At 44.1% G+C, this 72,089-nt stretch overlaps 1 protein-coding gene across 2 annotated transcripts; it reads left to right on the top strand.

Moving 5' to 3' along the window:
* The first annotated feature begins 41,192 nt into the window (after positions 1–41,192).
* LOC123451133 (remorin 1.4) lies at positions 41,193–43,882 on the top strand. Of its 2 annotated transcripts, none has more exons than XM_045128140.1 (4): positions 41,193–41,375; positions 41,894–42,755; positions 42,876–42,957; positions 43,484–43,882. In XM_045128140.1, exons 2-4 carry the CDS (start codon positions 41,995–41,997, stop codon positions 43,694–43,696), a joined length of 1,056 nt encoding a protein of 351 aa, XP_044984075.1. In that variant the 5' UTR covers positions 41,193–41,375; positions 41,894–41,994; the 3' UTR covers positions 43,697–43,882. The 2 variants fall into 2 exon arrangements, with proteins under 2 accessions (XP_044984075.1, XP_044984076.1); XM_045128141.1 differs by having other exon boundaries at positions 41,898–42,755.
* The last annotated feature ends 28,207 nt before the right edge of the window (positions 43,883–72,089 follow it).

Raw genomic sequence — 72,089 nt, forward strand, 5'->3', positions numbered from 1 at the left:
TCTCCATATGTGGTTTTGGTAATTGATGACAATTCCTATGGACTAATGGTTGCCTTAAGTTATATTTATAGGATTTGTCCATAGGCACTTCTTGAAGTCCATCTGTTGGGTTCAAGGAGTTTATATGATGACCAAGATGTTATTCAAGGTATTATCCAAAAAATGGTCATAGAGACAAAGCGTAAATCAAGATCTCAGACAAAGAGTAAATCAAGATGATCAACACACAAAGCGTATAAGATGTACCGGGAGGGATCAAGTGATCCCATGGTATGGTAAGCATTGTCCATTACGTGTTTGTGTACTAACCCATGGTCTTTGTGAGACTCCTATGTGGGGGTTAGGTGTGCTTCCATTGGGCTTGCGTCAAAAGGAAGATCTCATACAACTCATGAAGGATGACGTCAAGTGGATCAACACGAATATATCATTGAAACTATTGTCAATGATCATGTGTTGATAAGGACAACCTCATGTGCTAACAAGGACAAGATCAAGATAAGCATTCCTGAGCACTGCATGCTTGATTCTTGTGGATGTTCACATGGTGGACAAATGAAGATGAATACATAAGCTAGGCTTTCCAGATTGTGTATGGGAGAGCTACTTGAAGACTTCATCATGTCTTGCTTTCAACTTGAGCCAAGAAGGAACAACAACATCAAGCTCAAGTGAAAGGGCTAACTCAAAGGTATCAGTTCCTTTGACGTTAGTTGTGCGGAGTGATGATCAGCGAATAAAAGTATACACTCAAGTATGGATCATCAGTACCCCTTTTTTATGATTCTTGAGTCTTTAGGGATCCCGCACTATTAAGAGGGGATCACATGTTTTGCGATGAACTTGCTCAAACTACATCTCCACTGTTCTGCTCAGTCCACATCTCCACTGCTCTGCTGTTATCTGAAAACAGAACCAGTGCCTCGGACAACCGGCTTCCTCCGGACGTCCGAGGGCCGGACGACCGACTGCTTCAGAAATCCGGAATCCTATACCAGAGAAATCAGAGCCATATAACTCGGACTTCCGGCTCCCTCCGGACGTCCGAGGCCCGGATATCTGATCAGCTTCGGAATTCCGGAACTGTGCATCAGAGAAACTTGAGCCATATAACTCGGACTTCCGGCTCCCTCCATACGTCCGAGGGCCGGTCAAGGGTCGGACGACCGACCAGCTTCGGAAATCCTGAGCCCTGCACGAGAAGAACATGAGCTCTATAACTCGGATTTCCGGCTCCCTCCGGACGTCCAAGGTCCGAACGTCCGTCCCCTTTCGGAAATCTGGAACCTCCCACCAGAAGAAGTTGAGTCGAATAACTCGGATTTCCGGCCTTCTCCGGACGTCCGGTCGCTGTTCAGTTCACAGTATTTTCAGTGATATCTACAGGCCTCGGACGACCGACCCCTCGCGGACGCCCGGACTTCCGGCAACTGTCGGACGTCCGGACCCTGTGTGACTTAATGTGTCCCCAACGGCTGTTTTTCTCTCCCCACTATAAATACCCCCCTCCCACTTCGTGAGAGGGTTGCCCAACACAGCCTTATCCTCATAAGTACACACTTCTACCTCACACACATTTGCTCACACCAAATCTTAGATCCCAAGAGCATTTGTGAGCCCCTTTGAGAGTTGTTCCAATCAAAAGATAGACCGTCTCCCTCTCCTCCTCTCAACCCAAGCTATTTGAGATTTGAGCAAGTTTTGAGCATTCCCCGTGATCTTGTTACTCTTGGAGGTTGGAGACTCCTAGGCGGTAGGAGTCCTTCGTAGAGGAATCAATTCGTGTGATTACCCCCCGGAAAAGTTTGTGAGGGTTTGGAAGCCACCTCAAAGGCTTACCACTAGTGGTTGAGAAACGCCTTCGTGGTGTTATCTCAAAGGGAGAATAGGGTGAGCCTTCGTGGCGTTGGTGTGCCTTCGTCGTAACATCCACTTCTCTAACGGTGACTAGCTTCCCTCCAAGGAAGTGAACATCGGGATACATCTTCGTCTCAGTGACCTTGGTTATCCTTAACCCTAACTCCTTACTTGTGGTTTACTTGTATTACTTGAGCATACATACATTGCATATTGTTTGTGCTCATTATATTGTGTTGGCTATTTCTTGTACAAGATTAATCATTCAAGCATACCCTCTATATCCACATGTTCATACTTGCAGCCCTTGATATATCGTGTGATATAGTGTGATCTAGTATCTTGTGTTGTTCACCTACTTGTCGTGTGATATAGCTCAAGTAAGTTTGTGTAACTTACTTGTGCTTGTTAGTAACTGTATTGTGTCCATCTTTGTAGATCGTGTTGTTGATACACGTTGCAGTGCCTAGTGCTTTTAGGATTTGTCCTTGACAAGTACCCTCTTAGTTTATTTCCGCATTAGGTTCAATCCAAATCTGAAGAAGTTTTTAAATAGCCTATTCACCCCCCCTCTAGGCGTCATCGAGGTCTTTTCAATTGGTATCAGAGCTAGGTCTCTCTTTAATTAGGTTTCACGACCTAGAGAGTATCGATGTCGACTATTGGATTAGTGCACAATGGCATATTTGACTTTGATGGCACAAATTATAGCCTATGGAGAATTCGTATGCTTCATCACTTTCGGGCCATGGGCCCAAATACTTTATGAATTGTTCTTGTAGGGATTGCCGACAAAAAGGATGATGCATCTTCATCTACTAATGAAATGTATCTTGATTGTGAGGCTTTTCTTGCCATTCATCGAACCATAAGTCTTGAAGTGTTTCTATCTCGACTTGCAAGTCAGCTCATGAAGTTTGGACTAAACTTGAAGATATATATGGTGGGTCCAATCTTGATGAAGACGGTATTATGATGAAGGAGTTGGTGCATGAGCTCTTCACTCTTTTCGATCTTAAAGAGTCCACCACTACTTCCATATCCGATTGCTTGCACACCTCAGCATCTTCAATCTCACAAGGTAATGACATGGTGAGTGAAAAAATATATGTTGATGAAAATGTCATAGCCTCTATGGACACGAGCATATCTAGCACCACACATAGTGTAAATTATTGTGCTGATAGGTCATGCATTTCACCTAAAGATTCCTCGACAAATGTGTGTGGTGATATGCCTCCTTCCTCGTGTCCTCTTGATCAAAATATCTTGTTTCTCCCTAGTTTCTCTATGACTAATCATTTAGGGGAAATCAAGAAATATGAAGTACTTTTGACTAATGAAGAATCCGATTCACCAAAAGAATCATCATCAACTCCTCCAGTTCACATGTGCCTCATGGCAAGAGGTAATAATGAGGTATCATCTTCCCTGTGCAATAACGATGATATTTGCGATGAGGATGATGATGATGACTTGACTGAAAATATCTATGTGATCAGTAAATTTTTTCATAAAGCTAAAAATAACGCTCTTCAAAGGTTCCAAGATGTTCTTGCTTACTTTGAAAATTGTAATGATTCACTTAATCATGAACAAGCTAAAAGTGAACAACTTGAACATGAACTTGAGAAGAGTCATCAAGCATGTAGAGACTTAAGATCTTCAAAAGGAAAGATTGAATTTGCTCATGATAAACTTAAAAGGGATTTTGAGGTCCTTCTCCTTGAATGCAAGAATGTCAAGGGAGAGCTCGTCAAAACCTCTAAGATATTTGAGGAGCTTCAATCTACTCATGAGAAGTCTCTAATCGCTACTTACTCCTCTCATATTGTTGATGATACTTGTACATCTAACCCTATCTCTTTTGAAGTATCAACATTGAAGGAGAATGTTGAGCTACGTGCTCAACTTGACTTACTAACTAGCAATTATGGGAAGTTGGAAGAAAACCATGTAATGCTCACAAGCTCTCATGCCGATCTTCTAACATCCCATAATGTGCAAAAGTTAGCTCATGAGGCTATCATCACCAAGGTAACATCAAGTGAGCCTCATGTGGACAATGGCACTACTTCTAGTCAAAGTACTATATTTCCATGTGCTAGTCCTCGTAATTCGTCTACTCACAATGTTGCTACCTCGTGTGATGAATTACTTTCCTTGCCTTGTTGCTCTAACATTGAAGCTTACACTTCCTCTAGCACTTGAATTGATACTAACCGTGCAGAGGAAATCGAAGAGCTCAAGGCCCAAGTCACTTCTTTGAAGAAAGACTTGAAACAGTGTCATGAAGGGATGTTCACACTCAACAACGTTCTGTGTGAGCAAACATCTCCGAATGACAAAAATTATGTTGGAGTAAACACAAACAAGAACAAGAGGGGCCTAGAACAAGTCAAGAATTCAGCCAAAATCATTTGCTTCAAGTGCAAAGTTAAAGGGCATCATGTTAGATCTTGCCCTCTGAAGACGAAGTCTCAAAGTCACAAGCAACAAGGGAAGCGGCCACAAACTCAATCACATATTCAACTACAAGTTGAAGGAAGGCCTCTTCCCAATAAGACCCAAGCCAACACTCCCCAAGGTGAGAAATCAACTCGGAAGAAAACAAAGGGTAGATGTTGCTACTTATGTCGTGAGAAGGGTCACGTCGCTTCGTCTTGCACGAGAGGTAACTTATCCAACCCAATCACTATTGATGATACCTATTCCCTTGGGAAGGATAAGGTTGGCAATGTGTTTGCCAAGTTTGTTGGTACTCAAAATGGTGTCAAGAAAAGAACCATTTGGGTTGCCAAGCCTATTGTGATTAACATCTTAGGACCCAACGTAGTTGGGGACCAACAAGCTCAAACTTGACCAATAGGTGACTATGGAGGACATTAGAGACTTGGATACATAATGAAGAATTAAGGGGTCTTCATCATTCATATTATCTCAATCCAAGTCATTTGGATTATCAAGTTTCTATCTTATATCCAATGTGCCTCCTTACAGTAACTTATACTTAAACTATTTACATAGTTAGGTGTTTGCCCCTTTGCATGTTGTGGTTTTGTACCTTGCATGTGTTTGTATATGTTGTGCTTCCAACTTTCTTATCTTGAGTAATTGAGTATGTGTATGTTGGTTTGCATATCAAGTACATGTGAGTCTTGTATTGAGCCTTTTCACGTCTTGTTTGTATTTTTGTTGGCTCTTGTGAGAGATTAATGGATTATCCCATTGTGGGGGAGTGATGTGCTTTGCACACCTCACAATCCTATAAATGTGTATACATGGGGAATACCACTTAGTTTTGATATTTCAAGATTATCTAGTTTCTATGTGGTATGGCTTACTCATGAGAAATTCAAATTCTATATGGTCCATTAATTATCTCTTGTTGGTTTCAATTTGCCACTTGTTAATATTGTTGGTTTATCACATTATGGGGGAGTAATATGCTATGTGCATATTACAAACCTAGAAAATGGGTACATTTGAGGTGATTGCCACTTAGTGTTGATATTGTAAATTATCCTGTTCCTAGGTGGCATGTTATCTCTACAAGTGTCATTTGCTTGCGTTTTATGGGTAAAAATGATCTTGGATATATTTGCGATCTACCAATGAGTATCACTTCCAAAATACTTCTTGTCCTTGACAATTGGTATTCCCATCATGTGATAGGAATTGCTAATCGTCTTTTCATTGGATTTTGTGTTTCGTTTGTCTTCCTTGCCTCTTATGGATCTATTTTAACATGTCTAGTGTTTTTATAGATATAGAGAAAGTGATGATCCCATCGTGTGCGTTTTGTATTCAAATGCAAATTCTATATAATGCACGTCCCTTGGGGGAGCTATCCTATTTTCTTTAGAACACTCTCTTTATTCACCCATCATAAAATCTTTTGATCCCCATCAAGTATGTGTTGATGGGAGGCAAGTCTTGCTCTTTATGATGCTTTGTGCCATCATGAAAATTTGTCGAGGGCTTGGTTTGTTAGAACCTAGCTCTCTTTTGAAAACTAGATACCTCGTGTTTGTTTTCCTTCAATTGGTTTCTTGTTGCCTTCTATTTGGCATGTGTCAATGGATATCTCATTCCTTGAGGTATCTTTTAATTGATATCCTTCAAGTGATAGTTCTTTTGTTTTAGGATCTTATTATCACTTGATACCTTGTCTTTTGGTGACTTATCAACTTTGTGTTGAGTTGATTCGTGAGAGTCTTGAGCATGCGTATCTAGCTACTATATACAACTTCTTTTGCTTGCTTTCCTTCTTTGACCCAATATATAGGAGAAACTCCACCTTGTCATAAATTGGCTAAAGTGTGCATGAAATTCAAATTCATATCTATATGCACATATGAATGTGGAGTTTGTACTATGTATTGCTGGTTTTCTAACTCTTTGGTCCCAATGAGTTTGGGCACCATTTTGTTTGTTTTGCTGTTCCAGGAACAACTGGAGATGCATTGGATGCTCGGCTCACCTATAAGGAAGGTGTTGAGACCATGTGATTATTGGAGCCAAGTTAGGATGAGCAAAGAACAACTATCTACTACATCAATCCAATGTTGTCTCGGTAACAAGTATCCACTTCATGCACTCTTTTCTTGCAAAGGACCCAACCTGTCTTTTCTTTTCCAGGTTGCATCATGGCATGAATCTCTTGATTTGTTCTCGTAGTACTTGTTTGCTTTCTCAAAGCATCCGAACGATGATGTCTTACTACTAGTTGGGATGTCTTTGATGTTCGTATGTTGGAAGTTCATATTGTACAATAAGAAAATATTAGGCCATGTGCTATGCTTCCAAGCAAAGGATCTCATTGAAATATTTATGACTTCCTTTTGGATATCTAGTTTCTTCCTTCTTGTAACCATTTCGTGTGTACATCCTTCTTTGTGGATATATATCATCATGATTGTCTTCTACTTAGAATCTTTTACACATGAGAGAAGTTACATCTCTAATTGATATCCTCTTTTCTTTCGCGTCCATCGTTGCATTTCCTTTTTCAGTTTTTGGTGGCAACGTGAAAGGATTTGTTTTGAATGTGTATCTTATTTTCCTACATCTTGATGCACTCTTTGGCCGTGAAGATTTTTTTTCTCATGCTTGTCTTGATGAGGGTCTTGCCATTTTCAATTAGTATCCCTCCTCTTAACAAGGTTCTTACTTCCTATCTTCACAATAGGGTGTCACAAGCGTTGGTTCTTATTTTGTTTATTAGTAAGCTTGTGAACCCATTTTCTAGTATGTGTGTGTGGGAATGATATGTCTTGCACTTTGTATCTCATTCCATCAAGACTATGTTGATGAGTAATGCTCATCCTTATCTTAGTCTTCTCAAGTGTTTTGCCATGACTCGTGCACATTACTTTGTTTGAGCCTATTCTTAAGTTGCTTCTATTACATGTTGCTCAACCATTTGTTTTGTGCAATTGATATGCTTATTGTCTCATCTATCTTCTTGCACTCATTGTGTGTTTTATAAATTCTGGGGGAACAACGATCCTATTTTGTGCACCTGTGTCAAATACAAAAATCTCATATTAGTGCGCAAATCATGGGGAGCTTCTCTAGTTTTTGATAAAGCACTATGTTGCCTTTATCATAATATCTTTTATTCATGTGGTTCGAAGGACCATATGATTGTTTGTTCCATCTGGAATCCTTTGATTGCTTGCCTCTATCTTTGTATGTCTTTGTGGCATACAATCCTTTTATTTGCAATCATTGGGTCCTCAATATAGTTTGTTTTCCTCCAACTACCTATCATTGTATTTGTGTATTTTTCTGCACTCATTTGCTGAGAAGTACACACTTTCTGGAGGACCACCTACTATTTTGGCTTTCTAAACTTTTCGTCCATTTTGGCAATCGATGCCAATGGGGGAGAAGTTTAGAGAGTTTACTTTGGATATGTTTAGAGGGTTTTGCTTTTATTGCGTAAGCATTTACATCTTGCACACATGCATTATTACCTTGTATGTGTGCACTTGGTTATGCTTATTTCCTTATATAAACTCTCTTGAAGTGGTTGTCCTCAATTACCAAAATGGGGGAGATTGTTAGAGCATATATCTCCATATGTGGTTTTGGTAATTGATGACAATTCCTATGGACTAATGGTTGCCTTAAGTTATATTTATAGGATTTGTCCATAGGCACTTCTTGAAGTCCATCTGTTGGGTTCAAGGAGTTTATATGATGACCAAGATGTTATTCAAAGTATTATCCAAAGAGTGGTCATAGAGACAAAGCGTAAATCAAGATCTCACACAAAGAGTAAATCAAGATGATCAACACACAAAGCGTATAAGATGTACCGGGAGGGATCAAGTGATCCCATGGTATGGTAAGCATTGTCCATTATGTGTTTGTGTACTAACTCATGGTCTTTGTGAGACTCCTATGTGGGGGTTAGGTGTGCTTCCATTGGGCTTGCGTCAAAAGGAAGATCTCATACAACTCATGAAGGATGACGTCAAGTGGATCAGCACGAATATATCATTGAAACTATTGTCAATGATCATGTGTTGATAAGGACAACCTCATGTGCTAACAAGGACAAGATCAAGATAAGCATTCCTGAGCACTGCATGCTTGATTCTTGTGGATGTTCACATGGTGGACAAATGAAGATGAATACATAAGCTAGGCTTTCCACATTGTGTATGGGAGAGCTACTTGAAGACTTCATCATGTCTTGCTTTCAACTTGAGCCAAGAAGGAACAACAACATCAAGCTCAAGTGAAAGGGCTAACTCAAAGGTATCAGTTCCTTTGACGTTAGTTGTGCGGAGTGATGATCAGCGAATAAAAGTATACACTCAAGTATGGATCATCAGTACCCCTTTTTTATGATTCTTGAGTCTTTAGGGATCCCACACTATTAAGAGGGGATCACAGGTTTTGCGATGAACTTGCTCAAACTACATCTCCACTGTTCTGCTCAGTCCACATCTCCACTGCTCTGCTGTTATCTCAAAACAGAACCAGTGCCTCGGACAACCGGCTTCCTCCGGACGTCCGAGGGCCGGACGACCGACTGCTTCAGAAATCCGGAATCCTATACTAGAGAAATCAGAGCCATATAACTCGGACTTCCGGCTCCCTCCGGACGTCCGAGGCCCGAATATCCGATCAGCTTCAGAATTCCGGAACTGTGCACCAAAGAAACTTGAGCCATATAACTCGGACTTCCGGCTCCCTCCGGACGTCCGAGGGCTGGTCAAGGGTCGGACGACCGACCAGCTTCGGAAATCCGGAGCCCGGCACCGGAAGAACATGAGCTCTATAACTCGGATTTACGGCTCCCTCCGGACGTCCGAGGTCCGGACGTCCGTCCCCTTTCGGAAATCTAGAACCTCCCACCAGAAGAAGTTGAGTCGAATAACTTGGATTTCCGGCCTTCTCCGGACGTTCGGTCGCTGTTCAATTCACAGTATTTTCAGTGATATCTACAGGCCCTGGACGACCGACCAGTGTCGGACGTCCGACCCCTCGCGGACGCCCGGACTTCCGGCAACTGTCGGACGTCCGGACCCTGTGTGACTTAAAGTGTCCCCAACGGCTCTTTTTCTCTCCCCACTATAAATACCCCCTCCCACTTCGTGAGAGGGTTGCCCAACACAGCCTTATCCTCATAAGAACACACTTCTACCTCACACACATTTGCTCACACCAAATCTTAGATCCCAAGAGCATTTGTGAGCCCCTTTGAGAGTTGTTCCAATCAAAAGATAGATCGTCTCCCTCTCCTCCTCTCAACCCAAGCTATTTGAGATTTGAGCAAGTTTTGAGCATTCCCCGTGATCTTGTTACTCTTGGAGGTTGGAGACTCCTAGGCGGTAGGAGTCCTTCGGAGAGGAATCAATTTGTGTGATTACCCCCCGGAAAAGTTTGTGAGGGTTTGGAAGCCACCTCAAAGGCTTACCACTAGTGGTTGAGAAATGCCTTCGTGGTGTTATCTCAAAGGGAGAATAGGGTGAGCCTTCATGGTGTTGGTGTGCCTTAGTGGTAACATCCACCTCTCTAACGGTGACTAGCTTCCCTCCAAGGAAGTGAACATCGGGATACATCTTCGTCTCAGTGACCTTGGTTATCCTTAACCCTAACTCCTTACTTGTGGTTTACTTGTATTACTTGAGAACACATACATTGCATATTGTTTGTGCTCATTATATTGGGTTGGCTATTTCTTGTACAAGATTAATCATTCAAGCATACCCTCTATATCCACATGTTCATACTTGCAGCCCTTGATATATCGTGTGATATAGTGTGATCTAGTATCTTGTGTTGTTGACCTACTTGTCGTGTGATATAGCTCAAGTAAGTTTGTGTAACTTACTTGTGCTTGTTAGTAACTGTATTGTGTCCATCTTTGTAGATCGTGTTGTTGATACACGTTGCAGTGCCTAGTGCATTTAGGATTTGTGCTTGACAAGTACCCTCTTAGTTTATTTCCGCATTAGGTTCAAGCCAAATACGAAGAAGTTTTTAAATAGCCTATTCACCCCCCCTCTAGGCGTCATCGAGGTCTTTTCAACTGCGGACTAGAGAATAAACAAAGCGGAGTGATTGTATTGATTGTCTGCATCTTCTCTTGGAGTGAGGTTGCTTGGATCATGGGGATAATATCCTTGCTCGATGATTCTCCACAAGTTTGTTGAGCTGTGATTCAAATGAGACTTAATAGAAAATACCCAGTTAGCAAAGTCACCTTTTACAAGCTTAGGAGGAGGACCAATAGGATTAAGACGCAGTGCGGGAACGGATCCTCCATAGACCATGGGGTGGAACTGAGGCATATGTTCCAGTCCCATCCTTTTCGTGAGATGAGGAAGGTCGCATACCTTTAGCCGCTTCCTTAGAGGAGTTGGCCTTCGAATCGGTGACGGTGGGTTTAACCACTATCGCCGGTTCGGGTGGACTTTTAAATCCCTCAATTAACTCTTTAAGCATGGTATTGACTTCGTTCGTCAAGGACATCTTGAGGGCGGCCATAGCTGTATTCAAGTCGTCCCTTGTGACCGAAGTCAAGTCCATGGCCTCGGGTTGCCCATGGTTAATTCCCTCTTCGCCTTCCATACTCTTCGGGTGGTTACACCCATAATAAAGAGACATGGCTCTGATACCAATTGAAAGGATCGATATGGTTGACTAGAGGGGGGGTGAATAGGCAACGACCACTTTTTAATTAATCTTAGCAAGTTAGGGTAAACAACATACGGGTTCACAAATATTACAACAATGGGGTGAACCCTAATGAAGCTAACAACGAGAGCTACTAAGACAAGTAAGAGATAGACGACAACATAAGCATACACAAAGTAAAGGTTAGAGATAACCACAAGTGGAACCGATGGAGACGAGGATGTGTTACCGAAGTTCCTTCCCTTTGACAGGAAGTACGTCTCCGTTGGAGTGGTGTGGAGGCACAATGCTCCCCAATAAGCCACTAAGTCCATCGTATTCTCCTCACGCCCTCGCACGATGCAAGGTACCGTGATTCCACTATAGGTGCCCTTGAAGGCGGCGACCGAACCTTTACAAACGAGGTTGGGGCAAAATCCACACAAAGCTTGGAGGCTCCCAACAAGACCACGAAGCTTCACCACAATGGAATATGGCTTCGAGGTGACCTCAACCGTCTAGGATGCTCAAACACCCAAGAGTAACAAGATCCGCAAGGGATTGGTGGGGGAATCAACTTTTCTCTTGGTGGAAGTGTGGATCTAGGCCTTCTCAACCAATCCCTAAAGAATCAACAAGTTTGATTGGCTAGGGAGAGAGATCGGACACTTTTGAGCTTAGGGAGCAACAATGGAGCTTGGGAGGGTAAGAGATAGGGTTCCACAGCTAGAAGAACCCTTTATATAGTGGGGGTGAAATCCAACCATTTTCCCACTCACAACCCAAGTCTAGCGGTACTACCACTGGATGCAGCCGTACTACCGCTGGCACTCCAGCGGTACTACCGCTGGCTGCAGCGGTACTACCGCTGGCTCTCCAGCGGTACTACCGCTGGGCCCTTGGTAGTGCATAAGCACTACCACCACCAAGAAAGTCTTCGCAAAAAGGTTCGTCCACGTACAACCGCTAGGCAGGCGGTATTGAGCTCCTGGAGCGGTACTACCGCTGACCAGGGGCGGTACTACCGCCAGCTAGCGGTACTACCGCTGGCTGCAGCGGTACTACCGCTAGCACTCCAGCGGTACTACCACTAGGGCTAGCGGTACTAACGCTAGGGCCAGCGGTACTACCGCTAGGGCCACCGGTACTACCGCTATTGCAAAGAAGAAGGAAACACAAAGGCAGGAGCCACTCCAAAGATGTTGGCAAGGGGGAAATATGTGAAGCGTGCGCATGCAAGATTGATTCCATCCAAACCTTTCCACTACGGTTCCCCTCTTAATAGTACGGCTTTCCTATGACTCAAATAAAGAGAATCGTAGAGAACGTCGTGCTTCTGTTCCACGAACGAGGGGGCGAGTCGTCTTGTGCCGTTGACGTGTGTTATCTGAAATCTTAACACACACGGTTAGTCCTTTGCGGTACTGTCATCAATCACCAAAATTACTTAGGCATAAACTATGCCCCAACACCAGTGCACTCGTGGCCACCATTGTCACGTGAAAAACGTTTTTTCCACCTCCAGATTCGCCCCTCGTGCACACTACACCTTTCGCCGCCGTGCGATCCTCGCGCCGTCCACCTGCCTACCACCGCTAGAAATGCCATCTCCCCGCCGAGAAAGAGAGGATTCGCCGCGGTATCGTCCCCCTGCTTCTGGACGAGCTTTTCCCGCGCTCCGGCCACGCAAGCTTGGATACGGGCGGCTGCGCGCCAACCACGCCCGCCAGGTGTTTGGCGATTTTCCCGGCTATGAACTCCGATGACGAAGAGATGTTCACGGCACTGCTGTATTGATTTCTGTGATGAACTATGTGATAAAAAAATAAACATTTGTTGAATTTGTGCCGAAGCACATCGAATATGGGTCGAAATTGGTCTAGTTTACGCCAAAAAATGGGCAAATTTGCATAAAAAATGGCCTAAGTTACGCCGAAAATGGGCCAAAATCGATGGCTGGAGGCGACCTTAAGGGACTGATTGGAAACCCAAACCCCCCATGCCGATTTTTTCGCCGACGCGTTAGAAACGGCGCTAATTCAAGCCCGTGATGGGCCGGGCGGGTGGAGATGCTCTCATCGCCAGCTACGGGCGCTACTATGTCTCATTTGACATCAAACATTGGTACATCACGCCCCAAGCAACTACCATAATGAGCCGACTCAACGCGGATCATATGCACTCAGTGATTTTTTTTCACATTTTTCCTTTCCCCCCTTTTTCTTATATATAAAAAATATTCTGAATCTATCTATAATAAATATTATTTTACATAAAAATTTACAAAACATTAATCACATATTTGAAAAATATTAAACTTGTATATTAAATGTTTCAATTGCATTAAAAAATTGTACAATATGTATGAAAAAAGTACTCTCTCCGTCTAATAATATAAAACGTTTTACAGGCTATGTTAGCTTCAAAACAACCCTTATATTATGGATTGGGTAGAGTAGATATTAAAATATACATGTTTTAAAAATGTTAATCATGCATTTGAGAAGTGTCAAACCTGTATATAAAACTAATATAGATGATTTAAAAAATGCTAATCATGTATTTTTAAAATGTTAAATGTGTATATATCAAATGTTTACGATGTATACAAACAAAGTGGAATGTATATGAAAATATTAGATATAAAAAATAGATGTTTTCAAGAATGCTAGTCATGTATTTGAAAAATGTGAAACGTGTATACAAACAATTATTGGTATATATATATATGAAATATAGAATGTGTAGGAAAAAATTGACATCAAAATAGGTTTGAAATAAATTTTAATCAATGTAAAAAGAATGTCCGCATAGGTTCTAAAATGTTTACTGACGGTAAAAACAACACGTGGCATTTTCAAAATATTCAACTGCTTCCAAATAATAACTGTGAAGTTATAGTTTTTCTATACAATGATAAAAAATGTTTCCACAGTTTAAGAAATATTTTATTCAATTTAAAAAAATACTATGTATTTGACAAATTCAGACCATGTGTTTGAAAAACTGTTCAAAACGATAAATGAAAAGGAAAATGTATGTCGTGTATATAAAAAATGTTCAAGATGTTCGAAGAAAATATTTCATTTATGCACTAAAATGATATTGTGTTCTGAGAAAAGTTGACATGTGCCAAAAAAACTCAATGAAAATGGGTAAAAGAAAAGAAATTGAAGATTACAAGGAAACAAAAGTGAAAACTGAGAAAGAAACAAAGAAAACTAACAAAAAAGTAAAAAAGGAATAAAACAAAAACACAATGAATTCTGCGAAAGAAGTGAAGAGAACGGTAAAAAAGAACTGAAAAGGCAAAGAAGACGAGTGAGGAAACGATGAAAACCAAAGATTAAACACAAAAGGAAAACCCTATAATAAGTGGCTTCAGGGTTCAGGCGATACAATTTTTATGTCGGCTAGCGCACCGGGGAGAATCTCCTATTTATCGCTCTTTACGGCAGGGAGTCACGGAGGAGGCAAAGGATTTTAATGATCTCGATTTTAGGAACTTTCTAATAATTCACGATTTTGGGAGCTTTCTAATAATTCACGATTATGTCGGCTAGCGCACCGGGGAGAATCTCCGAGTCACGGAGGAGGCAAAGGGGTTCCCACCCGGTTTATTCCGGTTTGGAAAGCTTCAAGAAGGTTCCTGACAAAAAAACATTTTTTTTAGTTTTCTTTTTTATTCGTTTCTTTATTCATTTTTTTGTTTCTGTTTCAAAAAATATTCACGATTTTTCAAAAAAAATTCCCGGAGTTTCAAATGCAAAAAATGTTTTTTCTTTTTAAAATAAGTTCTAAATTTCAAATAATTCTCATTTTTCAAAAATATTCATAACTCCAAAAAATGTTCTTGATTTACACAAAATATTCGGTTTTTCAATATATTGTTTGATATTTAAAAAAAAGTTTGGTATATTTAAAAAAAGTTCAGTATTTTCAAAAATGTTCAAAATATCAATATTCTGTTCAACTTTTAAACTAATTTCATGTTCGTAAACTGTTCTTCAATTTCAAAAGTGTTATAGATTATTTGAAATGTGGAAAAGTTCAGAATATTGTCATTTTCAAACATTGTTTAATAATTTAGAAAAATTCTGGATTTTCGTAAAAATGTTGTTTTTTGAAAAGAAAATCTTGTCTTTAAAAAAATGTTGATGTTTCCAAAAATTGTCCGAAATTATTAATTTATTTAGGATTTTTAAATAAAGGTCTCATTTTCAAAAAAAACTCCAGATGCAAAAAATGTACGTGCTTTAAAAAATTGTATGCGCTTCGAATTTTGTTCAGGGCTTTTCAAAATTGTTCTTCATTTCAAAATTTTGTTCTCAAGATTCAAAAAAATTATGCTTGAACAATTTGTTTGCGCTTCCCCATTTGTTCGATATTTTCTAAAAAATATTTTCAGTTTCAATATTTGTACACAAGATTTAGAAAATATTTGTGTTTTAAAAATTTGTTCACGCTTTTAAATTTATTCTCCATTTAAAAAATGTTCATATTTTTAAAAAATGATTGAAAATTCGAAATTTATCCATTTTCATAACGAACAAAAAATAAGTAAAAACGAACCCAAAAAGAAGAAGAAAGGAAATAAGGAGAAAAGATAACAAAATGGAAAAAGAACAAAACTGGAAGAGCCCAGTCAGATGACCATCCTATGCGCCGAAGCGACTCCCTACCGCAAAATGCGGCAGGTAGCATCTCCAGCGCCGGGGCTCATGCCACCCAGTTTGTTCTCGGCAGCCAAGTTAGCTCCACACTTGTGTTGCTCGCCCTCGCAGGACCTCGTGTGAAAACTTTTAAAAGATATTTCAATATTTTTATTAAAATATAAACGTATGTCAAACATTTTTATCATTTTTATAAATTAATATATATTTTAAATATACTAAGACAATGCATGTGTGTTGCAATTGGATATAAATATCCTAATATGTTAGCTTCTGATTTACCTGTCCATATTAATGCGCTTGTGTAAATACATGTTCATCAAATTATTCCCGTGATTCACCTTATATTTCGATGAGAATTTTTATAAGTAAACTAATATGAATTTTTTTCTGAATGTAAGTAACTTGAGGTGATTAATTATCATACATGAAAAGTTGAGCAAAGCGGTAGTGAAAAAAGATGAAATATGTAAACTTACATTCTTTGAAGGTAGTAGAGATTTTTCTAACATGAACTTTTTGAAATTGAGGAAGCATTTTTTAAATAAAATAAACTCAAAAGGAAAAATGAAAAAAAGGAAAACAATTTAAATATATAAAGCTGGTAGAGAAAACCCAGAAAAAAATAGAGCATACCTAAAACTGAAGAAAAAAAAACAGTCAGCCCAACTATCCTTATATTAACACTTTGATATGGACCGGTGGGAAACCACCAAGATCCAATAATATTCTTTTTCCGTCATGCCAACAAACCTTAAACTTGTAAAAAATATCTTCACGAAACACAACAGGGGGCTACACGGAAAATCCCATTCATCAATCATGGTCAGCCATTTCACCGCTAAGCAATAGTTGCTTCCTTGAAATTCTTTTGCGGATTTTCTTTCCTATTCTGTTTAATTCCTTCCCTTACTTCCTAGTTTCTCCCTATTTTTCATTTTAATTTTTCTTTATTTTTCTTATTTGATTTTTTGGTAAATCATATTTGTTTCTTTTTAACTTACGATTTAAAAAGCCTTGTATGTTTTTTTCATTTTTACAAAAAGTTACTTCATAAATCAGTAATAGTTTTAGAAAAATAAAAACATATTTTAATTCCTGATTATTCAAAAAACATGAACATTCTGTAGTAATATTGTTTAAATATCGTAAAACTCGTTAGCCTCCTTTCGAGCAGAAGCTGCGAGTTTTCTTTTACCTTGCTTTCTTCACAACAAACAATGCCATTTTTTTCTTAAGCGGGTCGCATGCTTGAGCTCTACTTGGGTAGGCCTACTTGTGTGTTTGGGCCTCTATCCTTCGGTGAGAGCTATGGATTGGACTTTGTGGGCTACGCAATAAGTGAGAGCTATGGATTGGACTTCGTGGGCTACGCAATAGCATATATAAGTTCCAACACTCGAGAGCTCCTATCTGATGCTCTGTGTGTAAGGACGTGAGAGTTTTGCACATGACACACATGTGGATTGCAACACAAAGTAGTAAATAAAATAACATTTAAAATTCTCAAAAATAAATCTAGCTAGTTGAAAGGATGTGGATGTCGCCTAGAGGGGGGGGTGAATAGACACTTGAAAATAATTATGGTTTTAGCCTTGAACAAATGCGGAATAAAACTAACGTTTAATTAGTCAAGTATAAAATCTGAAACAACTAGGCTCACCTATATGCAACAACAATTTATGCTAAGCAAGATAAACAACTAAGTGATAGAAAGATATATAACATGAAACAATATGACTATCACAAAATAAAGTGCATAAATAAAGAGTTCGGGTAAGAGATAACCGAGGCACGAGGAGACGACGATGTATCCCGAAGTTCACACCCTTGCGGATGCTAATATCCGTTTGGAGCGATGTGAAGACACGATGCTCCCCAAGAAGCCACTAGGGCCACCGTAATCTTCTCACGTCCTCGCACAATGCAAGATGTCGTGATTTCACTAAGAGACCCTTGAGGGTGGTCACCCAACTCGTACACACAAGGTTGGGGCAATCTCCACAACTTAATTGGAGGATCCTAACAACACCATGAAGCTGTTGGGGAACGTTGCATGGGAAACAAAAAAATTTCTACGCTCACCAAGACCTGCGAGAGGAGAGATTGTATCTACATACCCTTGTAGATCGCTTACTGAAAGCGTTAACGAATATGGTTGACGTAGTGGAACGCCTTTGCGATCCAATGACGATCCATCCACGAACTCCCGATCAAGCGCAAAACGGACGACAGCTCCGCGTTCAGCATGCATACAACTCGATGACGTCTCCGCCTCCTCGATCCAGCAAGCGAGGGCGGAGTGGTAGATGAGTTCTCCGACAACGCGACGGTGTGACGGTGGTGGCGGTGTAGCTGTCCCGGCAGGGATTTGCCAAGCACTGTCGGAAAATTTAGAGGAGAAACTGATCCAGAGGGAGAGGGAGAGGCTGCATTGTGGCTTGGGGTGCTGCAGCCCTCCTCCCCTCACATATATAGGAGGAGAGGTGGGGGCCGAGGGCCCCTAGGGTTTACCCTAGGGCTCGGGGCGGCGGCCAAGGTGGCTTGCCCACCAAGGAAAGGTGATGCCACCCTTGGGCCAACCCTCCACCAGCCTTCGGACGCATGGGCCTTGGTGGGAGGGGCGGCCAGCCCACTAAGGGCTGGTACGCCCCCTCTCACAGCCATGGGGCCCTCCAGGGTAGGTGGACCCGTGGAACAATTTCAGCATTCCCGTCACATAACCGGTAAGTTCCAGAACCTTTCCGAACCTCAGATACCAACTTCCTATATATCAGTCTTTACCTCCAGACCATTATGCATCTCCTCGTGATGTGTGGGATCTCATCTGGGACTCCGAACAACTATCGGTTACCCTCACACGTAACTCACTAATACCAAATTGGGACTCTGCGCGTTCGATAACTATGCAGACATGACCGAGACACTCTCCGGTCAATAATCAATAGCGGGAACTAGATGCCCATATTGGCTCCTACATATTCTACGAAGATATTTATCGGTCGAAGCATGATGCCAAGGATTCAATCCATCCCGTATACAATTCCCTTCGTCCATCGGTATGTTACTTGTCCGGGATTTGATCATTGATATCTCCATACCTAGTTCAATCTCGTTATCGGTAAGTCTCTTTACTCGTTCCCTAATACAAGATCCCGTGGCTAACTCTTTAGTCACATTTCTTGCAAGCTCATTGTCATGTTGTACCGAGTCGGCCTTGAGACACCTCTCCGTCACACGGAGTAACAAATCCCAGTCTTGATCCATGCCGACTCAACAGACACCCTCAGAGATGCCTATAGAGCACCTTTATAATCACCCAGTTACGTTGCGACGTTTGATACACACAAGGCACTCCTCCGGTGTGAGTGAGTTGCATGATCTCATGGTCATAGGAACAAATACTTGACATGCAGAAAACAATAGCAATAAACTGACACGATCATATGCTACGTTCATAGTTTGGGTCTTGTCCATCACACCATTCTCCTAATGATGTGATCCCGTTATCAAATGAAAACTCATGTCTATGGCCAGTAAACCTTGACCATCTTTGATCAACGAGCTAGTCTATTAGAGGCTCACTAGGGATACAGTATTGTCTATGTACCCATGCTCCCCTTCGGCGGCATGTCGACGGCAGGAGGGGCGGCTACTGGGGGAAGCGGTTTCGGGAAGGAGAAGGGGGGAACAGAGGCTCAGTCTCAAGGAAGAAGATGACACGGCTGCGAGATTGGAGGAACAGGAAAGTAAGGAAGAAACCGTGCCCCTCGTTCTTTTCCTTTATGGGGAACACAGGGCGGCCCTTGGTTGCCCAACTAACGGCTCCACGCGCACGCGGCTGCCTCGGCCACCACACGCACACCGCACACCCTCCCACTTCACGCGTTCAATGTGCGACGTGGGGGAAGAAAGCCTGTAACGGCTCGATTCCGATAAGCCCGGCGCCCGCGAGTCCGCGCACCACTTTGGGCCTGGCCCAACAACGCCTCGCATGTGTGTGTGGCCCAGGCCCAGGGGTTCCTGTCGGTGCACTAAAGACTTGGGTCTCTAGTGCCCCAGACTTGTGCGCAAACACCGGCAGCCCCTCCGCAGCGGCAAGGCGCGTCGCTGGGGCTTAGGGCGAAAGCAAGACTCGTAAACCACCAAGTGCAGATTGCAAGCCTCGGCAAGCACTTGCTTGTTGGGAAGGATGAAGAGACCCCGGCAGGAGTTCCCTGCCGAGGAGATAGACAATGCCATGGCGAGGCCCTCCCGCCGAGGAAGAAAGACTGAGCCCCGGCAAGCCACCCTTGCCGGGAAGGCTGACAAGGCCTCGGCAGACCATCACCTCCCTGCCGAGAGGAACAGGAAGAGCCCCGGCAAGGTAACCCTGCCGAGAAGAAATAGAAAGGTCCGAGGAGAGGTGCGGGCCCAGGGCGCCCTCACGACCTACGAACGCCTCCACCGACGAGCACGCCACCGACGATGCATGCGCCACGCATCCGCCCGCACACCAAGGCAACGCCCCGGAGTTGCCACGTGTGGGTACGTGTCCAACCCCCCCTGACGAGGTCAGGGAAGTCTGTCGAAGCATTTATTGCACCTCTCACAAGGCAGTAACACTGTAACTGTCGGTCGGCGATGTTTCACCCGTGAACCCACCGTTCACCCACTGAGCCACTGTGGTGACCCTTTGCCTATAAAAGGAGGCCCGAGGCTCAGTAGTAGGGGCTTTTGGCTTTTTGGCAAATCGAAAGGCTGTAAAAAGGGACAGATCTACAGTAACCCAAAACGAATAACTAAACGCATGCATGAGTAGGGTTTTAAGCACCACACAGCCTGAACCTGGGTAAAAAGATCTTGTCGGGCCCTGACCGTTGGTTCTGCTCTTGCCACGACCCCTCTTCCCACCAAACCAACCAAAAGGGGACCGTTGAGGGCCCCATAGGTGTCAATCCTTCACCGACACGTACCGTTGTCTACCACAACATACATGGAAGACTTGCAAATACGACAATAGTTCAAGCCCGCATACTCAGGCCTAAATAAGGCACATCCTTTCTCATAGGCATCTATCTTCTCACAGGGCATCTTAAGTACATGGAGGATTTTGTCCGACTGGTACAGGTTTGTCCGCATTACATGGCCTTTGGATAGAAAGCGTCCAAATAGTTCATCCTCGTGTCATAGCATTCTCTGCCCAAGTTGAATTGAGCCTTCACAACCATTACTTGTGTGATGGCATCCAGTTGACAAAGCTCAGTGCGTTCGTGGAGAGGACATTTTGGAAACTCCAACATTTCATTGAGGGCCTTTCCAGATTCCTCCATCTCATCGTTTGAATCCCGAGCACCATCAAAGTCTTGCACCATGTCTTCGATCCCGGTACCACACACGTCGGTGCAACGATGAACCACCTGAGCTCTGGTACGTTGGGTAGCCTCACCATGAAATGTCCACACCGTATAATCAGGCATAGAACACCACTTCTGTAGGTGTTTACCCATTTCACCTTTGTCCTTTGTGAGAAGTTGTCGCATCTAGGACAGGGGCACCAGGTTTTTCTCTAAGCATTTGCAAATGCAACTTTCACAAACCCTTGGTTTTTATTAAACATTCATTGGTCATGTCTTTATGACTAGTGTGACCGGTGTACATCCACGCACGATCACCCATGCCGGTACTTGCATTGATAGTACGTGCACAAAATACGTATTCATCAAGTTATGTAGAATGTAATTGCGATTAGATAGAGAACTAGTTACTTTTGTTATAATATTTATGCTAAAGTTCTAATATTTACCATACAAAAGGGAAACGGGCGTTCATGGATTGGATCTATCTCTAATAGGTAAAGATGGGTCCTAATCCCACCCGAGTACGTGTAGATTGTGTTTGTTTCCCGTGCTCTACTCTGTCCCGAGGAAATTTTTCAACATCACCTCCCCGCTGTTCTCCAGATACACATCTCGGTGACAAGCCGAGAGAATGTGCACCCAGAGAAAAATGGGGTGGTATTGACGAAATTTTGCCTTGGACCTAAGTAGTGCACGGGAAATGACACCCAATCTACACGTACTCAGGCTGTCCATGGATAACACTGACAATTCGAAAGGACGACGGTTATAAATATGCAAAGACATGCATATTTATAGATGTCACCCTTTCGAATGGGAGAGACCTTGGTACGAGACTTGACATTAAAATAAAATATATTGGCATTGGCAGGACGACCGGTACAGAGCAAATAGGAGAGGAGGGAGATGACAGACGAGCTCACCCCTAGACCGTAGAGGCGGTAGCTAGTCGAACGATGACAACAACACATGAATAAGGGTGCTCCTAGAGGTGAAGAAAAGATCTCTGCAAATGAAGAGCATTGTCACAACCAGCATAAGCACTCGCACAACAATCTAATAAACAACAACATTGACATATCTCGCACTTCAACAACATCAACACACAAGCTACTGCGTATCAGCATAACCAGGAAACAATGCATGTTGATGACACATACAAGTTATGCATCATACATGTTTTTCATGCTCGAATTGATTCATGAGAATTAGAAATGTAAAAGAAGCATATGCAAGTAATTTGCTTCTTTACCTCTGGTTGGTCACACGGGAGAGGGGAAGAGCAGCCTCGAGGCGTGTTCTTGCTAATCGAGACGGATGGTGATGGCGGATACGCGCAGAGGTGGAGCTCCTACTACTCGAGGCGGATGTGAGCGGGGGATCCTGCGGTGGTGAAGGTCCTGCTTGAAAAGGGGCTGTGTCGGTGGAGAGCATCTAGCCAGCGGCAGAGCTCCTGAGGCCGCAAGAGAAGATAGAAGAGGAGGCAGCCGTGGGTGAAGCTACTGTGGTGCATGACGAGGGGGCCGCGGTTGTGGTCGGTGGCGCCAGCTGTTGGAAATATGCCCTAGAGGCAATAATAAATTGGTCATTATTATATTTCCTTGTACATGATAATCGTTTATTATCCATGCTAGAATTGTATTGATTGGAAACTCAAATACATGTGTGGATAGATAGACAATACACTGTCCCTAGTGAGCCTCTAATGGACTAGCTCGTTGATCAAAGATGGTCAAGGTTTCCTAACCAAATACATGAGATGTCGTTTGATAATGGGATCACATCATTAGAAGAATGATGTGATGGACAAGACCCAACTATGAACATAACATAGGATCGTGTCAGTTTATTGCTATTGTTTTCTGCATGTCAAATATGTGTTCCTATGACCATGAGATCATGCAACTCCCGGACACCGGAAGAATGCCTTGTGTGTATCAGACGTCACAACGTAACTGTGTGACTATAAAGGTGCTCTACAAGTATCTCCGAAGGTGTCTGCTAGGTTGGCATGGATGAAGACTAGATTTGTCACCCCGTGTGACGGAGAGGTATCTCTGGTCCCACTTGGTAATGCAACATCACAACAAGCCTTGCAAGCAATGTGACTAAAAAGTTAGTCATGAGATTTTGTATTACATAACAAGTAAAGAGACTTGCCGGTAACGAGATTGAACTAGGTATAGAGATATCGACGATGGAATCTCGGGAAAGTAACATACGGATGGACAAAGGGAATAGTATACGAGATTAACTGAATCCTTGACATAGAGGTTCGACCGATAAAGATCTTCATAGAATATGTAGGAGTCAATATGGTCATCCAGGTCACGCTATTGGTTATTGACCGGGCAGTGTCTCGGTCATCTCTGCATAGTTCTCGAACCCGCAGGATCTGTACACTTAAGGTTCGGTGACGTTTTGGTATAGTTGAGCCGCAGGATCTGTACACTTAAGGTTCGGTGACGTTTTGGTATAGTTGAGCCGCAGGATCTGTACACTTAAGGTTCGGTGACGTTTTGGTATAGTTGAGTTATGAATGTTGGTGACCGAAGGTTGTTCAGAGTCTCGGATGAGATCCTGGGCGTCATGAGAAGTTCCGAAATGGTCTATAGACAAATATTGATATATAGGAAGAGGGTATTCGGGCTTCAGAATGGTTCCGGACATTTCCAGCAGTGTACCGGGAATGACGAATGGGTTCCGGGAGTCCATCGGGAGAGGTCCACCCACCACAGGGGACACATGGGCCTAAGAGGTGGTGCACCATCCCTTAGTGGGCTTGGCAGCCAACCCCTAATGGCCCTTGCGCCAAGAGGTGGGTGGAGGCCAAGTGGGAAGGGAGTCCTACTAGGACTAGGACTCCACCTCCCTTGGTGGAGAAGGATTCCTCCTTTGGGGCGGCGACCAAGGCCCTAGGGGAAGCCCTTGGGCGCCCCCAACCACCCCTCCTTCCTCTATATATAGTGGAGGGGAGAGAGGGCAGCCACACCCTAATTGAAGGTGCAACCCTCTCTCCCTCCCTCTAGTTCGTTTCACCTCTAGATCGGTTCCGGTAGTGCTCGACGAAGCCCTAACGGGACATCTCTACCACCGTCGCCACCACGCCGTTGTGCTATCGGAGAACTCAGCTACATCTCCGCCCCCTGTTGCTAGATTAAGAAGGCGAAGTTTTCATCGAGTTGTACATGTGCTGAACGCGAGGTGCCGTCCGTTCGGCACTGGATCGGGATGGATTGTGATGGGATCGCGGGACGGATCGTGATGAGATCCCAGGAGGAATTGCGATTCGGATCACAAAGATGTTCGACTATATTAACCGCGTTATTTATATGCTTCTGCTTAGCGATCTCCAAGGGTATGTGGATCCAATCTCTCCCGCCGTAGATGCTCATCACCATGGATAGATCTTATTTGTGCGTAGGAAATTTTTTGTTTCCCATGCAACGTTCCCCAACAGTGGTATCACAGCTAGGTGTATGCGTAGCTGATATCTCGAGTAGAACACAAAGGAGTTTGTGGGCATTGATATTCATATTGCTTACCTCCTTAGTATTTTCTTGATTCGGCGGTATTGTGGGATGAAGCGGCCCGGACCAACCTTACTCGTCTACATATGAGAGACCGGTTCCATCGACTGACATGCAACTTGTTGCATAAAGATGGCAGGCGGGTGTCTGTCTCTCCTACTTTAGTTGAATTGGATTTGACAGAGGCGGTCCTTGGAGAAGGTTAAATAGCAAGTTGTATATCACTGTTGTGGTTTTGCGTAGGTAAGAATCGTTCTTGCTAGATACCCATAGCAGCCATGTAAAACATGCAACAACAAATTAGAGGACGTCTAACTTGTTTTTGCAGGGTATGATGTGATATATATGGCCAATAACATGATGTTATATATTTGATGTATGAGATGATCATGTTGTAACAGTTAAATATCGACTTGCATGTCGATGCTACGACAACCGGCAGGAGCCATAGGGTTGTCCTTAATTTATTTTGGCACTTGGTGATGCTTTACTGTATCCCTAGTTCAGTAGCTTTAGTAGAAACAACATAGTTAGCGCGACAACCTCGATGGCAGCACAATGATGGAGATGATGATGATGGAGATCATGGTGTTGTGCCGGTGACGATGGAGATAATGTCGGTTCTTTGGATATGGAGATCAAAAGCACAAGATCATGGCCATATCGTGTCACTTATGATTTGCATGTGATGTTAATCCTTTTTATGCAGCTTGTTTTGCTTAGGACGACGGTAGCATTATAAGGTGATCGCCCACTAAAATTTCAAGATTAAATTGTGTTCTCCCCAAGTGTGCACCGTTGCGAAAGTTTGTCGTTTTGAGACACAACATGATGATCAGGGGTGATAGACTCTACGTTCACATACAACGGGTGCAAGACAGTTTTGCACACACATAATACTCGGGCTAAACTTGACGAGCATAGCATGTACAGACATGGCCTCGGAACACAAGAGACCGAAAGGTCAAACATGAGTCATATAGTAGATATGATCAACATAGAGATGTTCACCATTGAAGCCAACTCATCTCACGTGATGATTGGACTTGGGTTGGTGGATTTGGATCATGTACCACTCGAATGACCAGAGGGATGTCAATTTGAGTGGGAGTTCTTAAGTAATATGATTAATTGAACTCATTATCATGAACATAGTCAAAATGTATTTGCAAATTATGTAGTAGATGGTTAGCTTGTACTGTAGCTCCCCTGTATTTTGATATGTTCCTAGGAAAAACAAATTTGAAATATGATAGTAGCAATTATGCGGACTGGGTCCATAAACTGAGGATTGTCCTCAGTGCTGCACAGAAGGCTTATGTCCTTAATGCACCGCTCGATGTGCTACCCCAAGCGTCGTCTGTGGATGTTGCGAACATCTGACATATAAATTTTGATGACTACGTGTTAGTTGAGTGCGTCATGCTTTACGGCTTAGAATTGAAGCGCACAAGAGGTTTTGAACGTCACGGAACATATGGGATGTTCCAAGAGATGAAACTAGGATTTGAAGCTTGTGCCCGCGTTGAGAGGTATCAGACCTCCAACAAGATTCTTTTCCAGCAAAGTAAAGGAGAAAAGCACAATCGTTGAGCGTGTGCTCAGATTGTCTGGGTGCTACAATTATTTGAATCAAGTGGGAGTTGATCTTCGAGATGAGATAGTGATTGACGTAGTTCTCCAATGTCACCGCCACCAAGCTACCGAGCTTCGTGATGAACTATAGCATATCAGGGATGGATATGATGATCCCTGAGCTATTCGCGATGTTTAACACCGTGAAGGTAGAAATCAAGAAGGAGCATCAAGTGTTGATGGTTAGTAAAACCACTAGTTTCAAGAAGGGCAAAGGGAATGAAGGGAAACTTCGAGAATGACAAGTCAGTTGTCACTTCAATGAAGAAACCCAAGGTTGAACCCAAACTCGAGACTAAGTGATTCTATGATGAGGGGAATGGTTACTGAGGCGGGACTGCCCTAGATACTTGGTAGATAAGAAGGCTGGCAACATCAATAAGTATATTAGATATATGTGTTATTGTTGTGTATATTGCTAGTACTCCTAGTAGCACCTGGGTATTGGATGCCGTTTCAGTTACTAAATGTTGGTAAGTCGAAGTAAAAGCTATGGAACAGATGGAGACTAGCTAAAGGCGAGGTGACGATGGGTGTTGGAAGTGTTTCCAAGGTTGATGTGATCACCATCGCACGCTCCCTCTACCTTCAGGATTTGTGTTGAACCTAAATAAATGTTATTTGGTGTTTGCGTTGAGCATGAACATGATTGGATCGTGTTTATTGCAATGCGGTTATTCATTTAGGTCAGAGAATAACCGTTCTTCTGTTTACATGAATAATACCTTCAATGGTCATGCACCTAATGTGAATGGTTCATTGAATCTTGATCGTAGTAATACACATGTTCATAATATTGATGCCAAAATATAGATAGTAGTAATGATAGTAACACTTACTTGTGGCACTACCGCTTAAGTCATATTGGTGTAAACGCATGAAGAAACTCCATGTTGATGGATCTTCGAACTCATTCGATTTTGAATCGTTTGATACATGTGAACCATGCCTATTGGTGTAAACGCATGAAGAAACTCCATGCAGATGGATCCTTTGGAATCACTTGATTTCTAATCACTTGAGTCATGCAAACCATGCCACATGGGCAAGATAACTGAAGGCCTCGTTTTCCAGTGAGATGGAACGAGAAAGTAACTTATTGGAAATAATACATTTTGATGTATGCAGTCTAATGAGTGCCGAGGCACGCAGTGGATATAAATATGTTCTTACTTCACAGATGATTTGAGTAGATACACGTGTATTCACTTGATGAATCGCAAGTCTGAAATATTGAAAAGTTCAAGCAATTACAGAGTGAAGTTCAAGATCATCGTGACAAGAGGATGGAATTTCTACGATATGATCGTAGAGGTGAATATCTGAGTTGCGAGTTTTGTATACATTTAAGACATTGTGAAAAATTGTTTCACAACTCAGGCCACCTAGAACATCATAGTGTGATGGTGTGTCCGAACTTCGTAGCCGTGTCCTATTGGATATGGTGCGTTCTATGATGCCTCTTATCAAAATTACCACTATTGTTTTGGGGTTATTCATTAGAGACAACCACATTCACTTTAAATAGGGCACCATATAATTCCATTGAGATGACACCATATGAACTATGGTTTAGAGAAAACCTAAGCTGTCGTTTCTTAAAGTTTGGGGATACGATGTTTATGTCAAAAGGCTTCAGCCTGATAAGCTCGAACCCAAAGTGGATAAATGCATTTTCATGGCATACCCAAAACAGTTGGGTAGACCTCCTATCTCAGATAAAAAAGCAAAGTGTTTGTTGCTAAAAATGGGTCCTTTCTCGAGAAAGAGTTTCTCTCGAAAGAATTGAGTGGGAGGATGGTGGAACTTGATGAGGTTGTTAAACCATCACTTTAAACCGAGTGTAGCAGGGCGCATGAAATTGTTCGTGTGGAGCCTACACCAAATTGAAGAGGAAGCCAATGATGATGATCATGAAGGTTCAGATCAAGTTCGTTCCAAATCTCGTAGGTCGACAAGGACACATGCTACTTCAGAGTGGTACGCTAATCCTATCTTGGAGGTCATATTTTTGGACAACAATGAACCTACGAGCTATGGAGAAGCGATGGTGGTCCTGGATTCTGAAGAGTGGCTGGAGGCCATGAAATCCGAGATAGGATCCATGTATGAAAACAAAGTGTAGACTTTGGAATAACTACTTGATGGTCATAAGGCTATTAAGTACAAATGGATCTTTAAAAGGAAGACACACGATGATGGTGAATGTCACCATTTAAAAAGCTCGACTTGTCACAAAGAGGTTTCCGACAAGTTCAAGGAGTTGACTATGATGAGACTTTCTCACCAGTAGCGACGCTAAAATCTCTTGAAATTATGTTAGCAGTTGCTACATTTTTCAATTATGAAATCTTGCAGATGGATGTCAAAATATTGTTTCCTCAACGGTTTCCTTGATGAAAGGTTGTATGTGATACAACCATAAGGTTTTGTCGATCGTAAGGATGCTGACAAGTATGCAAGCTCCAGCGTTCCTTCTATGGACTCGAGCAAGCATCTCGGAGTTGGAATATACGCTTTGATGAGATGATCAAAGATTTTGGATTTATACAAAGTTTCTGAGAGACTTGTATTTACAAGAAAGTGAGTGGGAGCACTATAGAGTTTCTAATAATTATATGTAGTTGACATATTATTGATCGGAAATGATGTAGAATTTCTGGAAAGCATATAGGGTTGCTTGAAATGTGTTTTTCAAAGAAAAACCTGGAGTAAGCTACTTGAACATTGAGCATCAAGTTCTATGGATATAGATCAAGACACTTGATAAAACTTTCAATGAATACATACCTTGACAAATTTTTTGAAGGAGTTCAAAATAGATCAATCAAAGAAGGAGTTCTTGGCTGTTTTGTAAGGTGTGAATTTGAGTAAGACTCAAATCTCGACCACGGTAGAAAAAAGAGAACGGACGAAGGTCGTTCCCTATGATTTAGCCATAGGCTCTCTAGCATGTCATGTTGTGTACCGCACGTGATGTGTGCCTTGCCATGAGTCTATCAAGGGGTACAGGAGTGATCCAGGACTGGATCACTGGACAACAGTCAAAGTTATCCTTAGTGACTAGTGGACTAAGGAAATGTTTCTTGATTATGGAGGTGATAAAAGAGTTCGTCATAAAGGGTTACATTGATGCAAGCTTTGACGCCAATCTCGATGACTCGGAGTAGCAAACCGAATTCGTACAGTGAAGCAGTCAGTTGGAATTGTTCCAAGTGGAGCATGGTAGTAGTATTTATAGTGTAACATAAGGATTTGCAAAGTACACACGGATCTGAACATTTCAGACTCGTTGACTAAAACCTCTCTCACAAGCAAGACATGATCAAACCCCATAATTGTATGGGTGTTAGATTAATTACAATCACATAGTACTGTGAGATAGATTATTGACTCTAGTGCAAGTGAGAGACTCTTGAAATATGCCCTAGAGGCAATAATAAATTGGTTATTATTATATTTCCTTGTTCATGATAATCGTTCATTATCCATGCTAGAATTGTATTGATTGGAAACTCAAATACATGTGTGGATACATAGACAACACACTGTCCCTAGTGAACCTCTGATGGACTAGCTCGTTGATCAAAGATGGTCAAGGTTTGCTAACCATAGACATGAGATGTCGTTTGATAACGGGATCACATCCTTAAGATAATGATGTGATGGACAAGACCCAACTATGAACATAGCATATGATCGTGTCAGTTTATTGCTACTGTTTTCTACATGTCAAGTATGTGTTCCTATGACCATGAGATAATGCAACTCCCGGACACCGGAGGAATGCCTTGTGTGTATAAAATGTCACAACATAATTGGGTGACCATAAAGGTGCTCTACAGGTATCTCTGAAGGTGTCTGTTGGGTTGGCATGGATCAAGACTTGGATTTGTCACTCCGTGTGACAGAGAGGTATCTCGAGGCCCACTCGGTAATGCAACATCACAACAAGCCTTGCAAGCAATGTGACTAAAGAGTTAGTCACACGATTTTGTATTACAGAACGAGTAAAAAGACTTGCTGGTAACGAGATTGAACTAGGTATAGAGATACAGACGATCGAATCTCGGGCAAGTAACATACCGATGGACAATGGGAATAGTATACAAGATTAACTAAATCCTTGACATAGAGGTTCGACCGATAAAGATCTTCGTAGTATATGTACGAGTCAATATGGGCATCCAGTTCCCTCTATTGGTTATTGACCAGAGAGTGTCTCGGTCATGTCTGCATAGTTCTTGAACCCGCAGGGTTTGCACACTTAAGGTTCGGTGATGTTTCGGTATAGTTGAGTTCTAAATGTTGGTGACCGAAGGTTTTTCGGAGTCCCGATTGAGATCCTAGATCTCATGAGGAGTCCAAGAATGGTCCAAAGACGAAGATTGATATATATAGGAGGAGGGTATTCGGGCTCCGGAATGGTTTCTGGCATTTTCGATAGTGTACCGGGAATGACGAATGGGTTCCGAGGGTCCACCGGGAGAGGTCCACCCACCCGAGGGGCCACATGGGCCTAAGAGGTGGCGCAGTAGCCCTTAGTGGGCTGGGCAGCCAGCCCCTAAAGGCCGTTGCACCAAGAGGTGGGAGGAGGCCAAGTGGGGAGGGAGTCCTACTAGGAGTAGGACTCCACCTCCCTTGGTGGAGAAGGATTCCTCCTTTGGGGCGGCAGCCAAGGCCCTAGGGGAAACCCTTGGGTGCACCAACCACCCCTCCTTCCTCCTATATATAGCGGAGGGGAGAGAGGCCAACCACACCCTAATTCAAGGCGCAACCCTCTCTCCCTCCCTCTAGTTAATTTCTCCTCTAGATCGGGTTCGGTAGTGCTCGGCGAAGCCCTGCCGGGACAGCTCCACCACCATCGTCGCCACGCCGTCGTGCTGTTGGAGAACTCAGCTACCTCTCCGCCCCTCTTGCTAGATCAAGAAGGCAGAGATCGTCATCACGCTGTATGTGTGCTGAACGCGGAGGTGCCGTCCGTTCGACACTAGATCGGGATGGATCGTGATGGGATCGCGGGAAGGATTGTGATGAGATCGCGGGACGGACTGTGATTTGGATCGCAAAGATGTTTGACTACATCAACTGCGTTATTTATACGCTTCCATTTAGCAATCTACAAGGGTATGTGGATCCAATCTCTCTGCTCGTAGATGCTCATCACCATGGATAGATCTTATGTGTGCGTATGATTTTTTTCCATGCAACGTTCCCCAACACGAGCAAACCTAACTCGCAAGAGGGCTGGCGCGGGAGGGCCGACACGATGTAGGAGAGGCCGACAGCGGTGGATCGGGGTTCCGATGGCGAGGCGGGTCGGGAGTGGGGATACGTACGACAAACAACAAAGAGTCTTTGCCATGAAATTACACACATTTGCTGTGAAATGACACACATTTGTTGTGTGCGAATCTTTGCCGTCAACTATCATTGGTCTTTGTTGTGAGCTAAAGTATAAACATACGACAAAGCATACCTTTGCCGTCATCCAAACACAAAACGGACGGCAAAGCATGTACTCATCGTTAGTTGTTCTTTGCCATCACCACTGACTGCAAAGTATGTCTTTGTCGTCCACCCCGATAAAAATATGACGACAAATTAGCTGTTTCATGTAGTGCATAAAGGGTTGCATGGTTATTTCATTAATTTGATACATGCATGCATTCACCTACTTTCTGTGTGCTTATTAATGGGCAGCCTTCTCATAAAAATAAAAGTTCTAGAGGTATTCGTCAAGGTTTTCCTATATCTCCTCATTTCTTTGTTATTGCTAGTAATGAAGTGTCTCTTGCCCTCAATGAATTTCTAGCCGCTCACCATCTATAGGGAATTTCGCTTGGACCAAATTGCCCTCCTATTTTTTTTATGTTGTTTGCAGATGATCTGTTGGTTTGTCATCAAGCCAACATACAGGAAGCAAATTCAATGGCCCAACTCATCCATCACTTTTGCTCTATTTCAGGCCAAACTCCAAACTGGGCCAAATCTGCTATTCGTTTTCGTACTCATGTTAGTGAGTCTACTGTGTAGGATATTAAACAAGTTTTTCCTGTTTCTACCATGAACATTAATTTCAGTTATCTTGGTCATCCTCTTATTCTTCATGCTAAGAATAGAACTGTTGCATATAATTTTGTTCTCGAGAAAGTCATGAATAAATTGCCTGCTTACAAATCCCATATGCTTTCTTATGCTCCTAGGCTTGGATTGATCCGCTCTGTTTCCTCTGCTATTCTTGTGTATTATACGGCTAACCTATTGTTTAGTAAGAAGTTTATTGCAAAACTTACTGTTGTTATTAGGAATTTCTGGTGGACAGGTGTTAGGGAGAATGATTCTAGAATAAGCCTTTGCCTTAGAGCATGGAATGTTATACATAATTCTGAGTTAGAAGGTGGGCTAGGCATCAAGAACTTGTAGCCAATCAATTATAGTCACATTATTGCACCAGCTTGGAGACTTGCCAAATCCCCTTCTTCTTAGTTCTACCGTGTGCTCAAAGTTAAATACTTTCACAACTCTTCTATTTGCACATCAAATTCTTCTCCTAAATCAGCTTTCTGGACTTCTGTTTTGAAAGCCAAGTTGAAAGCTCATTCCTTTTACCAATTAACTCAAGGTAATATCTCCATTTGGAGAACACCTTGGTGCACTCTTTGGGCCTGTATCCATGATCATCTTATTATTCCACAGCCCGGCTTCATACCCTTCTTTTGTCATGACAAAAATGAAACCGCCACACTCGGGAGATCACCGGAGACAAGGTGTGACGAAAAGAAGAGAAGATGAACCCAGAGTATTTCTAGGCGCTCGAACACCTCCGCCGCCCGAACGGCTCACATTGTATTTTTCTTCCTGAGCACGAACTGAGCTACTGCTTGACAATACACAGAGGACCCTGCGAGTTCTTATACGTGCGCTCGTACGCACGCTGCGCCCACGGCGCTCCCACTCGCCCACGGCCCGCACCCCATGTCCTACTTGGCTTGCGCTCCCGTCGCGCCGTACGTGGACGACACGGCCACTAGCTGCACGGGCGACGCGGTCACACCTCCGGCTCCATCGAGAGCAAACCCACGCACGCGCGTGCTGGCTCACGCACACACACACACACACCCGCGGTCCCGACTCGCCCGTCCTGCGTGACGCGCACCCATATACGCGTCCGACGCGGCCGGCTCGCCACCGCGGCTTATTGCCCAACACACACCCCCTAAGACGCGGCTCAGAGCAGGCTGACGTTCTCGACGTCGTCGTCCGCCAGGAGTGCATGTTCCTCCGCCGCCGGCCCCTTCCTCCGCTGAGGGCAGTCCCTCTTGAAGTGGCCGCGTTCGTTGCAGTGGTAGCAGCGCCCGCGGCGGTTCCCATGGGTGCTCGACGCCATGCTTTTGCCGTCGTCGTCGTCGTCCCGCGCATCGCTACGCCGGCGCTCCCGCGCTCGCCATTGCTCCGTCGTGAGCATCAGCTGGCCTTCCTCCCGCTCGCCGCCCGTGTGTCCGCGTTGCCGCAGCCTCTCGTCGAACGCCTTGAGCCGCCCCAGCACGTCCTCGAAGAGCATCGTGGACACGTCACAAAACTGCTCGATCCCGGCCACCGCCGCGTACAGGCGGTCTGGCACCGAGTCGAGCAACTACTTGACGAGCGCCGCATCCTCCAGGATCGACCCCAACGCTGCATAACGCGCCTCCATGCCCCCCAGCCTGCCGGCGAACGCGTCTAGGGTTTCGGTCTCTGCCATGCGTTGGAGCTCGAACTCCCCCCGGAGCGTGCCTAGCCGTGTCGCGCGCACACGGTCCGTGCCCACGAACCTGGCTTGCAGGCTTGCCTAGATCTCCGTTGCCGTCTTCTTCGCAGCTACCTGCAACAGCAAGTCGTCAGCGAGCGCCCGTAGAAGATAAGCCCGCGCCGGCTTGTCCTTCTTGGCGATCACCGCCAACGCCGCGTCCTCCGGCGGCACCACCGCCTCCGAGAGCCCGGGGGCGTCCAGCTCGGCCTCCACCTTGATGTCCCAGGTGATGAAGTTCTCCCCTGTGAGAAAGGGGTCCAACGTCGACATCGCAGTCCCCGACCCACCAGAGTACGGAACGAGCGCCATGGCCGGCAACCTCCTCCTCTTAACATGGCTCTGATGCCAAATGTCACGACAAAAATGGAACCTCCACACTCCGACGATCACTGGAGACAAGGTCTGACGAAAAGAAGAGAAGATGAACACATAGTATTTCCAGACGCTCGAACACCTCCGCCGCACGAACGGCTCACACTGTATTTTTTCTTCCTGAGCACGAACTCAGCTACTGCTTGACAATACACAGAGGACCCTGCGAGTTCTTATACACGCGCTCGTACGCACGCTGCGCCCACGACGCTCCGACTCGCCCACGGCCCGCACCCCACGGCCTACTTGGCTCGCGCTCCCGTCGCGCCCGTACGCGGACGACGCGGCCACTAGCTGCCCGGGCAACGCGGTCACATCTTCGGCTCCATCGCCAGCAAACCCACGCACGCGCGCGCTGGCTCACGCACACACACACACACCCGCGGTCCCGACTCGCACGTCGTGCCCATGTGCGCACCCATATACGCGCCCGACGCGGCCAGCTCGCCACCATGGCTTATTGCCCAACATCTTTATTTAGGGATCTTTGGCTTCCTGGCCAAAAAGCTTGGAATTGTGCTCTTGTTAACTCCCTTTTCCAGCATCCCTTGGCCTCTATGATTCTTAAAACTCAGATTATCAATGATGATGGTCCAGATTTGCTTTGTCTTGCTTCTAATGGTATTTGCTCTTCTAAATCTGCTTATAAGTTTTGTCTGTAGGAAATTCATGAAGATCCCAGGGCTGCTCCTTCTTTAGTGTCTTCGGGGGTGAATGATCTTCTTAAGTTGGCATGGAAACAAAAGCACATCTTACCCAGAGTCAAATTTTCTTGCTTCACGGCTCTTTCGGAAAGCCTTGCCTACAGGTTTAAGGGTGTGCTGTTTTTTTTTTCATATTTCTCAGGCTTGTTTTAGGTGTGGTCAACAAGTGGATGAGTTCCATTTATTCTTTCTGTGTGATTTTGCTCGTGTGGCATGGTACTCCTGTCCTTGGTTCATTAGATTGCATGTTTTAGTTCAAAGCAATACTAGTCTGCAGTCCACTATTAGTGCCTTTCTTCGCATGTCGCATCCTCATGTTTCTGTTCAGAATATTCTTAATTATCTATGGTGTCTTTGTAAGGCCCGAAATGATTTCCTCCTTGATAGAAAAAAGCGAGTGCCTAGAACTCATCTAGCTAAGTTATATTATGGTCTCATTCACCTGATGTAAGTTGATGTCATGTTTTAGTAGTCCCAATCCGTTTTTAATTGTCCCGTTTTTTTTCCTTCGAACCAGCACGGCCCAGTGATGGCGTGTTACAATTGCCGCACAGCTTGCTTGGGCCAAAAAAAATCGCCAATAAACAAGAACCCAGCACGGCCCAGTGATGGCGTGTTACAATTGCCGCACAGCTTGCTTGGGCCAAAAAAAAATCGCCAATAAAACAAGAACCCAGCACGGCCCAGTGATGGCGTGTTACAATTGCCGCACAACTTGCTTGGGCCAAAAAAAAAAAAAATCGCCAATAAACAAGAACCCCATGGGATCTCGATCCATCACTACTACATGCATGTTGCAAGCCACTACAATTGATGGCCATTGTTTCAAAAAATACATCATAAACACTAAAGAACTACGCCCTCCGTTCCTAAATATAAGTCTTTCTAGAGATTTCACTAGTGGACTATATACGGATGTATATAGACATATTTTAGATTATATATTCAATCATTTTGCTCCGTATGTAGACCCTTAGTGAAATCGCTTAAAAGACTTATATTTAGGAACGGAGGGAGTATCTAGCATGCCAGATCGAACAACTTTAGCACTTTTCAGATATTTCTTGACAAACTTAAAAAAATAACTTGCTAACATCTTTTGAAATTCCCCTGATTTTTTTGAATTTTAAACAAAATTGTAAACATGAATATTTCGTGAACTCGTGAACAGATTTTTTAAAAAGGAAACACTTTTTGAATTCCCTAACATTTGAAAGCAGGAACATTTTAAAAAATACTAAAGAAAATTTGAAAAGCGCGATGATTTATTAAAAAGGAAAAATTGAAAAAGGAAAAAGAAAATAAACACAAAAGAACAGAAGTAAAATAAATTGCTACCGGTCTTCAATTCTTTTTGCAATTGCGACTACCCTAGGGAATTTTGCATTGTGAAAATGTTCAAAAAACTTGGAATAATAATTACTCTAGACTTCTAGAGAAACATGCAGCGACCGACCTTGAAAAAGTTGCAATTACGACTACCCCTCAAGAAACTTACAGTTGTGATTGGCCTTCAAAAAATTCAATTGCAGCTACCCTAGAAAAACTTGTAGTTGCGACCGGTTTTCAAAATAGTTGCAATTGCGACTATCCTCGAGAAATTTGCAGTTGTGACCGACCTTAAAAAGTTGCAATTGCACTTACCCTAGAGAAACTTGAGGTTGCGACCGGACTTCAAAAAGCTTGCAATTGCGACTACCTAAGGGAAACTTGCAGTTGCGACCAACCTTAAAAAATATGCAATTGCGCCTATCCCTAGAGAAGCTTGAAGTTGCAGCCGGCCTTGAAAAGTTGCAATTACGACTACCCTAGAAAAACTTGCAGTTGCGATCGACCTTAAAAAATATGCAATTGCGGCTATCCCTAGAGAAGCTTGAAGTTGCGACTGGCCTTGAAAAGTTGCAATTACGACTACAGTAGGGAAACATGCAGTTGCGATCGACCTTAAAAAATATGCAATTGCGGCTACCCCTAGAGGAGCTTGAAGTTGCGACCGGCCTTAAAAAGTTACAATTACGACTACCCTAGAGAAACATGCAGTTGCGACCGACCTTAAAAAATATGCAATTGTGGCTACCCCTAGAGGAGCTTGAAGTTGCGACCGGCCTTGAAAAGTTGCAATTACGACTACCCTAGAGAAACTTGAGCTTGCGACCGACCTTAAAAAAATGCAATTGCGGCTACCCCTACAGAAGCTTGAAGTTGCGACCGACCTTAAAAAGTTGCAGTCACGATTACCCTAGAGAAAGTTGAGGTTGCGACCAGCCTTCAATAAGCTTGCAATTGCGACTATCCTAGAAAGAGTTGCAGTTGCGATCGACCTTAAAAAGTTTGCAATTGCGACTACCCCTAAAGAAAGTTGCAGTTGCAATCGGCCTTCAAAAAACAATAGCCAACAAGAAAAGTAGATTGAGCAATCTTACTGAAACTAAAGAAAAAAAAACCCAAGCTATATAGTGGAAAAAATGTTATGCAAGGCGAGGAAATTGTAAAATGGCACATGGATCAAAATGTTCAAAACAAAATAAAAATGTGATATTAATCTACAAAAATAAGAAAAACTAAAAATTAAATTGAATTACACATGCTCAAAAACTCTTAGAAAAATTGATTTGTATATATCACACACACAAGCTAGCAACAAACCCTCATCCAAATTTAAACCTGCGTATCAAAAAGGGACACTCACAAAGCAAAAAAAAATATATCCACACAATAAACTATATTAAGAAAAACTTACCATTCACTTAATAATCGTAAGAAAATGGTTCAAGCTTCTTTTCAAATTCGACACACATACATATATATTGAGAAACAAAAAAGTTCTAAACACGCATGCATGCCAAAGAAAAATTGCTCCGGAAACAAATAAGTTAGCCCCCTCCCCCTAGTGTTCTTAACACAAAGATGCTACAGAATCACCGCATCCAACAACTCCTCTAGAAAATAAATATGAAATTAAAAAATATTCATTAATTCCAAAAATACTCCCTGACTTTAATAGTTCTTAAATTAAAAAACATATTCATAAATAAAAAATGTTCACAAATTGAAAATAAGAAAATAAAAGGAAAGAAAAATAGAAAAGATAGAAAAAACGAAATAAAAACTAAAAAACCTGATGGAAAGCAGAAATAAAAACCTTTTGAAAGCATCCCAAACTGGTAGGAAGATTCCAGAAGCTTCTCAGAACCAGATTAAAAAAAGCTTCCTAGAACTGACCTTAACTTTGTTCCGGTTGTTCCCTGCCGTAATGGGCTGGTCCTACATTAGCAAGTGTGATTGGCTGCCCCTTGAGCTAAAAAGTGGATTTGGACAACGAAAAAAGAATATAATGCGTGGCGCAAGCCCATAACTGCACAACAGTGAAAAGGAAAAATGAGAAACGGGTCGAACGACAGTAGGAGATCGCTACACAAGGCCTCGAGTAGCTGCACGAATCGCGACGTAAAACCTGATCTAACAGTTGAGTCGATGAATGATGCCAAACCTGAAACTCAGCTAGCTGAGTTTCAGCCGTATCGTAGAGAAAAAGCTCACCCTCATCATGTGCACATTGATGCAAAGGTTTTGTCTTATGATTTATATGATGATTCTACTCACACCTCTAGTATGCAGGTGGTGCCTCAAGTTCAACTTCCTCCTGATAACTTCATCTGCATGGATGGTCTCTTAGATCTGATTTGTTCATTGCCGGTCCTAAAATTTATTCCGATGTAAAAAAGTTCCAGGATTGGCACAAGGTTCGGTTGCTACTGGAGTAGGAGTCTATCCATCGTTGCCTCGGGATCAGTTTGAAGTGAATGTGCAAGTTCAGGCTTTAGCTCCGACTACATCTCCTCCTTTCCATGCAGAAGCACTTGCTCTTTCTTTTGCGGCTCATCTAGCTAACAGGCTGATCATCCTTCAACCAACTTTTCTTGTGGATTGTATGTCCTTGGCCTCTCTGGCTAGCTGCATCGGGTAGGATAGTGGATGCTAATACCCCATGGATCATTCGGAAACCTTTGGGTGATTTCTTCTAGCAGGTTTCCACTTTACAACATCAAGTGTTTCATATTTGAAAAGAAATAAATGGAATCGCCTCTAATGTTGATCGTCAGGTTCTACGTTCTAATGTTGAACCTGAAATATGTTGCTTTGCTTCAGCTCATAGACATATCTCTTGCCCTGTAGTTTCTTTCCTCCCTACATTTCAGGTTGAGGGTTTCGTAATTCATACTGCAAGGTTTAAGCGAAACACATCCCGACCTTGTGTCAGGTTAATCGAATCCAAACGGGACAAAAGATTATGCCATGACATAAGTTAGGTGCCAATCAAATCCCGCCTAAAATGTTACGCAATCCTGAGTCCGCTAACACCAGCGTTTTCGACCCACATGCGTCAACAAGCCCAACCGGAGAGCAACACCGACTTACGACAGGCTTTGGGCCCTCTCCCCCCAAAAGACTAGCCTGTTAGGAGGGGACACCCTCACCCTTATAAGTCGTGTTATGTCTCCTCCCACAACCGATGTGGGACTAAACCCAACAATCTCTCCCTCACACATCGGTCACCCATGGGCCCGCTAACACCAGCGTTCCAGCCCACCTACCATGACCAACCACCCGTGAGTCCATCGAGATTTATTTCGGGCACCTGGGCTCTGATACCACTTGTTACGCAATTCCGGGTACCGCTAACACCAGCATTTTCGACCCACATGCGTCAACAGGCCCAATCGAAGACCAACACCGACTTACGACAGGCCTTGGGCCCTCTCCCCCCAAAAGACTAGCCTGTTAGGAGGGGACACCCTCACCCTTATAAGTCGTGTTATGTTTCCTCCCGCAACCGATGTGGGACTAAACCCAACATAAAAGAAATATTTGACGGGGATGAACTGAGCACCTGCGTAATAGTACAATTCTTATCGCGTGCAATGTTGTACAAGGCCGGATATTGTTCTCGGATACTAGCATTGCCTAGCCAGATGTCTTTCCAAAAACAAATCTCTGATCCTTCCTTTATCGCAAAAGACCCAAAATGAAAGAGATGTTTCTTTGCCGTCATTAGGTCAACCAAAAAATGTGAATGCTATTTAGCTGAATGAATCTGGCACTTCGTGCGTCTTTCGTTGTTCAAAAGAAAAAGGAAAAAAAGATACCTAAGTGCAACTCCAACGGGGCGACCTAAACGGACACGGATTTTGTCCGCTTTTCGTCTGATTGGGTCACCCGTTTGCCTAGCGGACATGGGGCGGACACTCACGGATGGTGCATGCTCCCAACGCACAGACACAAAAGCGGACACCTAGCCAAGCCGTCGGACACCTCCCGCGTCGCCCACAGCTGGCCAGGAAACCGCGCGCACGGCCGGCTAGAGCCAGATCTGTCCGCCCTCGTCGTCCTCCACGCCTGCCGCAGCCCCGAAAGGCCCCGCGCCAACCCGCGGTCCCACGCCAGCAGAGCGCCACACATAGGGAAAACAGAGCCGGTGGCCTCGCCGGCTCGCTGGTGGCCACTTTCCTCGCGCCCTCCGACCCCCTTCGCGAGAGCTGCAACCGAGAGCTCCGGGCGGGTCGCGCTGCTGCTGTTGCCGGCCATGGCTGGGACTCGAGCTCCTCTTGGCGGCACTCCTGCAGCACGGAGGAGCTCCGGCAGGGGGGCAAGCTCGGGGATGTGGCAACCTGCGTCGGTGGCCTCGCCGCCTCGCCAGTGGCCTCTCTCCTCGCGCCCTCTGACCCCCTTCGCGCCGCCTCTCCGCCCCCTCGCGCCCTCCGCCCCCAACGCCGGTTGCTGAGACGTGGGACCAGGGCGGATACAAGCGGACGACAGCGGTCAATGGAAGCGTCCGCTTCGTACCCATTTGTTCTCATATTTGGGTCAAGTTTGGGTGGGGAAGGACAATAAACGGACAGGTCGTCCCGTTGAACCAAGTTTTGTGTCCAAACGACTCAAACGGACAAAATAAATCGCTTCGTTGGAGTTGCTTTAAGTATTTTTTTTCCGTCTGTAGCTGTAGCATCTTTCCTTTCTAACAGTTGGAGTTGCCTTTACCATTTTATTTCTAACTTATCCTTTTGTTTACCATGTCTGCTCATTGGTAGAGCACAGCGCCGCTCTTGTTTATCTTATTACAACGGTGCATGTAGTGCCAACCATCTGTCTCGTGGCATCTCCGGTAGCCCATGTGCGCCCCTGTTGTCCCTTCAACGGTCAAAGAAAAAGGGGATCTGATGGCGCCCGTGGAGAGGATGGAACCTAGACAGCAACACTACTAGCAGTCACTTTGCCCTTTGCAGTCCCTGCCATCCTCCATTCCCTTCCCCTCTCGGCCGGCTCCCATTTCCAAGGTGAGCTCTGCTCTCTGTATGTATCTATGTACGTACTGCTTGATTGATGTGGATCTCCGCAGCAACCAGCAAAGCAGCAACTTTCTCTGGTTTATTCGACCCTTTTTCCCCCATTGCTGTCAGCTCAAGGTGGTATATTTGCCACACATTATTCCGTTGTGTAACGGTGGGAAAGCGTCGCTTTCTCCGGTTGGATGCTTCGTTCCATGGCAACGCCGGCCATTGCTTTCCGTGGAAAGAGCTTCGGCAACCGGGGAGCTCAAAAGGGCATCGGTCGTTGCATCCTTGCTTTCCGTTTTGCACTTCACCCTCATGGGGAGTGGAGGGCTACTATCTTTTTCCTTGGGTGTCTGTGCTCGCCATGGACATCGAGCGAATTCCGGAAATAATATACTCTATCGTTTGCTTGTGTCCTACTCAAATGCCGGAGTACAAACATCCCGGGTGAATGGCGATCCGGCCGGCCACTTGCATATTTGTGCATCGCCAGTGACAAGGTTTCCAAACATTTTGTGCAGCTAGATCTGTCTGATTCGGTGGCGCTCCGGCCGGGAATCTGCAGCAAGAACAGAGTGTTGAGCCGCCGCTGTGAGGAATTGTGGTCGCGGTTGCTCGGACGATGCAAGCGACGGCGCGGCAGGTGGAGGACAAGGAGTGCTACAGCTACACCACCAATGGCGCGGGCAACGGGCGGCCGCAGCGCAAGAACCCGGCCGCGTCGTCCAGGCTCAAGCCGATGCCGTCCAAGTGGGAGGACGCGCAGAAGTGGCTCGTGGGCATGTCCAACGGCGGCGGCGACGGGATGCACGGCGGCGGCGGCAAGGCGTCCAAGCCCCGCAACTCCAACGCCGACGACCGGCGCCTCCTGAGCTCGTCGTCGCAGAACGGGCGCATCTCCTGCAGCAGCGTGGACGGCGGCATCGAGTACAACATGGTGGCGGCGCCCCCGACGCCGCCGCAGCTGGGCGAGGACGACGTCGGGGAGACCAAGAACATGGACTGCATGGTGCGGCCGCACGGCTCGCCCGTGTCGGTGTGCCTGCGGGACATGGGCACCGAGATGACGCCCATCGCCAGCAAGGAGCCGTCCAGGGCCGCCACGCCGCTGCGCTCCACCACGCCCGTCGCGCGGAGCCCGATACCGTCGCGGTCGTCCACGCCGGGGAGACGGCGGCAGCAGGACGCGCCGCCCGCGGGCGTCGTTGGCTCCGACGTGGTCAGGACGGCGGAGCAGGCGGCGGTAAGCAACAATGCCGTCGGTGCCCGCGAGGCCGACAGGGACAGCGACGGCGGGGCGGTAGGTGGCGCTCCGAGAGCCAACACGCTCGAGTCCCGCGCGGCGGCATGGGACGAGGCCGAGCGGGCCAAGTTCATGGCGAGGTGCGAGCGAATGCAATCTCGATTACATCTCCCTTCTACTTCCACATAAAAAAAAAATCTCAGCGTTGTGCGCAGATCTGCTTGGCAGCTCGCTTAATCAGTTCATCGTTACATTTTCAGATACAAGCGCGAAGAGGTGAAGATCCAGGCCTGGGAGAACCACGAGAAGAGAAAAGCCGAGATGGAGATGAAGAAGATAGAGGTAACCACATATATTTTCCGGCCATTTTCTGAAGAGCCCATCCATCCATCCATTGGCACTGCACTACTCATGGTGGTAATCAAATCTTGTGCCATGATTGTGTAAAGTTGCACACAGAAAGGTGGTGAGGATAGCATCACTTTTCGTGCTCCGTTCATTCATTCTCACACAGGAGTTTGCATTGCAGTGGTCCAATCACTAGAACTCATTCACTGCACGTCTGCACCTGCATATTTACAACGAAACAGACAAGCAGCTCTGCAGATCTTGAATGATAGTACTAGTAACCCCATCTTTTTGATCTTGAATGACACTACACTGAGCGACCCAATTGAATTCATTTCACCGTACCAGTAGCGCAGTAGATCAATCACCATTACACTAACTGCTCGACCATGGCCGCAGTAGACCTGCAGCCACTTGATGCGCCACATGAACACTGTCGGCTGCTTATGGATTTACTTATTACTGCGCAGTCGAAAGCTGATGCTCGCTTTGACTGAATTGAATTGAACTGAACCCGCAGATGAAGGCGGAGCAGATGAAGGCGCGGGCGCAGGAGAAGCTGGCCAACAAGCTGGCGACGGCGAGGCGGGTGGCCGAGGAGAAGCGGGCGGTGGCGGAGGCGACGCTGAACGAGGGCGCGGCGAGGACGTCGGAGAAGGCGGACTATATTAGAAGGACCGGCCACCTGCCCTCCTCCTTCTTCTCCTTCAGAATCCCATCACTCTGCGGCTGAACTCACTCCCCTAATCCCTATACAGACAGTCAGATTCGTAGGGATCCCCGTATATGCACCTTGCTGGAGTGGAGTTCTTACATCACTGCTTCATTTTGTGTCCAATGTAGTAATGTTGGGGCGGATGCACTTTCAGTTTTATATATGATCCACAGAGCCTGCTTCTCGGCTCCCAACAAAGAAAAATATTGTGCGCCTCTGGTAGAATCAGCATTTTAGTAGCCTAGAGAGAAATACATAGTTCCAGCAAATCCGCAAAGCCAACGTGCGACTAACCATTTTCCGTGCACAAAGATTAATCCAAATGACAATACCTGTGGTACGAAGCACTCCGGACTTAACGTTTTTACAACTAAAGTTGTAATTCGAAAATAAAAGACAAAGCAAAGATAAACTGAAACTTGTCATTCGAAAAAAAAAGTTACCATCGTTGACAACTAAAGTTGTAATCCTCACGCAATTAAACTTCCCAATAATAATGTTTGAAATTACCATGTGTTCGTGCGACAAGTATGACACTTGTCAGGGACCAAGATTAATGTATTATTTTGGATCATCATATTAGAATAAAGATTATATTTTAATCAACCTAGGATATAAGATTTTCTCCATCACCTGAGAAACAAACGGTTCCAAAATAATGTGTGTATTCTTAGACTGTTGATCGGTGGTCGAGCCGTCCTAATTCCTACGCAAGGCAGTTGGCAACCTGACAAATACGTATTTACTAATATAAAATCGAACACACCTTCCATAACACTCTGGGCTAGTCATGCTCAAATTTGTAAGTCTGGTGTTGTTGGATTAGTGACATTGGTTTGACTTTTCATGACACTGGCAGTAGCGATAACTAGCATAGTGACCGGCGAGAATTCCTTCATCTCTTTACACTTGTTTTTTTTTTTACTCCGTCCGATCCCTAATACTTGTCGCAACTTTAGTAAGGAGAACCAATTAAGCATCTACGGTCGGACCTTTTAAATGACCCCTTATACGTTTGTGGACGCGTCTGGGCTGTATCCCTTGTATCGTAAGTCTGGGCTGTCCGTGAACTCTCATATGCATCTCAAATATGGGAGGATACGAGGGCTCGCGGACGCGCCCGGGCGCGCCCCGGTCAGTCCGCCACATAGGACACAACCCTATCTCCGGACCATATTTTTATTTTCTTATATATTCTTTTCTTTCTCTCTCTTACTCTCCATCAATCACGTCCAAGTGACCGGACATATGAGGAAGAAAATGAGGAAGGTGACTGCGCGAACGGATAAATATGGGACACGCCCGGTCACTGACCGTGCACGTTCAGGGGCATTTATAGGGTCATATTTGCAATGTAGCCCTCCTCTTTAATTGTGTTTTGATTTAAGTAAGACACATTCTACTTCCTATGTCCGTCCGGAGTTAATTATCTTAGATTTGTCTAGATACAGGTATATCTATACACGTTAAAAGTTAAGTACATTTATATCTAAATAAATTTAATTTGGGACGGAGATAATATGTGTTGAGTAACGTAGCAAAAATTCAAAATTTTCCTACGCATATTCAGATCTTCCTATGGAGAGACCAGCAACGAGAGAGGGGTAAGAGCATCTTCATACCTTTGAAGATCGCTAAGCGGAAGCGTTGCTAGAACGCGGTTGATGGAGTCGTACTCGCAGCGATTCCGATCTAGTGCCGAACTACGGCACCTCCGCGTTTAACACACGTGCAGCCCGGTGACGTCTCCCGCACCTTGATCCAGCAAGGAGGAGGGAGAGGTTGGGGAAGAACTCCAGCAGCACGACAGCGTGGTGTCGATTGAGAGACGAGGTCTCCCACAGGGCTTCGCCAAGCACCGGCAGAGAGGAGGAGGAAGAAGGGCAGGGCTGCGCCGAGGGAGAGGGAGAAGTATATCTCTCAAGGGCCAAAACCCCTCTCTATTTATAGGAGGAGGGGGAGGGGCTGCGCCACCCCTAGGGTTCCCTCCCTAGGGGCCGACGGCCACCAGATGGGAAAGGGGGGGGGGCTAGGGTGGGAGGGGGTGGCGCACCACCTGGTGGGCCTAAGGCCCACCTGCGCCTAGGGTTGCCCCCTCTCCCCACCACTTGCGCATTGGGCTGGGTGTGGGAGGCGCACCAGCCCACCTAGGGGCTGGTTCCCTCCCGCACTTGGCCCATCTAGCCTCTTGGGGTCGTTGCCCCCCCTTCGGTGGACCCCAGGGGCCACCTCCGGTGGTCCCGGTACGTTACCGGTGACGCCCGAAACACTTCCGGTGTCCAAAACCATCCGTCCTATATATCAATCTTTACCTCCGGACCATTCCGGAGCTCCTCGTGACGTCCGGGATCTCATCCAGAACTCCGAACAACTTTCGGTAACCTCGTATAACAATTCCCTATAACCCTAGCGTCACCGAACCTTAAGTGTGTAGACCCTACGGGTTCGGGAGACACGCAGACATGACCGAGACACCTCTCTGGCCAATAACCATCAGCGGGGTCTGGATACCCATGGTGGCTCCCACTTGCTCCACGATGATCTCATCGGATGAACCACGATGTCAAGGATTCAATAAATCCCGTATACAATTCCCTTTGTGTGTCGGTATAGAACTTGCCCGAGATTTGATCATCGGTATACCAATACCTTGTTCAATCTCGTTATCGGTAAGTCTCTTTACTCGTTCCGTAGCACGTCATCATGTGACTAACTCCTTAGTCACATTGAGCTCTTGATGATGTTCTACCGAGTGGGCCCAGAGATACCTCTCCGTCACACGGAGTGACAAATCCCGATCTCGATTCGTACCAACCCAGCAGACACTTTCAAAGGTACCCGTAGTGCACCTTTATAGTCACCCAGTTACGTTGTGACGTTTGATACACCCAAAGCACTCCTACGGTATCCGGGAGTTGCACAATCTCACGGTTGAAGGAAAAGACACTTGACACTAGAAAAGCTTTAGCATACGAACAATACGATCTAGTGCTATGCTTAGGATTGGGTCTTGTCCATCACATCATTCTCCCAATGATGTGATCCCGTTATCAATGACATCTAATGCCCATGATCAGGAAACCATGATCATCTATTGACTAACGAGCTAGCCAACTAGAGGCTTGCTAGGGACACATTGTGATCTATTTATTCACACATGTATTACTGTTTCCTGTTAATACAATTATAGTATGAACAATAGACGATTATCATGAACAAGGAAATATTATAATAACCATTTTATGATTGCCTCTAGGGCATATTTCCAACAGTCTCCCACTTGCACTAGAGTCAATAATCTAGTTACATTGTGATGTATCAAACACCCATAGCATTATGGTGTTGATCATGTTTTGCTCGTGGAAGAGGTTTAGTCAACGGGTCTGCAATATGCAGATCCGTGTGTACTTTACAAATATCTATCACTCCACTCTGGACATGGTCCTGGATGGAGTTATAGCGGCGTTTGATGTGCTTCGTCTTCCGGTGAAACCTGGGCTCCTTGGCTATGGCAATGGCCCCAGTGTTATCACAGAAGAGTTTCATTGGACCCGACGTGCTTGGAACCACTCCAAGGTCGGTGATGAGCTCCATCATCCAAATTCCTTCATGAGCTGCTTCTGAAGCAGCTATGTACTCTGCTTCACATGTAGATGCTGCCACGACTTCTTGCTTGCTGCTGCTCTTAGAGCATATATCTCCATATGTGGTTTTGGTAATTGATGACAATTCCTATGGACTAATGGTTGCCTTAAGTTATATTTATAGGATTTGTCCATAGGCACTTGTTGAAGTCCATCTATTGGGTTCAAGGAGTTTATATGATGACCAAGATGTTATTCAAGGTATTATCCAAAGAATGGTCATAGAAACACTAGGTTGATCAAGATCTCAGACAAAGAGTAAATCAAGATGATCAACACACAAAGCGTATAAGATGTACCGAGAGGGATCAAGTGATCCCATGGTATGGTAAACATTGTCCATCACGTGTTTGTGTACTAACCCATGGTCTTCGTGAGACTCCTATGCGGGGGTTAGGTGTGCTTCCATTGGGCTTGCGTCAAAAGGAAGATCTCATACAACCCATGAAGGATGACGTCAAGTGGTGATCGTCATCAAGATTGTGGTGTGCAAGTTCAAGTGGATCAGCACGAATATATCATTGAAACTATTGTCAATGATCATGTGTTGATAAGGACAACCTCATGTGCTAACAAGGACAAAATCAAGATAAGCATTCCTGAGCACTACACGCTTGATTCTTGTGGATGTTCACATGGTGGATAAATGAAGATGAATACATAAGCTAGGCTTTCCGCATTGTGTATGGGAAAGCTACTTGAAGACTTCATCATGTCTTGCTTTCAACTTGAGCCAAGAAAGAACAACAACATCAAGCTCAGGTGAAAGGGCTAACTCAAAGGTATCAGTTCCTTTGACGTTAGTCGTGCGGAGTGATGATCAGCGAATAAAAGTATACACTCAAGTATGGATCATCAGTACTCTTTTATGATTCTTGAGTCCTTAGGGATCCTGCACTATTAAGAGGGGATCACAGGTTTTGCGATGAACTTGCTCAAACTACATCTTCACTTTCTGCTCACACCACATCTCCACTGCTTTGCTGTTATCTGAAAACAGAACCAGTGCCTCGGACATCCGGCTTCCTCCGGACGTCCGAGGGCCGGACGACCGACTACCTCGGAAATCCGGAATCCTATACCAGAGAAATCAGAGCCATATAACTCGGACTTCCGGCTCCCTCCGGACGTCCGAGGCCCGGATATCCGACCAGCTTCGGAATTCCGGAACTATGCACCAGAGAAACTTGAGCCATATAACCTGGAATTCCGGCTCTCTCTGGACGTCCGAGCGCCCGTCAAGGGTCGGACGACCGACCAGCTTCGGAAATACGGAGCCCTGCACGAGAAGAACATGAGCTTTATAACTCGGATTTCCGGCTCCCTCCGGACGTCCGACCCCCGTCGGAAATCCGGAACCTACCACCAGTAGAAGTTGAGTTGTATAACTCGGATTTCCGGTCCTCTCCGGACGTCCGGTGGCTGTTTAATTCAAAATAGTTTCAGTCGTATCTACAGGCCTCGGACGACCGACCCCTCGCGGACGCCCGGACTTCCGGCAACTGTCGGACGTCCGGACCCTGTGTGACTTAAAGTGTACCCAACGGCTGTATTTCACTCCCTACTATAAATACCCCCCTCCCACTTCGTGAGAGGGTTGCCCAACACAGCCTTATCCTCATAAGAACACACTTCTACCTCACACACATTTGCTCACACCAAATCTTAGATCCCAAGAGCATTTGTGAGCCCCTTTGAGAGTTGTTCCAATCAAAAGATAGATCGTCTCCCTCTCCTCCTCTCACCCCAAGCTATTTGAGATTTGAGCAAGTTTTGAGCATTCCCCGTGATCTTGTTACTCTTGGAGGTTGGAGACTCCTAGGCGGTAGGAGTTCTTCGGAGAGGAATCAATCCGTGTGATTACCCCCCGGAAAAGTTTGTGAGGGTTTGGAAGCCACCTCAAAGGCTTACCACTACTGGTTGAGAAACGCCTTCGTGGTGTTATCTCAAAGGGAGAATAGGGTGAGCCTTCGTGGCGTTGGTGTGCCTTCGTGGTAACATCCACCTCTCTAACGGTGACTAGCTTCCCTCCAAGGAAGTGAACATCGGGATACATCTTCTTCTCAGTGACCTTGGTTATCCTTAACCCTAACTCCTTACTTGTGGTTTACTTGTGTTACTTGAGCATACATACATTGCATATTGTTTGTGCTCATTATATTGTGTTGGTTATTTCTTGTACAAGATTAATTATTCGAGCATACCCTCTATATCCACATGTACATATTTGCAGCCCTTGATATATCGTGTGATATAGTGTGATCTAGTATCTTGTGTTGTTCACCTACTTGTCGTGTGATTTAGCTCAAGTAAGTTTGTGTAACTTACTTGTGCTTGTTAGTAACTGCATTGTGTCCATCTTGGTAGATCGTGTTGTTGATACACGTTGCAGTGCCTAGTGCATTTAGGATTTGTGCTTGACAAGTACCCTCTTAGTTTATTTCCGCATTAGGTTCAAGCCAAATCCGAAGAAGTTTTTAAATAGCCTATTCACCCCCTCTAGGCGTCATCGAGGTCCTTTTAATTGGTATCAGAGCTAGGTCTCTCTTTAATTAGGTTTCACGACCTAGAGAGTATCGATGTCGACTACTGGATTAATGCACAATGGCATCTTTGACTTTGATGGCACAAATTATACCCTATGGAGAATTCACATGCTTCATCACTTTCGGGCCATGGGCCCAAATACTTTACGAATTGTTCTTGTAGGGATTGCCGACAAAAAGGATGATGCATCTTCATCTACTAATGAAATGTATCTTGATTGTGAGGCTTTTCTTGCCATTCATCAAACCATAAGTCCTGAAGTGTTTAAGTCTATCTCGACTTGCAAGTCAGCTCATGAAGTTTGGACTAAACTTGAAGATATATATGGTGGGTCCAATCTTGATGAAGACGGTATTATGATGAAGGAGTTGGTGCATGAGCTCTTCACTCTTTTTGATCTTAAAGAGTCTACCACTACTTCCATATCCGATTGCTTGCACACCTCAGCATCTTCAATCTCACAAGGTAATGACATGGTGAGTGAAGAAATATATGTTGATGAAAATGTCATAGCCTCTATGGACACGAGCACCACACATAGTGTAAATTATTGTGCTGATAGGTCATGCATTTCACCTAAAGATTCCTTGACAAATGTCTGTGGTGATATGCCTGCTTCCTCGTGTCCTCTTGATCAAAATATCTTGTTTCTCCCTAGTTGCTCTATGACTAATCATTTAAGGGAAATCAAGAAATATGAAGTACTTTTGACTAATGAAGAATCTGATTCACCAAAAGAATCGTCATCAACTCCTCCAGTTCACATGTGCCTCATGGCAAGAGGTAATAATGAGGTATCATCTTCCCTGTGCAATAACGATGATATTTGCGATGAGGATGATGATGATGACTTGACTGAAAATATCTATGTGATCAGTAAAATTCTTCATAAAGCTAAAAATAACGCTCTTCAAAGATTTCAAGATGTTCTTGCTTACTCTGAAAAGTGTAATGATTCACTTAATCATGAACAAGCTAAAAGTGAACAACTTGAACATGAACTTGAGAAGAGTCATCAAGCATGGAGATACTTAAGATCTTCAAAAGGAGAGATTGAAGTTGCTCATGATAAACTTAAAAAGGATTTTGAGGTCCTTCTCCTTGAATGCAATAATGTCAAGGGAGAGCTCATCAAAACCTCTAAGATCTATGAGGAGCTTCAATCTACTCATGATAAGTCTCTATTTGCTACTTACTCCTCTCATATTGTTGATGATACTTGTACATCTAACTCTACCTCATTTGAAGTATCAACATTGAAGGAGAATGATGAGCTACGTGCTCAACTTGATTTACTAACTAGCAATTATGGGAAATTGGAAGAAAACCATGTAATGCTCACAAGCTCTCATGCCGATCTTCTAACATCCCATAATGTGCAAAAGTTAGCTCATGAGGCTATCATCACCAAGGTAACATCAAGTGAGCCTCATGTGGATAATGGCACTACTTCTAGTCAAAGTACTATATTTCCATGTGCTAGTCCTCGTAATTCGTCTACTCATAATGTTGCTACCTCGTGTGATGAATTACTTTCCTTGCCTTGTTGCTCTAACATTGAAGCTTACACTTCCTCTAGTACTTGCATTGATACTAACCGTGCAGAGGAAATCAAAGAGCTCAAGGCCCAAGTCACTTCTTTGAAGAAAGACTTGGAACAGTGTCATGAAGGGATGCCCACACTCAACAACGTCCTGTGTGAGCAAACATCTCCGAATGACAAAAATGATGTTGGAGTAAACTCAAACAAGAACAAGAGGGGCCTAGAACAAGTCAAGAATTCAGCCAAAATCATTTGCTTTAAGTGCAAAGTTAAAGGGCACCATGTTAGATCTTGCCCTCTGAAGACGAAGTCTCAAAGTCACAAGAAACAAGGGAAGCGGCCACAAACTCAATCACATATTCAACTACAAGTTGAAGGAAGGCCTCTTCCCAATAAGACCCAAGCCAACACTTTCCGAGTTGAGAAATCAACTGAGAAGAAAGCAAAGGGTAGATGTTGCTAATTATGTCGTGAGAAGGGTCACGTCGCTTCGTCTTGCACAAGAGGTAACTTATCCAACCCAATCACTATTGATGATATCTATTCCCTTGGGAAGGATAAGGTTGGAAATGTGTTTGCCAAGTTTGTTGGTACTCAAAATGGTCTCAAGAAAAGAACCATTTGTGTTGCCAAGCCTATTGTGATTAACCTCTTAGGACCCAACGTAGTTGGGGACCAACAAGCTCAAACTTGATCAATAGGTGACTATGGAGGACATTAGAGACTTGGATACATAATGAAGAATTAAGGGGTCTTCATCATTCATATTATCTCAAGCCAAGTCATTTGGATTATCGAGTTTCTATCTTATATCCAATGTGCCTCCTTACGGTAACTTATACTTAAACTGTTTACATTGTTAGGTGCTTGCCCCTTTTGCATGTTGTGGTTTTGTACCTTGCATGCGTTTGTATATGTTGTGCTTCCAACTTTCTTATCTTGAGTAATCGAGTATGTGTATGTTGGTTTGCACATCATGTACATGTGAGTCTTGTATTGAGCTTATTTGCATCTTGTCTGTATTTTTGTTGGATCTTGTGAGAGATTAATGGATTATCCCATTGTGGGGGAGTGATGTGCTTTGCACACCTCACAATCCTATAAATGTGTATACATGGGGAATACCACTTAGTTTTGATGCTTCAAGATTATCTAGTGTCTATTTGGTATGTCTTACTCATGAGAAATTCAAATTCTATATGGTTCAAAAATACTTCTTGTCCTTGACAATTGGTATTCCCATCATGAGATTGGAATTGATAATCATCTTTACATTGGATTTTGTGTTTCGTTTGTCTTTCTTGCCTCTTATGAATCTATTTTTAACTTGTCTAGTGTGGTTATAGATATAGAGAAAGTGATGATCCCATCGTGTGCGTTTTGTATTCAAATGCAAATTCTATATGATGCACGTCCCTTGGGGGAGCAATCCTATTCTCTTTAAAACACTCTCTTTATTCACCCATCATAAAATCATTTGATCCCCATCAAGTGTGTGTTGATGGGAGGCAAGTCTTGCTCTTTATGATGCTTTGTGCCATCATGAAAATTTGTAGAGGGCTTTGTTTGTTGGAACCTAGCTCTCTCTTGGAAACTAGATACCTCGTGTTTGTTTTTCTTCAATTGGTTTCTTGTTGCCTTCTATTTGGCATGTGTCAATGGATATCTCATTCCTTGATGTATCTTTTAATTGATATCCTTCAAGTGATATTTCTTTTGTTTTAGGATCTTATTATCACTTGATACCTTGTCTTTTGATGACTTATCAACTTTGTGTTGAGTTGATTCTTGAAAGTCTTGAGCATGCGTATCTAGCTACTATATACAACTTCTTTTGCTTGCTTTCCTCCTTTGACCCAATATATAAGGGAAACTCCACCCTGTCATAAATTGGCTAAGGTGTGCATGAAATTCAAATTCATATCTATATGCACATATGTGTGTGGAGTTTGTCCTATGTATTGCTGGTTTTTTAACTCTTTGGTCCCAATGAGTTTGGGCACCATTTTGTTTGTTTTTTGTTGTTCCAGGAACAACTGGAGATGCACTGGATGCTCGGCTCACCTATAAGGAAGATGTTCAGACCATGTGATTATTGGAGCCAAGTTAGGATGATCAAAGAACATCTACTACATCAATCCAATGTTGTCTCGGTAACAAGTATCCACTTCATGCATTCTTTTCTTGCAAAGGACCCAACCTGTCTTTTCTTTTCCAGGTTGCATCATGGCATGAATCTCTTAATTCGTTCTTGGACTACTTGTTTGCCTTCTCAAAGCATCCGAACGATGATGTCTTACTACTAGTTGGGATGTCTTTGATGTTCGTATGTTGGAAGTTCATATTATACAGTAAGAAAATATTAGGCCATGTGCTATGCTTCCAAGCAAAAGATCTCATTGATATATTTATGACTTCCTTTTGGATATCTAGTTTGTTCCTTCTTGTAACCATTTTGTGTGTATATCCTTCTTTGTGGATAAATATCATCATGATTGTATTCTACTTAGAATCTTTTACACATGAGAGAAGTTACATCTCTAATTGATATCCTCTTTTCTTTCACGTCCATCGTTACATTTCCTTTTTCAGTTTTTGGTGGCTTCGTGGAAGGATTTGTTTTGAGTGCGTATCTTATTTTCCTACATCTTGATGCACTCTTTGGCCATGAAGATTATTTTTCCTCATGCTTGTCTTGATGAGGGTTTTGCCATTTTCAATTAGTATCCCTCCTCTTGACAAGGTTCTTACTTCCTATCTTCACAATGGGTTGTCACAAGCGTTGGTTCTTATTTTGTTTATTAGTAAGCTTGTGAACCCATTTTGTAGTATGTGTGTGTGGGAATGATATGTCTTGCACTTTGTATCTCATTTCATCAAGACTATGTTGATGAGTAATGCTTACTTTGTTTGAGCCTATTCTTAAGTTGCTTCTATTACATGTTGCTCAACCATTTGTTTTGTGCAATTGATATGCTTATTGTCTCATCTATCCTCTTGCACTCGTTGTGTGTTTTATAAATTCTGGGGGAGCAACGATCCTATTTTGTGCACCTGTGTCAAATACAAAAATCTCATATTAGTGCACAAATCATGGGGAGCTTCTCTAGTTTTTGATAAAGCACTATGTTGCCTTTATCATAATATCTTTTATTCATGTGGTTCGAAGGACCATATGATTGTTTGTTCCATCTGGAATCTTTTGATTGCTTGCCTCTATCTTTGTATGTCTTTGTGGCATACGATTCTTTTTGCAATTTTTGGGTCCTTAATATAGTTTGTTTTCCTCCAACTACTTATCATTGTATTTGTGTATTTTTCTGCACTCATTTGCTGAGAAGTACACACTTTTTGGAGGACCACCTACTATATTTGCTTTCTAAACTTTTCGTCCATTTTGGCAATCGATGCCAATGGGGGAGAAGTTTAGAGAGTTTACTTTGGATATGTTTAGAGGGTTTGCTTTTATTGCGTAAGCATTTACAGCTTGCTCACATGCATTATTACCTTGTATGTGTGCGCTTGGTTATGCTTATTTCCTTATATAAACTCTCTTGAAGTGGTTGTCTTCAATTACCAAAATGGGGGAGATTGTTAGAGCATATATCTCCATATGTGGTTTTGGTAATTGATGACAATTCCTATGGACTAATGGTTGCCTTAAGTTATATTTATAGGATTTGTCCATAGGCACTTGTTGAAGTCCATCTGTTGGGTTCAAGGAGTTTATATGATGACCAAGATGTTATTCAAGGTATTATCCAAAGAATGGTCATAGAAACACTAGGTTGATCAAGATCTCAGACAAAGAGTAAATCAAGATGATCAACACACAAAGCGTATAAGATGTACCGAGAGGGATCAAGTGATCCCATGGTATGGTAAGCATTGTCCATTACGTGTTTGTGTACTAACCCATGGTCTTTGTGAGACTCCTATGTGGGGTATGTGGGGGTTAGGTGTGCTTCCATTGGGCTTGCGTAAAAAGGAAGATCTCATACAACCCATGAAGGATGACGTCAAGTGGTGATCGTCATCAAGATTGTGGTGTGCAAGTTCAAGTGGATCAGCATGAATATATCATTGAAACTATTGTCAATGATCATGTGTTGATAAGGACAACCTCATGTGCTAACAAGGACAAAATCAAGATAAGCGTTCCTGAGCACTACACGCTTGATTCTTGTGGATGTTCACAAGGTGGACAAATGAAGATGAATACATAAGCTAGGCTTTCCGCATTGTGTATGGGAAAGCTACTTGAAGACTTCATCATGTCTTGCTTTAAACTTGAGCCAAGAAAGAACAACAACATCAAGCTCAGGTGAAAGGGCTAACTCAAAGGTATCAGTTCCTTTGACGTTAGCGGTGCGGAGTGATGATCAGCGAATAAAAGTATACACTCAAGTATGGATCATCAGTACTCTTTTATGATTCTTGAGTCCTTAGGGATACCACACTATTAAGAGTGGATCACAGGTTTTGTGATGAACTTGCTCAAACTACATCTTCACTTTCTGCTCAGACCACATCTCCACTGCTTTGCTGTTATCTGAAAACAGAACCAGTGCCTCGGACATCCGGCTTCCTCCGGACGTCCGAGGGCCAGACGACCGACTACCTCGGAAATCCGGAATCCTATACCAGAGAAATCAGAGCCATATAACTCGGACTTCCGGCTCCCTCCGGACGTCCGAGGCCCGGATATCCGACCAGCTTCGGAATTCCGGAACTATGCACGAGAGAAACTTGAGCCATATAACTCGGACTTCCGGCTCTCTCCGGACGTCCGAGGCCCTGTCAAGGGTCGGACGACCGACCAGTTTCGGAAATCCGGAGCCCTGCACGAGAAGAACATGAGCTCTATAACTCGGATTTCTGGCTCCCTCCGAACGTCCGAGGACCGGACGTCCAACCCCCGTCGGAAATCCGGAACCTACCACCAGTAGAAGTTGAGTTGTATAACTCGGATTTCCGGTCCTCTCCGGACGTCCGGTGGCTGTTTAATTCAAAATAGTTTCAGTCGTATCTACAGGCCTCGGACGACCGACCCCTCGCGGACGCCCGGACTTCCGGCAACTGTCGGACGTCCGGACCCTGTGTGACTTAAAGTGTACCCAACGGCTGTATTTCACTCCCTACTATAAATACCCCCCTCCCACTTCGTGAGAGGGTTGCCCAACACAGCCTTATCCTCATAAGAACACACTTCTACCTCACACACATTTTCTCACACCAAATCTTAGATCCCAAGAGCATTTGTGAGCCCCTTTGAGAGTTGTTCCAATCAAAAGATAGATCGTCTCCCTCTCCTCCTCTCACCCCAAGCTATTTGAGATTTGAGCAAGTTTTGAGCATTCCCCGTGATCTTGTTACTCTTGGAGGTTGGAGACTCCTAGGCGGTAGGAGTTCTTCGGAGAGGAATCAATCCGTGTGATTACCCCCCGGAAAAGTTTGTGAGGGTTTGGAAGCCACCTCAAAGGCTTACCACTACTGGTTGAGAAACCCTTCGTGGTGTTATCTCAAAGGGAGAATAGGGTGAGCCTTCGTGGTAACATCCACCTCTCTAACGGTGACTAGCTTCCCTCCAAGGAAGTGAACATCGGGATACATCTTCGTCTCAGTGACCTTGGTTATCCTTAACCCTAACTCCTTACTTGTGGTTTACTTGTGTTACTTGAGCATACATACATTGCATATTGTTTGTGCTCATTATACTGTGTTGGTTATTTCTTGTACAAGATTAATTATTCGAGCATACCCTCTATATCCACATGTACATACTTGCAGCCCTTGATATATCGTGTGTTATAGTGTGATCTAATATCTTGTGTTGTTCACCTACTTTTCATGTGATTTAGCTCAAGTAAGTTTGTGTAACTTACTTGTGCTTGTTAGTAACTGCATTGTGTCCATCTTGGTAGATCGTGTTGTTGATACACGTTGCAGTGCCTAGTGCATTTAGGATTTGTGCTTGACAAGTACCCTCTTAGTTTATTTCCGCATTAGGTTCAAGCCAAATCCGAAGAAGTTTTTAAATAGCCTATTCACCCCCCCTCTAGGCGTCATCGAGGTCCTTTTAGCTGCACCAGCTCACTTCCCCACCATTCAACACATATACATATCCGGTCTGTGACTTAGAGTCATCCGGATCTGTGTCGAAGCTAGCGTCGACGTAACCCTTTACGACGAGCTCTTCATCACCTCCATAAACGAGATACATTTCCTTAGTCCTTTTGAGGCACTTAAGGATATTCTTGACCGCTGTCCAGTGTTCCATACCGGGATCACTTTGGTACCTCCCTACCAAACTTATGGCAAGGTTTATATCAGGTCTGGTACACAGCATGGCATACATTAGAGAGCCCACGGATGAAGCGTAGGGGACAGAACTCATCTTCTCTCTTTCTGCTGCCGTGGTCGGCGACTGAGTCTTACTCAATCTCATACCTTGCAAAACTGCCAAGAACCCTTTCTTTGAGTTTTCCATATTGAACTTCTTCAATATCTTGTCAAGGTATGTACTTTGTGAAAGACCTATGAGGCGTCTTGATCTATCTCTATAGATCTTGATGCCTAATATGTATGCAGCTTCTCCAAGGTCCGTCATTGAAAAACTCTTGTTCAAATAGGCCTTTATGCTCTCCAACATTTCTGTATTGTTCCCCATCAATAATATGTCATCCACATACAGTATGAGGAAAGCTACAGAGCTCCCACTCACTTTCTTGTACAGACAGGCTTCTCCGTAAACCTGTATGAACCCAAACGCTTTAATCACCTCATTAAAGCGAATGTTCCAACTCCAAGATGCTTGCACCAGCCCATAGATGGAGCGCTGGAGCTTGCACACTTTGTTAGCACCCTTAGGGTCGACAAAACCTTCTGGTTGCATCATATACAACACTTCCTTAAGGTTCCCATTAAGGAACGATGTTTTGACGTCAATTTGCGAAATTTCATAATCATAAAAGGCGGCAATTGCTAACAACAATTCCTTAAGGTTCCCATTAAGGAACGTAGTCGAGCTTTGTAAACGGTTACATTACCGTTTGCATCAGTCTTCTTCTTGAAGATCCATTTATTTTCTATGGCTCGCCGGTCATCGGGCAAGTCCACCAAAGTCCATACTTTGTTCTCATACATGGATCCTATCTCGGATTTCATAGCCTCAAGCCATTTGTTGGAATCCGGGCCCGCCATTGCTTCTTCATAGTTCGAAGGTTCACCGTTGTCTAACAACATGATTTCCATCACAGGGTTGCCGTACCACTCTGGTGCGGAGCGTGCCCTTGTGGACCTTTGCGGTTCAGTAGTAACTTGATCCGAAGCTTCATGATCATCATCATTAACTTCCTCTTCAGTTGGTGTAGGTGCCACAGGAACAACTTCCCGCGCTGCGCTACTATCCTGTTCGAGAGGGGGTGTAATTACCTCATCAAGTTCTACCTTCCTCCCACTTACTTCTTTCGAGAGAAACTCTTTCTCTAGAAAGGATCCGTTCTTGGCAACAAAGGTTTTACCTTCGGATCTAAGATAGAAGGTATACCCAATAGTTTCTTTAGGGTATCCTATGAATACGCATTTATCTGCTTTGGGTTCGAGCTTTTCTGGTTGAAGTTTCTTCACATAAGCATAGCAGCCCCAAACTTTAAGAAACGACAACTTAGGTTTCTTGCCAAACCATAGTTCATACGGTGTCGTATCAACGGATTTAGACGGTGCCCTATTTAAAGTGAATGCTGCAGTTTCTAATGCGTATCCCCAAAATGATAGCGGTAGGACGGTAAGAGACATCATAGATCGTACCATATCTAATAAAGTGCGATTACGATGTTCAGACACTCCGTTGCGTTGCGGTGCGCCAGGCGGCGTTAGTTTTGAAACGATTCCACACTTTATTAGGTGTGTGCCAAACTCGTGACTCAAATATTCTCCTCCACGATCAGATCGTAGACATTCAATTTTTCTGTCACGTTGATTCTCAACCTCACTCTGAAATTCCTTGAACTTTTCAAACGTCTCAGATTTGTGCTTCATCAAGTAGATATACCCATACCTACTCAAATCATCGGTGAGAGTGAGAACATAACGATAGCCACCACGAGCTTCAACGTTCATTGGACCACACACATTAGTATGTATTATTTCCAATAAGTCGGTCGCTCTCTGCATTATTCCTGAGAATGGAGTCTTAGTCATCTTTCCCATGAGGCACGGTTCGCATGTGTCAAATGATTCAGAGTCAAGAGACTCTAATAGTCCATCAGTATGGAGCTTCTTCATGCGCTTAACGCCGATATGACCAAGGCGGTAGTGCCACAAGTATGTGGGACTATCATTATCAACTTTACATCTTTTGGTACTCACACTATGAATATGCGTAACATCACGATCGAGATTCATCAAGAATAAACCATTCACCAGCGGAGCATGACCATAAAACATATCACTCATATAAATAGAACAACCATTATTCTCTGACTTAAATGAGTAGCCGTCTCGCATTAAGCAAGACCCTGATACAATGTTCATGCTCAAAGCTGGTACTAAATAACAATTATTAAGGTTTAAAACTAATCCCGATGGTAGATGTAGAGGTAGCGTGCCGACGGCGATCACATCGACCTTGAAACCATTCCCGACGCGCATCGTCACCTCGTCCTTGGCCAGTCTCCGCTTATTCCGCAGTTCCTGCTTTGAGTTGCAAATGTGAGCAACAACACTGGTATCAAATACCCAGGAGCTACTACAAGCGCTGGTAAGGTACACATCAATAACATGTATATCACATATACCTTTAACGTTGCCGGCCTTCTTGTCCGCTAAGTATTTGGTGCAGTTCCGCTTCCAGTGACCCTTTCCTTGCAATAGAAGCACTCAGTTTCAGGCTTGGGTCCATTCTTTTTCTTCTTCCCGACATCTGGCTTACCGGGCGCAGCAACAGCTTTGCCGGCTTTCTTGAAGTTCTTCTTACCCTTGCCTTTCTTGAAACTAGTGGTCTTGTTGACCATCAACACTTGATGCTCTTTCTTGATTTTTACTTCTGCAGACTTGAGCATCGAGTACAACTCGGGAATGGTCTTCTCCATCCCTTGCATGTTGTAGTTAAGCACAAAGCCTTTGTAGCTTGGTGGGAGAGACTAGATGATTCTGTCAATTATAGCATCATCCGGAAGTTCGACTCCAAGTGAAGTCAGACGACCGTGTAACCCAGACATTTTGAGTATGTGCTCACTGACAGAACTGTTGTCCTCCATCTTACAGCTAAAGAACTTGTAGGAGACTTCATATCTCTCGACACGGGCATGAGCTTGAAAAACTAGCTTCAGCTCCTGGAACATCTCATATGCTCCGTGTTGCTCAAAACGCCTTTGGAGCCCCGTTTCTAAACTGTATAACATGCCACACCTAACCAGAGAGTAGTCATCACTCCGCGTTTGCTAGACGTTCAGAATGTCCTGGGCTGCTGCGGGAGCGGGAGGGTCACCTAGCGGCGCATCAAGGACATAAGACTTTTTAGCTGCTTCAAGGATGAGCTTCAAGTTGCGAACCGAGTCCGCATAGTTGCTACCATCATCTTTCAGCTTGTTTTTCTCTAGGAATGCGTTGAAATTGAGGTTGAGGTTGGCCATCTACAATATTTATAAAGACAACTTTTAGACTAAGTTCATAACAATTAAGTTCATTTAATCAAATTAAGTATGAACTCCCACTTAAATCGACATCCCTCTAGTCATCTAAGTGATACATGATCCATGTTGACTAACCCGTGTCCGATCATGACGTGAGACGGACTAGTCACCATGGTGAGCAACTTCATGCTAATCGTATTCAACCATACGACTCATGTTCGACCTTTCGGTCTCTTGTATTCGAGGTCATGTCTGTACATGCTAAGCTCGTCGAGTCAACCTAGGTGTTTCGCGTGTGTAAATCTGGCTTACACCCGTTGTATGCGAATGTTAGAATCTATCACACCCGATCATCACGTGGTGCTTCGAGACAACGAACCTTCGCAACGGTGCACACTTAGGGGAATACGTTCTCGAAATTTTAAGAGGGATCATCTTATTATGCTACCGTCGTTCTAAGCAATAAGATGAAAAGCATGATAAACATCACAATGCAATCATATAGTGACATGATATGGCCATTATCATCTTTGCCCTTTCGATCTCCATCTTCAGGCATCGCATGATCATCATCGTCACCGGCATGACACCATGATCTCCATCATCGTGTCTCCGTGAAGTCGTCACGCCAACTACTACTATCACTACTACTATAACTAACCGTTAGCAATGAAGTGAAAGTAGTAAGCACATGGCGTTGCATCTCATACAATAAATTAAGACAACTCATATGGCTCCTGCCGGTTGTCATACTCATCGACATGCAAGTCGTGAAACCTATTACAATAACATGATCATCTCATACATCATACATGCAACATCACAACTTTGGCCGTATCACATCACATGTCAAACCCTGCAAAAACAAGTTAGACGTCCTCTAATTGTTGTTGCAAGTTTTACGTGGCTGATTTGGGTTTCTAGCAAGAACGCCTTCTTACCTACGTGACAGCCACAACGATGATATGCCAAAGCTATTTACCCTTCATAAGGACCCTTTTCATCAAATCCAATCCGACAAGAGTAGGAGAGACAGACACCCGCTAGCCACCTTTATGCACGGTGTGCATGTTTGTCGGTGGAACCAGTCTCACGTAAGCGTACGTGTAAAGTCGGTCCGGGCCGCTTCATCCCACAATACCGCCGGAAAAGAATAAGACTAGTAGCGGCAAGAAAATTGACAAATCATCGCCCACAACTTTTGTGTTCTACTCGTGCATAGAATCTACGCATAGAAAACCTGGCTTTGATACCACTGTTGGGTAACGTAGCATAAATTCAAAATTTTCCTACGCATATTCAGATCTTCCTATGGAGAGACCAGCAACGATAGAGGGGTAAGAGCATCTTCATACCTTTGAAGATCGCTAAGCGGAAGCGTTGCTAGAACGCGGTTGATGGAGTTGTACTCGCAGCGATTCCGATCTAGTGCCGAACTACGACACCTCCGCGTTCAACGCACGTGCAGCCCGGTGACGTCTCCCGCACCATGATCCAGCAAGGAGGAGGGAGAGGTTGGGGAAGAACTCCAGCAGCACGACGGCGTGGTGTCAATTGAGAGACGAGGTCTCCCGGAAGGGCTTCGCCAAGCACCGGCAGAGAGGAGGAGGAAGAAGGGCAGGGCTGCGCCGAGGGAGAGGGAGAAGTATATCTCCCAAGGGCCAAACCCCTCTCTATTTATAGGAGGAGGGGGAGGGGCTGCGCCACCCCAAGGGTTCCCTCCCTAGGGGCCGGCGGCCACCAGATGGGAAAGGGGGGGGGGCGACTAGGGTGGGAGGGGGTGGCGCACCACCTGGTGGGCCTAAGGCCCACCTGCGCCTAGGGTTGCCCCCTCTCCCCACCACTTGCGCATTGGGCTGGGTGTGGGAGGTGCACCAGCCCACCTAGGGGCTGGTTCCCTCCTGCACTTGGCCCATCTAGCATCTTGGGGTCGTTGCCCCACTTCGGTGGACCCCCAGGGCCACCTCCGGTGGTCCCGGTAGTCCCGGTACGTTACCGGTGACGCCCGAAACACTTCCGGTGTCCAAAACCATCCGTCCTATATATCAATCTTTACCTCCGGACCATTCCGGAGCTCCTCGTGACCTCCGGGATCTCATCCGGGACTCCGAACAACTTTAGGTAACCTCTTATAACAATTCCCTATAACCCTAGCGTCACCGAACCTTAAGTGTGTAGACCCTACGGGTTCGGGAGACAGGAAGACATGATTGAGACACCTCTCTGGCCAATAACCATCAGCGGGGTGTGGATACCCATGGTGGCTCCCACTTGCTCCACGATGATCTCATCGGATGAACCACGATGTCAAGGATTCAATCAATCCCGTATACAATTCCCTTTGTCTGTCGGTATAGAACTTTCCCGAGATTCGATCGTCGGTATACCAATACCTTGTTCAATCTCGTTACCGGTAAGTCTCTTTACTCGTTCGTAGCACGTCATCGTTTGACTAACTCATTAGTCACATTGAGCTCATGATGATGTTCTACCGAGTGGGCCCAGAGATACCTCTCCGTCACACGGAGTGACAAATCCCGATCTCGATTTGTACCAACCCAACAGACACTTTCAGAGGTACCCGTGGTGCACCTTTATAGTCACCCAGTTACGTTGTGACGTTTGATACACCCAAAGCACTCCTACGGTATCCGGGAGTTGCACAATCTCACGGTTGAAGGAAAAGACACTTGACACTAGAAAAGCTTTAGCATACGAACAATACGATCTAGTGCTAGGCTTAGGATTGGGTCTTGTCCATCACATCATTCTCCCAATGATGTGATCCCGTTATCAATGACATCTAATGCCCATGACCAGGAAACCATGATCATCTATTGACTAACGAGCTAGCCAACTAAAGGCTTGCTAGGGACACATTGTGATCTATTTATTCACACATGTATTACTGTTTCCTGTTAATACAATTATAGCATGAACAATAGACGATTATCATGAGCAAGGAAATATGATAATAACCATTTTATTATTGTCTCTAGGGCATATTTCCAACAAGATGACCTTTAACACATCACCAGAATACGGTAAATTTTACGACCAAACTTATGTTTTGAAAAAACAGGAATAAATTTTGGTACTCAAATTAGATGTATTAATTGTTGGAATGGGCCTTGGTTTTTTATAGTAAAGGCCAATAGCCTTGAGGTTCACCTGACTGCAGAAAGAAAAAAAATAAGTTTTCATGTTCATCTCTCACATTTCATTCTAGTCTTTTCTTCTGTGCCTATCTTCTCACAACAACATATTTAGAAATTTATAAAAATTAAATCTCAAGATTGACATATCATACTCAAATCATGTGTACTCTTTGATCACCAATCAAATTGTAAATGTTATATTCAACAATGTGCCATTTCTAGTATTCAAACAATGATAAAATGCCTATTGTTAAAAGTGCAACCACCATATCATTTAGCTTTGTATCAATGGGCCTTATTTAATTGACTTATGTCTTTCTTCTACTCTTCAATGTCTTGGTCAAATTCATTTTCACTGTATTTGTCATGTTTTAATTGACGTTTTTTGCTCAGCTGAGATTATTTATAGCGCACTTGACAAGGTGTGTTTATTACAGCTTTACTATTGTAGCCACAACATCTTTTTTTTACTTTCTCCGTGATATACACTTCGTGCACACATATCTTATTGGCATATATCTCTAATTCTTATTACATGGTATCTTACATGCTTTGTAGGCGGTCAAAATACATGCATCCACTCTTTTATTGTTCCCACTCTATATATTATTTATTATTGACGCCAAGAACCATTGGTGACACTCAAATATGTCTATACACTAGTAGAAAAGAGGGCTTTGGTCCACTTGATGAAATCCCATTAGTCCCGGTTCACTCACGAACCGGGACCCATGGGGCATCGGTCCCGGTTCATGAGACTAGGGCGTCAGCCGGGCCTCGTGGGCCATTGGTCCCGGTTTGTATGACCCCTTTGGTTCCGGTTCCAGACATGAACCGGGACCACTATGACTCGGTCCTGGCCCACAAAAATTACTCCTGGTTTGTGGCTGGAACCGGGACCAAATGTTGAACTCTAGTCTCGGTTCCAGCCACAAACCGGGACAAATGGTTGGCCTATATATACCCCCTGCCCGCGAGCAGAGCAGTGCACTGCTCTATTTTTTTGGCCGGCCGTGGGAGAGCTTTGTGGTGCTCTAGCTCACCTCCTATGCACATGAGGTATTCGATGAAATGCCCGAGCCACACTTAAGCTTTCTCCTCTCAAATCTCTTTCTCCAAGCTCCATTTTCCTCAAGTTTTGTGTAGCTTTGGTGGTCCGTCCTGTGCCCTCCCCGTCCTCAGTGTCGTCGATCGCCCGCGCCCACCTCGGCCTCGGCACCACCGTGGTTAGTCTGTTCTTATTATCTTTTTTCTGAAAGAAAAAAGTTCTTACTTGTATGATTTAGATAGATACTTATGTAATTTTCTTACTTTTATTATTGTTTGTTATTATATAGTGCGATGGTTTTGGTATCCGCCTGCGTCGGTCCTCGTCCTGTCTATGATTCGGATGTGGTATATATTATCTTCTATAACTATTTGTGTTTATTTAGTGTTTATGACAATTATGTTGACCAACGTGACATAGATTTTTTAATCTAGGAGGTATGTGAACCGGAGATTCGAACCGACATACAAATTCTTGCCGAGAAGTTAAATTTGGTTGAAAAAGAAAAAAAATACTTGAAAGAAAAATTACAAAGAGTTGAAGAGGAGAAGATGATATTGGAGTTGGATGTTGCTGATGTGCGTGACGATCACAAGATCAAGATGAATGAAATGCTCTTGAAGATTAGAAATACTAGAAAATATGCCATTCATACTGAGGCTTGGTATCATTATTATGTCATTGGATCAATTGGTACCTTAGTTGCGGTTATGATCGCATTTGTTGTTGCATCAAAATTTTACAGTTTCAATGTATGTTCTAATTAGATGTTCTAGAGAGCTATATGTTGGAAATATGCCCTAGAGGCAATGATAAATAGTTATTATTATATTTACTGTTACAAGATAATCATTTATTATCCATGCTTTAATTGTATTGAATGAAAATATAGATACATGTGTGGATACATAGACAAAACAATGTCCCTAGCAAGCCTCTAGTTGGCTAGCCAGTTGATCAAGGATAGTCAAGGTTTTGTGACTATGTGCAAGTGTTGTTGCTTGATAACTGGATCACATCATTAGGAGAATCATGTGATGAACTAGACCCAAACTATGAACGTAGCATATTGATCATGTCGTTTAATTGCTACTGTTTTCTGCGTGTCAAGTATTTATTCCTATGACCATGAGATCATATAACTCACTGGCACCGGAGGAATACCTTGTGTGCATCAAACGTCGCAACGTAATTGGGTGACTATAAAGGTGCTCTACACGTATTTCCGAAGGTGTCCGTTGAGTTAGTATGGATCAAGAATGGGATTTGTCACTCCGTGTGACGGAGAGGTATCTCGGGGCCCACTCGGTAATACAACATCACACACAAGCCTTGCAAGCAATGTGACTAAGTGTAAGTCACGGGATGTTGTATTATGGAACGAGTAAAGAGACTTGCCAGTAATGAGATTGAAATAGGTATGCGGATACCGAGGATCTAATCTCGGGCAAGTAACATACCGAAGGACAAAGGAAATGACATACGGGATTATATGAATCTTTGGCACTGAGGTTCAACCGATAAGATCTTCGGAGAATATGTAGGATCCAATATGGGAATCCAGGTACCGCTATTGTATATTGACCGATGAGTCTCTCGGGTCATGTCTGCATAGTTCTTGAACCCGCAGGGTCTGCACACTTAAAGTTCGATGATGTTTTAGTATAGTTGAGTTATATGTGTGGTTACCGAATGTTGTTCGGAGTCCCGGATGAGATCACACACGTCACGAGGGTTTCCGGAATGGTACGGAAACAAAGATTGATATATAGGATGGTTTCATTTGGTTATCGAAAAGTTTCGGGCAATTTCGGTAGTGTACCAGGAGTGACGAATGGGTTCCGGGAGTTCACCGGGAGGGGCCCACCCACCCGGGAGTGAGCCCAGGGCCCTAGGGTGGTGCCACAAGTCCTTAGTGGGCTGGTGGAGTCATCCCAAGAGGGCTATGGCGCCACATAAAGAAAATACCAGAAGAAAAGAAAAAGAAAAAGGAAAGAGGGAGGTGGGAAGGAAAAGGAGGACTCCTCCTTCCCAAACCGAATTGGAGGAGTCCTCCTCCTCCTGGAGGCCAGCACACCTTGAGGGACTTTTCCCTCAAGGCTATCCCCTCCCCCTCCCTCCTATATATAGTGGTGGTTTAGGGCTTTTTGAGACAACTTTGCCACGTGCAACTCTAGCCTATACCACATAGTTTTACCTCTAGATCGGATTTCTACGGAGCTCGGGCGGAGCCTTACAGGAGTAGATCATCACCACCATCGGAGCACCGTCACGCTGCTAGAAACTCATCTACTTCTCCATATTTCTTGCTGGATCAAGAAGGCCGAGATCATCATCGAGCTGTACGTGTGCCGAACGCGGAGGTGTCGTCCGTTCGGCGCTAGATCAGAACGGATCGTTGGACGGATCGCGGGACGGTTCGTGGGACGATTCGAGGGACGTTAAGACGTTCCACTACATCAACCGTGTTTCTTAACACTTGCCGCTGTGCGATCTACAAGGGTACGTAGATCTAATCTCCACTCGTAGATGGACATCACCATGATAGGTCTTTGTGTGCGTAGGAAATTTTTTGTTTCCCATGCAACGTTCCCCAATAGTGGCATCATGAGCTAGGTTCATGCGTAGATGTTATCTCAAGTAGAACACAAAAGTTTTTGTGGACGGTGATGTTTGATTTGCTTCCCTCCTTAGTCTTTTCTCGATTCAGCAGTATTGTTGGATTGAAGTGGCCCGGACCGACATAACTCGTACGCTTACGCGAGACTGGTTTCATCGATTGACATGCAACCTCGTTGCATAAAGATGACTGGCGGGTGCCTGTTTCTTCAACTTTAGTTGAATTGGTTGATCGAGGCGGTCCTTAGAGAGGTTAAATAGCAATTTGGACATCTCCGTAGTGGTTTTTGTGTAAGTAAGATGCGATCATACTAGATACCCATAGCAGCCACGTAAAACATGCAACAACAAATTAGAGGACGTCTAACTTGTTTTTGCAGGGTATGCTTGTGATATGATATGGCCAATGATGTGATGTGATATATTGGATGTATGAGATGATAATGTTGTAATAGTTAATATCGACTTGCACGTCGATGCTACGGCAACCGGCAGGAGCCATAGGGTTGTCATTAAACTAACATTTGTGTTTGCATATGTGTTTACTATATTGCTAGGTCGTAGCTTTAGTAGTAATAGCATAGATAGCACGACAACCTTGATGGCGACACGTTGATGGAGATCATGATGATGGAGATCATGGTGTGGCGCCGGTGACAAGAAGATCATATCGGTGCTTTGGTGATGGAGATCAAGAAGCACAAGATGATGGCCATATCATGTCACTTATGAATTGCATGTGATGTTAATCCTTTTATGCACCTTATTTTGCTTAGAACGACGGTAGCATTATAAGGTGAGCTCTCACTAAAATTTCAAGATGAAATTGTGTTCTCCCCGACTGTGCACCGTTGCGACAGTTCGTCGTTTCGAGACACCACGTGATGATCGGGTGTGATAGACTCAACGTCACATACAATGGGTGCAAAACAGTTGCACACGCAGAACACTCAGGTTAAACTTGACGAGCCTAGCATGTACAGACATGGCATCGGAACACATGAGACCGAAAGGTCAAGCATGAATCATAGAGTTGATATGATTAGCATAGAGATGCTTACCACTTAAACTATTCTCAACTCACGTGATCGGACTTGAGTTAGTGAAGTTGGATCATGTACCACTCAAATGACTAGAGAGATGTACTTTTTGAGTGGGAGTTTATTAATAATTTGATTAATTAAACTCTAATTATCTTAAACATAGTCTAAGTCCACATTGCAATATTTGTGTTGTAAATCAATGGCTCACGCAACTGTCACCCTGAATTTTAATACGTTCCTAGAGAAAGCTGAGTTGAAAGATGATGGAAGCAACTTTGTAGACTCGGCTCGTAATCTTAAGTTGCTCCTGCAAGCTGGGAAGAAGGATTATGTCCTTAATTCTGCGCTAGGAGATGAACCACCCGCTATGGCTGACCAAGATCTTAAGAACGCTTGGTTAACGCGTAAGGAGGACTACTCAGTAGTTCAATGTGCAGTCTTGTATGGCTTAGAGCCGGGACTTCAACGTCGCTTTGAGCGTCATGGAGCATATGAGATGTTCCAGGAGTTGATGTTTATCTTTCAGAAGAACTCCCAGATCGAGAGGTATGAGACCTCCGATAAATTCTATGCTTGCAAGATGGAGGAGAATTCGTTTGTCAGTGAACATGTGCTCAAAATGTCTAGGTACTCAAACCGTCTAGCTGAGCTGGGGATTAAACTCCCGCAAGAAGCTATCACTGACAGAATTCTTCAATCTCTGCCACCAAGCTACAAGAGCTTTGTGTTGAACTATGACATGCAAGGGATGAACAAGTCACCCGGCGAGTTATTCGCGATGCTGAAAGTCGTAGAGTCAGAACTCCGGAAAGAGCATCAAGTGTTGATGGTCAATAAGACCACTAGTTTCAAGAGAAACGACAAAGGCAAGAAGGTTAACTCCAATATGAGCGGCAGGCCTGTTGCAAACCCGACGAAGAAACCCAAGGCCGGGCCTAAGCCTGAAACAGAGTGTTATTATTGCAAGGGACTGGGTCACTGGAAGCGCAACTGCCCCAAGTATTTGGCTGATAAGAAGGCGGCCAAGAAAAATTAGGTATATTCGATATACATGTTATTGATGTGTACTTAACCAACTCTCGTAGTAGTGCCTGGGTATTCGATACCGGTTCTGTTGCTCATATTTGCAACTCGAAACAGGAATTGCAGAATAAACGAAGACTGGCGAAGGATGAAGTGACGATGCGCGTGGGAAATGGTTCCAAGGTTGATGCAATCGCCGTCGGCACAGTTTCACTTCAGTTACCATCAGGATTAGTTATGAACTTAAATAATTGTTATTTAGTGCCTGCGTTAAGCATGAACATTATATCTGGATCTTGTTTATTGCGAGACGGTTACTCGTTTAAGTCAGAGAATAATGGTTGTTCTATTTCTATGAGTAATATCTTTTATGGTCATGCACCCAATGTGAGAGGATTGTTCATATTAAATCTTGATAGCGATGATACACATATACATAACATTGAGACCAAAAGAGTTAGAGTTAACAATGATAGCGCCATGTTTTTGTGGCACTGCCGCTTAGGTCATATTGGTGTAAAGCGCATGAAGAAACTCCATTTTGATGGACTTCTGGAGTCACTTGACTTTGATTGACTTGACACATGCGAACCATGCCTCATGGGCAAGATGACACAGACTCCGTTCTCCGGAACAATGGAGCGTGCAAGTGACTTGTTGGAAATCATACATACCGATGTGTGTGATCTGATGAGTGTGGAGGCGTGCGACGGATATCGTTATTTTCTCACCTTCACTGACAATTTGAGTAGATATGGTTATATCTACTTGATGAAGCACAAGTCTGAAACGTTTGAGAGGTTCAAGCAATTTCAGAGTGAATATGAAAATCATCGTAACAAGAAGATCAAGTTCCTACGGTCTGATCGTGGGGGTGAATATCTGAGTTTCGAGTTTGTTGCTCACTTGAGACAATGTGGAATTGTTTCACAGTTCACACCGCGTGGAACACCTCAGCGTAATGGTGTGTCCGAACGTCGTAATCGTACTTTGTTAGAAATGGTGTGGTCTATGGTGTCTCTTACTGATTTGCCGTTATCGTTTTGGGGTTATGCATTAGAGACAGTTGCATTCACTTTAAATAGGGCACCATCAAAATCCGTTGAGACGACACCATACGAACTGTGGTACGGCAAAAGACCGAAGTTGTCGTTTCTTAAAGTTTGGGGATGTGATGCTTATGTCAAAAAGCTTCAGCCTGAAAAGCTGGAACCCAAAGCAGAAAAGTCTGTCTTCATATGTTAGCCAAAGGAGACAATTGGGTACACCTTCTATCTCAAATCCGAGGGCAAAGTGTTTGTTGCTAAAAACGGAGCTTTTCTTGAGAAGGGGTTTCTCTCGAAAGAATTGAGTGGGAGGAAGATAGAACTTGATGAGGTTGTCGAACCTCTAACCCCTCTAGATGGTGGCGTACGACAAGCGAAAACCCCTGTCGTTGCGACACCAGTTGAGGAGAAAGTTGACGATGATGACCATGAAACTTCGGATCAAGTTCCTATTGGACCTCGCAGGTCGACAAGATCACGTACTACTCCTGACTGGTACGGTAATCATGTCTTATCAATTATGTTGTTAGACAACAATGAACCTGCAAATTATGAAGAAGCAATGGTGGGCCCAGATTCCAACAAATGGCTGGAGGCCATGAAGTACGAGATAGGATCTATGTACGAAAACAAAGTGTGGACTTTGGAAGTACTACCTGAAGGCCGCAAGGCTATTCAGAACAAATGGATCTTTAAGAAGAAGACGGACACAAATGGTGACCGTTTATAAAGCTCGACTTGTGGCAAAGGGTTTTTCACAAGTTCAAGGAGTTGACTACGATGAGACGTTCTCACCGGTAGCGATGCTTAAGTCTGTCCGAATCATGTTAGCAATGGCTGCATTTTTTTATTATGAAATCTGGCAGATGGATGTCAAAACGACGTTCCTTAACGATTTTCTTAAGGAAGAATTGTATATGATGCAACCCGAAGGTTTTGTCGATCCAAATAATGCTAAAAAAGTGTGCAAGCTCCGGCGATCCATTTATAGACTGGTTCAAGCATCTCGGACTTGGAATAAGCACTTTGATGAGGTGATCAAAGCATTTGGGTTTATACAAGTGGTTGGAGAATCTTGTATTTACAAGAAAGTGAGTAGGAGCTC

Source organism: Hordeum vulgare, chromosome 4H (genome assembly GCF_904849725.1).
Source record: "Hordeum vulgare subsp. vulgare chromosome 4H, MorexV3_pseudomolecules_assembly, whole genome shotgun sequence".
In the NCBI taxonomy this organism is placed as follows: domain Eukaryota; kingdom Viridiplantae; phylum Streptophyta; class Magnoliopsida; order Poales; family Poaceae; genus Hordeum; species Hordeum vulgare.

Coding starts and splice junctions, on each gene's coding strand:
- LOC123451133 (XM_045128140.1), top strand. CDS start 41,995: ATGCAAGCGACGGCGCGGCAGGTGGAGGACAAGGAGTGCTACAGCTAC. Junction 42,756..42,875: donor CGGGCCAAGTTCATGGCGAG/GTGCGAGCGAAT, acceptor TTACATTTTCAG/ATACAAGCGCGAAGAGGTGA. Junction 42,958..43,483: donor TGGAGATGAAGAAGATAGAG/GTAACCACATAT, acceptor CTGAACCCGCAG/ATGAAGGCGGAGCAGATGAA.